General features: G+C 39.9%; 1 protein-coding gene across 1 annotated transcript; it reads left to right on the top strand.

The window, feature by feature from the left end:
• The first annotated feature begins 34,213 nt into the window (after window positions 1-34,213).
• BPNT2 (3'(2'), 5'-bisphosphate nucleotidase 2) lies at window positions 34,214-56,669 on the top strand. The gene is made up of 5 exons (XM_033066559.2): window positions 34,214-34,705; window positions 46,545-46,704; window positions 47,638-47,733; window positions 49,485-49,646; window positions 50,808-56,669. The coding sequence occupies exons 1-5, from the start codon at window positions 34,319-34,321 to the stop codon at window positions 51,077-51,079; spliced, it is 1,077 nt and encodes a 358-aa protein (XP_032922450.1). The 5' UTR covers window positions 34,214-34,318; the 3' UTR covers window positions 51,080-56,669.
• Window positions 56,670-72,089: the final 15,420 nt, after the last annotated feature.

Here is a 72,089-nt window from a genome sequence, read left to right as displayed (position 1 = left end):
AAGTTATTCAGAACCTTGTGATTAACCTTCAAGCAATTTATCTAGGATTGATTAGCTAGCTCAAGTCAAATATTAATTACTCCCATCTGTTCCTGAGATAGGTGGGGCTGCCAGAGCCCTCCAACACTTGGATCCAGAAGGCAACTTTCCCACGTTCATGGATGCTTGGCTCCAGTGTTTTGGCTGGGGTTTTGCCATCTCTCCTTTCTTTGACAGAATGCTGTGCTATTATAAATAAAAAACTCCATCTGCTGTATGGGAAACCGAATTGCAGCTAATGTCCATGTATTTCTCTTGCCCATGCTCAGGGGGACGGCTGCCATTCAGGCAGTTCTGTCACAAGGCTGTACAGATCCAGACAGGCTATTTGTGTGTTCTAGACTCCTTTCCACTAATATCTAGTAACAACAGAAGAAAAATAGTTGGTCCTGATATGGGATCACAAAGGTGGAGTTGCTTCTGCACAAGTGACCCGTTGGGATTACCCCAGAGCTGCATGGCCAAGCACAGGAGGGGAGGGACTCCCATTGATTTCAGGAAGCTCTGGATCAGGTCTGAGCGCTCTGCACTACTTTTCTGTGACCTCAGTTTTCCACAATGCTTGGCATAGCCCCATCCAGCACTCCCACAGATCCACCTGTGGGCTCACAGCCTGCAGCAGGCTCCTGCAAAGCCTCAAGCAGAGGAAGGGCAATCCCTGCAGGAAGGCATGGGGCTCCTAAACAGTGACTGGAGGAGACAGACCACTGCAGAAAGTAATTAGGGTGTTTGGGAGATGAGACTACAAAAGCTTAGAGATTTGCACTTCAAATACCAGTTCCCTGGTGCAACACAGTTCTTACCCCGTGACAGCGTCTCATAGCAACTCCTCATTAATTTGTCTAAATACCTTTTTTCCTTTAATGGACTCCCAACCTCTCTGACTCCTCTCACTTGTATCCACCCACCCAGACCTCTTCCTGCAGAGGCAGGTGTGGTGGTGCTGTGAGCTGACAAGGCAGGTGGCAAGGAGCAAGGTGGCTGTGACCACCCAAGAGAGCAGGACAGCCTGTTCCTCGCCCCAGGCAGCCTGGCACAGGGGCCAAGGAACCAGAAGGAGGTGATACATTAGGAGTACTTGGGATGTCAACAGCATGCTGGGGCAGCAGGAATAAAACTCTGATGTTGCAGGCATCATGTTCCCTCAATAAATCTGTTAACAAAAGAGAACACTACAAAGCTTGGTATTAAAATACAGAACTACAGAAAGACACCACAGCAGAAATTCCAGACAAAACTAAAGAAATCTGTAACTCTAGCCAAGATCAACTGAGAAAAAGACCTTAACACATGATGAAGAGGGAACCAGAAGCTCACATCTTATTTTTTTGCTCTGGGGTTTCAGAAACCTTCCCAACATTTGAAACATGCAAAACATAAGAGATTTCAGAAACAGAAAAATATAATCAACGAACTTTATCTGGTTGTCAACATGTCAAAGTTGATTTTTAATAAATTCCTGACACTTCAGCATTTGCCTCAACCTTCCAGTGGTTTAATATCTACTCCTGTTTTCATACTTTACATATATCTGAATGCTCTTATTTGGTGTCAGTGTTCACAGCCTGTATTCTGATCAAACTCATGGTAAAGGGTCACACTGGGACACCCTCAGAGCCATCATGGCAACCCACCGGGCTACTGTGAACTCATTGCTTTCAAAAGTCTACCTACATCTCCAGCTACAAGACTATGAGACACACTCTCCAAGCACTTCTTATTTTTCTGGGGCAGTTTGCTCAAATGCCATTCAAGCTGTATGGCTTTTTGTTGGTCACTGTTCCAGAATTCATTGTCAGGAGACAGCACTTGAGAATTCAGAGTTTCCAAAGATTTATAAAGCAACCTGGAAAAAAAGCCCACAGAACTAACTAATAAGAGCATTTAAAATAGATTCCAGAAAAAAAAAATACTGCCTTGCTACAATAATAGCATCTCCAAACTATTTTTATACACAGGATCCATTCTTACCAATTAGTCTGTGTTAGATAATCTGGAGAAGAAAATTGTTTTGTGATCATTTAAGATTAATATCTTACACAGAGTTATGCTCTTATGTCTGCTCTTACGCCAAGTTGTCAGATAAAGTGCTAAAGTAGAAATAAAACAAGTACCAGATTTCCTTTTTTGTCTGGCTTTAAGAAAAGTATACTGAGTGCCCCAAATAAATGCTCATTATGTTACTTTTCTTGAAATAAGATTAAGTGAGAAAATAGTGTAACATTAAAAATTCCTCTGCTATCTTAGTTAGTTGTCAGCCCCTGAGAGAGAGAGACTAGACATTCCTTTTATCTGATGGAATAAAATCATTCTTCCTGGGCTGAACTATGGCAGCTTTATTCATTAGTATTTTGGTTTTTTTGCTATAGAAAAATGATGGTGGGTGAAGGAAGCAGGCTACCTTTGGTAGGACATAATTAACTTAGACTTTGGGAAGCTGCAGTTTGCTGCTCCCTGCAGGCTGGGAAAATCACTGAAATCCACACTTTCACTGAAATAAATTCCCTAAAGGAGCTGGAACACTATCTCCCCATGCCACTGTTCACAATCTGGAAAAGGGTCAAGTATTTTGTCACTTTAAAGGAGACATGAAAGAATGATGCTGTTTGATTTAGAGGTAGTCTGGATACAGATATCCACTAGTGAATTACAAAAAAAAGCATTTATCTGTGAGTTTCATCTCTTCAACCAAACAAAGGTGTCACCTGTAATAAGCAGAGCATTTACCGCCTTGTACTGAAAAATATATAGTGAGACATAAAGAGACAGAAACCTGTGCTTGGAGGGTTAACTTCCCTGGGATGAACAGAGGTTGGTGCCTTTGTGATCTATGGGATTTGGGTCACAGACCCCCATCCTGTTTGGGGTTTGTACAGTCATCAGTGCACTAAGTGTCCTGATCAGTGACAGGTGCTCACAGGCCTTGCAGTGCCACAAACAACACTGACAAAGAACAGGCTCAGAAACAATTTGAACAACCACTAATCTTGTGCAGGTTCAGAGAGATCAGAGACTTAGGGACCCTGCATAATATATTGCAGGGTTTTGATTTCTTTTCAAATTGCAAGGCTGGGGAATGTCAGTCTCTGAGCCTTTAAAGGTGTGATCAAAATAAGCACACAGAGCACAGGAACGCAGAACATTTGTCAAGTGGGGTATCAGGATGTCTCCAGGAAGACACTTCTGTCAGTTGTGGCAGCTTCCTGAACACTGCTAGTATTGTTTATTTAGAAATATTACCATCTATACAAGAAAAACAAAATACTTAAAATTAGGACCAAAACTATTAACTGAACTTTTGGGAATTAATTCCGTCTACAAGCCAAGCAGCACAGATTTGTTCATTGCCCAGAAAGGCTGATTCGGAAATAAAGGCATCAAAAATTATATAAAATTGTAGCAAATGTCACTTCTGACTTCTATGCTGAGAAACTGTGGAGAAAGTTTTCTTTGGCAATGCAAATCAATGCCTACTTTCAGCTACAGCCTACCTTAATCCTCGATGATAGACATCAGCACCTTCTTACTTTGGTTTCTGTGCTAGGGATGAGCAATATCCCACAATGCGTGGTTCTCACCACCAACACCTTCCCACCAGGAGCAAGACCGTGGCAGATTCTCCCAACAGTTATTCCTTGCACCATCTCCAAATCTGTTTCAATAGCTTTTGATCAAACAGCCTGGAAATTCTGGACACAGTGCAAGTTGTCAACACACACATAGCTTGAACAGTAACCATGGCATTGCTCTGGCACCACTGTGCTTTTACATCCAGCCTGGGCAAAACACATGTGAAATCTCCAGATGCGCAATGCAGTGCTCTGATGAGCTTCCTGACAAAAACTGCCAAATTAACACTCTGTTAATGATTTAATCTGGCATTTGCACACTGAACTGAAATAGCATAGTTATGAGGACTATGCCTCAAATTTCCTATTTGGGAAAACCTTCCAAAATTTTTAGATGATAGGTAGAAAGTTTCCTTCTTTTTTTCTATGTGAGGAGAGGCTGAAAGAGATGGGACTCCACAGCTGAGAGAAGACTTAGAGGCACCAGATCAATGTACATTGATTTGAAACACCTGATGGGAGCAAATGACAGTGGGGAAGCCAGACTATTCTTAGTAGTGGCCACTGATGGGACAAGAGGTAACAGACACAAATTAGAACACATGATATCCCAACAGCACACAAGAAAACAATTTTTTACCATAAGGCTTGTCAAAATCTGGTTACCCAAGGAAGTTGTTGAGTCTCCATCCTTGGTGGTGCTCAAAACTTGATTGGACATGGTCCTGGGCAACCTGCTGTTAGGTGACCCTGTTTGAACTGGGGAGTTGAACTAGAGGACTGGTATCGACACAGGCTGAGGATGGACAGTCAAGGGAAGCCCTGCTGAGAGGACCTTGGGTGCTGGTGGGTAAGAGGCTGGACATGACCCCATCAATGTGCACTTGTACCCCAGCAAGCCAAGGGTGTCCTGGGTTGCATCCAAAGCAGCCTGGACAGCAGGGACAGAGAGGGCACTCTGCCCCTCTGCTTCACTTTAATGAGACCCCACCTGGAGCACTGCGTTCAGCTCTGGGGTCCCCAGTACAGGAAGTAGGAAGGACAAGGACCTGTTGGAACAAGTCAGGAGGAAGCCACCAAGATAATTAGAGGGATGGAGCACCTCTCCTATGAAGAAAGGCTGAGACAGCTGGGATTTTTCAGCCTGGAGAAGAGAAGGCTTCAGGGTGACCTAATTGTGACCTGAAAGGGAGCCTTGAAAAAAGATGGAAAGGGACTTTTTACAAGGGCACGTAAAAGGAGGATAAGGAATTTGGTTTTAAACTGAAAGCAAGTAGATTTAGATCACACATTAGGTGTGATTAGGATTCTTTATTCTTTATTCTGAGGGTGGTGAGGCACTGCAACAGTTTTCCCAAAGAAATGGTGGATGCCGCATCCCTGGAAGCATTCAAGACCACATAGGATGGGGCTCTGAGCAACCTGGTCTAGTTGACAGTGTCCCTGCCCATGGCAGGTGGTTTGGAAGTGGATCTTGAAGGTTCCTTCCAAACCAAGCCATTCTATGGTTCTAGGATGACCTTCAAAAGTCCCTTCTGACCCTTATCCTTCTGTCTTTCTTTGATTCTGTTTTACTCATAAAGCATTGCATCTCAGACATATGTGCACTGTAAAGGTTTCTGAGACAATGAATGATCCCAAACTGCTCTAGTAGGATTCATCAGAACCAAAACCTATATATTCCAGAATATCTTATGGCAAATACAGTCAGTCATCAACAAACTTCTGAAATACAAGAGAAAAAATACAGTGCCATTCTGGACACAAAATACCAATGGTGGGTCACGGAAATTGGTATCTCTCGCAGGTGTTGATGGAAGTATTTTAAATTTATTCTTGGGTTAAAGCAGTTGGTCTTGGAAATTTAATTCTCTCTGGACTCTCACATTTAGCATATCAGGAAATTACTTTGCTTCTCAGACTGAGTAAAGTTGTAGTTACCCATTAGAAATCAGATTATTTTCTGCAAGAGGATGTAATTTCGGCAATTCCTGAATGGTCAGGAACATGACTAGACTAAAAGTATTCTGATGCATCACACTTCATATGTGATTCATGCTAAAAACTAAAAATTGAGACCAAGAGAAAGAAAATATGAATTTTCTTGACATCCTATTTCATTCTTCATTGCTAAAAATAACTCCATGTTTTCAGTCAAAAATAGTGAAGAAGGTTAAATAACAGTGAGGAAACTAAGTAATATATCTAAGGATTTGGGGCTCTGTTACTTCAACTGGTAATTGATTTTCTTCTAATAGTTTCATTACCACTGGTAGTACTAATTATTTGCATGACTGGAAACATAAGTCAAGTTCCAGTCTATTAGTAAGGTGACCCTGAAGGCGCAGACTCATCAAATAGGGATGGGAACCAAGACAGAATTTGGTTAATGTGATTTGAATCTTCATAATATAATTAAATAAAATGAATCATTAATATATCTTCATTATATGTTCACGTTAAAATGTGAGAATACACCAATAAACGTAGTTCATTTGAAAATTTATGTCTGACCAAGCCTGATTATAGTGTAAAGCTAAGTTCACATCTTCTTAATATTCTCTCCATCACATCTCAAATCCATAGGTATCCCTTTTTACTTTTTTAAAAAACCAACACGTCATAGTCTTGGCTAACTTCATAATAACATGCAGAGTTACAACCACCAATTCTTTGACCTAAAACTGCAGCTTGGGAACAGAATATACACATTTTAAGAGGAAAATGAAATTGAAACAGGCTAAATAGAAAAACAATTTTAAAAGTACACAAACAGTACTTCTTCATGTTTGCTGTTTCAGTTGTGTCATCAACATAAAAGATTTGCAAATGGTAAGAGAAATCTGGCATCTGGCTGGGAACTAGAGTTCTTTTAATAGATCTCAGAAACATATCTGTTGCAAAGCAAGACCCTCAGCTCTCTTATCTAACACTGAATAATTAGCCTCAGTAGTGGTAAACTGCTTCCAAATGAATAAGGTTTTGATAGGAAACTATCAAATTTCAGTGAAAATCTGATCATGGGAAAATTGTTCATGGAAAGAAATGGTTCAACAACTGCTGCATCCCTTAAAAACAAGGACTGCTTGGTATCATCTCATTTAATATAGATGTTGCAAACAACAAAACCCCCAAATGTTAGTCATACAAAGCAGTTGTGATTACTTGCAGTTTTCATCTGATTAAATTTTATTAAAATTTAAATTTAAATTTATCTAGAGTTAGAACTCTATTCCATAGTAGTTTTGTTTTTTTTTTTTTTTTGTTTGGTTAGTTTTTTTTCAATATTGCAATTTGGTTTTGTACTTCAAATTTATATTTACATTTATGCTAGACAATAAATGACAGGCCTAGGAAAAAGTGAATGCTAATAATTTTTTTGTTTTGTTTTGCATGAAACACATGTCTTTTTAATATTTTCTCCACTATGAAACATATTTCTTCTTCTGTCTTAATCATAGGTAGTTAATGATGGGACCTTTTCTATGCAAGCAACCAGTGGAGGTCTCATCATTTTGCAATATATAGCAGCTACCACTGCTTTTAATGGGTAAGAGTTAGGGTTAATCACTTTTGCAGCTCTGGCCATTTCCTTTAGTTACCTAATTGCCAAAATAAATCTTTGTATAGGCCTGCACTTCTCAGACTGATGGCAAAGGAAATATTGATGAAAAGTTAGGAGTATTGATGGGATGCATGAAGGTAATTGAAATGGAAATGCCTTCTAATTAAATATCTGATTTAGGATTTGAAAAGGTACATTGTCCTAGATAGGCCATTGATCTGAGACTATTGCTCCTGCAGAGCACTGTGCTCTTCAGGACAAGATCTTGGGACAGGAAAGAAATCATTTATTCATTAAGGATTTCAAATTGCTAGGCTATAAGGAATCCATTCCTCATTCTCCTCCCACCTTCCTCAGTGCCCAGCTTCCACTGCTCTCACACACTAACCCTCACCTAAAAGCTTCATGCATTAACAAATGAGATTGATAGGTCAAAATCCCCTGAACATTTCCAAAAACCATAGGAAAAAATCCCAGAGATATTTCATACTCTGTCTGAAAGAGATGAGGTTACCCTTGCCGACCTCTTTCCCTTCTCACCTATAGAAGACATCCTGCTGCATTATGAAAAACCACGAGGCTCTTGGCCATGGCTTCCAGATTCTGGGCTTGGTATCTGCATTTTAGACAGGGTGGAGGAGGGCACGTCTGACAGGAGGGAAAACAGAAAATTTCCTTGGGAAAATTGCCTTGCTTCTCTTGAACTGATCCACAAACTGACACAATTCTACAGGATGTTTTGACTCCTTTCATACTGACATTTCTTGACAGAAATAAAAGTTTAAAAAATGAGAAAGAATAAAGAAGAAAATTTCTCTGAAAACATCCATGTGACTGTATTTCAGATCTCGTACACTAGCATGTTTTCTTGTTAAATCCAAAGAGTTAAAGGGAAGAGATGTAAACAGCACAGTGATCAATAGTTTATGTTTGGCTGGTGCTAAAACAGGTTCCGGAGATCTCTTGGCAGTTTTGCTCAAAGCATACAGTGAATTGCTATAAATATCTTCACTGGCATAAGGCAGTGTTGCTCCACTGTGGGAACTCAAAGTGAGCCCTCTGTGCTTAGCAAGCTCACCCTTCAACCACAAGCACCACGGCAATTGCCACATCACCCACTTCTCTGTATGGCCTCTTTCTGCGGGAGGACAAGCCCTCCCCTCCTTCCTATACATACCATACACATACCTGGAACTAAGCAGATGAAAAAAGGTTTTATCCAGGATCTGCCATGTTCACTAAATAATTCAACAAACTAGTTTTTTTTAAGATCACTGCCTGAATGTATTCTGAGTTTGAGCACAGCACTGTTTATTTTGGTTCACTAAGTTCCTACTGTTCAGCTGAACTTGTCATAGGGTTTGGGGTTTTTTATTATTTGTTGCTTTTTGTGTTTATTTTGTTGGTTTGGGTTTGTTGGGTTTTGGTTTGTATTTTGTTTTATTTTGGGGGCTTTTTTGAGCATAAGCAGCATGATGAAACATTTTTTCCCCAATTAATACAAAAAAAGTCTCAAATGTTTAAATACAGGCCTGGACCATCAAGACTGCTTTGAGGAAATAAGCTGTTATTTGATTTCCTGGTGGGATTAGTTCTTGTTGAATACATTTTTAATGTACTTCTGGTATCTAATGAATTATGTAGCATGCCCCTTTTTCTTCTGCCAAATGAGGTTTGGAAGAAATCAGGTCAAGTCTAATGGCTAAAAAATTATATAGTATTCTGAAATAACCCTTAGTCAGGGTGAAAGAATCATTGTGGTAGAAACTAATTCCGGATGAAAAAAAGGAAAATATTACAAACAAAAGCCAGGCCTCCCTACTTTTGTGACCACCCTACCCCCCAAAATTTCTTGCAATAGGGAAGAGGTCAGGTACAATTTTTACAGGTCTGAAAGGAAACTAGTGAAAACCAGGTTTGAAATTATCAAAAGAAAATTATTTGTCCATCAGTGTGTAGCAGGTATGTGACACCCCTAAAGGGGAGAGGTTTATGTGGATATAAGTAGAGCCTGGACACAACTTCGAAGAGAACCGTTGCCAGTTATTAAATAGAATAATCCTGGAATTCCCAGGAAATTCCCTGAGCTCAAAAAGCTCTGATGCAGGAAGAGCATTAGGTAAAAAGTCATATGAGCTTGTCCTGTTCTACCTCCTCCTGGTCACCCATTGTCATCACTGTTACGATTACTGTCTTCCCATCATTATTAAAGGATAAAATCCTAGAAAAAAAGAAAAATTGCCAAAGTTACTTTAGTTGTTTAGTCATATGTTTTTGTGGTTTAATCCCAGCCAGTAGCAAGGTACCATGCAGCTGCTCCCCCACTGCCTCCCAGCCCTGATGCCAGGGGGGTGGAGAATCAGAAAGAAAAGATAAACCTTGTGGGCTAAGAACAATTTAATAATTGAAAAAAATATAATAATAGTAATAAATATGCTCATAATAATAACGATTATAGTACAAAGCAGTAATAGAAAGGATAAAGAGAGAACCCAAGAGAAACGAGGGGTGCCCAACACAGCTGCTCACCATCTGCTGATCAAGGGCCAGACCATCCCTTCACAGTGATCAACCACCCTCCAGGTAACTCCCCCAGTTTATGCACTGAGCATGACCTTCTGTGGTATGGGATACTCATTTGGCCAGATGAGGTCAGCTGTCCTGGCCATGCTCCCTCCTGGATTCTTGTGCAACACTTCATCAACGAATCACAAGGCACTGAAAATTCCTTGTCTAGGAAAACCACCACTTAGGAACAGCCAAAACAACAGCGTGCTATCAACATTATTCTCATACTGAAGCAAAAAAACACAACACTCTATCAGCTACTGAGAAGAAAATGAACTCTGTTCCAGGCAAAACCTGGACATATGTCCAAACTAAAAGCCAGTTCTTCTCTTTTAAATAAAAGGTTGACTGTTATTTCGATGGAATAGCACTGCCAATGCTGCAAGGGCATATGTTTTTCAACATGAGGTATGGGGATGACTCCTAACATCTCCCTCCCCTTAGGTTTGTTTCTTTTATTCTGACACTGATTCACTCCAGGATGAGTGATGGAATCTCTGAAATTAAACATGTGTATTCAGTAAAGCCATTCTACTCATGTCAAATTTTCTGAAGTTTCTCAGGTTTTTTTTTTCTTTTTTTTTAGTCTAAAACATTTTGGTTATTGTCACCAAAAACTGAGCAGGTACATAATTTCTAATTAAACTTTGACCACTGCCTCATTTGTTCAACTGTTTTTAAAGATTGCACATTTGTAATTTTCCGGACAAAAATCAAATTAACAGTTTTGAATTGCTTTGAGCTAATACCATTCTCAAAGCCCTGGACACCTACTTGCTCTATTTTGATTGGGATAACTGGCCTTTCCAGATCAGACTTGGAAGATTATTTGTCATGTGGGTTTTACACTTAATTAAATATCAGTTACCTTGCTTTTTTACTGAAGCAATTTGAACTCAAATATTCCCTAGGGGATTCTGAAGCAGAAAAATGTTCTTCTACCTCCCACTTCCAATATGTTGATTTATTTTCCAAAATTTCAGTTCCTAAGGTAGTCAATGTCACATAAACCTTGAAAGAAGGAAGTTCTTTCAAACAAGGCTTTTACTTTTTATCCCCCCAACAAATACCATCATTTTTCAATTTTATTTTTCTTTTTTCTGAAAAGATGTCATTAATCTTTACTGAGAAAGGCTTTAGTTAATCAAAATCTACTTCGACACAACGTCTGAAGTTTACCTGTTAATATACAACCTCCTACAGTTACTCTGCTCTTATTCCATCCATTCAAATTCCCTCTGTGTGACTCAGAACTGGAACACGAACTTGGCTTATCCACCTCTCACAAAAGTAGTTTTGTCAGCAGTTTAGACCATCTGAAACAGGTTTCTCTTAATTTCTTCTTTTGGAGCATTTCCCTTGGATACACTTAATTAAATATTAATTGTCCCCAGAGGAAAAAAAATTGAGGAGAGGGTGACTTCTGCTGGGTGGAAATGGGAAAGCCATGTTACAGTCCCTGCTCTGAAAATACGTAATTGCACATACAAAGCAGAGCAGAGGGGGTTTTTTAGAGGGGAAAAAACCCCTCTGGGACACCCATAGGTGCAACAATTTATCTTTTCACCAGTTTGTCTCTCACTGGAAGTGTTTTCATCGGTGAAAGAACTGGAAGGCAGAGATCCAGCATTAATAGTGCATTTCCCTGGGCTTTTTCTGCAGGACTAAGCATATCCTGAGACTGTTTGAGACAGCCTTGTACACAAGATGAGTACAGAGATGTGTGCTAAGCCACAGGCTAGCAAAACTGGAGAAGTTTTTTGCATGTAGACCATCTGTGAGCAGCCCAGTCAACGTCCTGGGCACATATGACTTTATCACCCTGTGTGAGTAGCAGCCTTTCACCACCACCAAGGAAAGGACACTCACTGCCAGAACACTGTGAACATGGAAATTGCACAGGGATTTTCATGTGTGACAAATGAGATGGAGTTTCCTCACCAGCACTACAGGACATGGATGTCTTTATCACATCTGACCTTAGTCTCTCCAAAGGGGCAATGAGAATTGCAAGACATCTGGACAACAGATGTGAAACGCAACCCACCCTTGTTTGTACTGTGTTTGTACCATCATATTCTGAGCAGAGCTCAGGGACATGTACCATCCTTGTAAGTGACTACACAAAGAGAAGGGTAACTGGGGCTCTGGCAATTCACCTCCAGATGGGCAAGGAGATGTACAGGACCAGAATAATCAGGAAACAGGAGGAGGTAGGAGTGAGTCTGATAATTAATATATGAGAAGGAAAAAGTTGTTACTGTAATAAGAAGTAAATTGAGTGCCTTTGCTGAAGTGATCTCTGCCCATGCTGTTTGTATTCTTGTGTGTTTCTTGGCTTCTTGCTTCCCCTGGTGGCCTAGGTGAAAAACTCTGGTGACCAGAGATTGTTTTTGGATGCTTGGAAATTTATGCAGTGATACGACTGGAAGGAAGGACTGTTGCCTCTCACTTGGGGCTGGCTGGGAGCGATGACAAATTCAGAAATGCAGCATGGGAAATTGTACTGCCTTAGCAAGCTAAAATGAACACAGTAAAAATTAGGACCATAAATAGGGCATTTCTAACACTGGGTTGGAAATCCCAGCCCTTTGTTTCTTTTTAGGTCCGCACATAAGCCCCAGTAAGAGAACAATACCCCATCTTTCGTCTGCTATCTAACCATGTATAGAGAGCTCTGCTTCAAAGAGATAACAATAGAAACACGAGATAGATGATGGATAACAGAAAATGCACCAATGAAATCCAGCTGACTCAAATTTTCCATAGCGCACTTTTCACACTGGAAAGTATATAGAAAGACTGGTTTTGAACAGTTTTATTTTGAATTTATCAGATTGGCTTGACCTCCCTAGAACTGAAATACAACTCCAAAACAAGTTAAAATGTGCCAGTCTGACATTTTGCATTTTCCCCACTTTCTTTCACTCTGAAATACTTTGTTTAATTTTTTTTCTTAGACATCAAGATAATTTCAGGGAACAAAAGCCCCTTTTTTCATTGTCCTCCTGGAGTAACCTGAAAGTCCTTTTTCAGACAGAAACTGAGTTTTGTTTTGTCTTTGTTTACAACACTTAGAAAGCTGTGCTTTCTCTTTTCCTTCTCCTTTTTTAAAATAAATTAACCTATGAAACTGAAAGCTCAGTTCCTTACAGAGCTACAAACCACCAGCAGCAGACCAGCAGTGTTTAGTGCTTAGCAGATATCACAGAAGAAATTAGCTTTCAAGAAATCTTAGAAGGAAAGTCATATAATGACTACTGGAATTTTGGCAAGGAAAACCGTAAGAGAACTGGATGGGGATTTAAGGGCCAGCAGGATCATCAGGAACACAGAGAAAAGGGGGGAGATACAGTGTATAAATTGATTATTGGAGGCTGTCTCTATGTAGTATCTCTGCTCTCTGTTCCTTAATAGCCTGTGTGTTGTCACTCACACTTGTCCTTCTGAGGAAGACAAGACCTTGAAAGGACTTGAAGTTAACAAGTTCATAGACGCTTTCTAAGAACATGAAATATACTTTTTTATCTCATAACAATTTGATGTAGGTATTGAGCATTGCAATTGTTCAAGGTAACTTGCCCCATTTTCCATCCTGTCTTCTAGTGAGGTTCTTCTGGGGAGGGTCTTTCACACAATTCTGGAAAGCAAATTAGCAATGTAATGAGTTGTAATATCGTGTTTTATTGACTTCCATATGCCAGCAGATTCAGCTGAATTCTCACATAGGCAATATTTGGGGATAAAGGCCAGAAGTTTATTTGACATTGCCTGTCAGGAAAGCTTTAGAAATGCAGGGGAAAAATCCCTGCTTTTTTATTACATGCACTGCACTTTTCTGCAAGCTATTGAAAAACATTCAGTCTCATTTTTCATTTAAATGTCACATCTCTTCATACAGCTGATGTTACATTACATGCAATAGTAGATCAGGCTTTACTCTCACACAGATGAAGAGTGGATAGCATAGGCTATCAGACAGTAGATAGCAGATTACCTGCATGCATTGTGCTTATATCAGTAAAAGGAGTTTGCATTTAGCACCTCAGCCAAAGGATAAAGATCAAAGGCAGCTATTGAAACCAGTGAGTTATTGATCAGCAGATCTAATTCAGCATGTTAAGAAAAAAAGTTGTATGAGAAAGGCAGATGCTATCCTGTCTACTATAATATGTTTTAGGAGATGAAAAGATAAAGAATTCACCTCCCTCCAACCAAAAAGCACAAAAAGCCTTCCAACAAGCCATTAGAGAAAAAACTTTCAACTTCTAGGCAATTAGGCTTTTATTCACCAACTAAATTTCCTGACATTATCACCATTCAATAAGCCACTTTTTCTGACTTTCTGCCTCTAGCAGGTACCAATATGGAACTCTTACAGGAAAAAAAGACACAAAAATCTTGCACAGCTATTTTCTCATGCTGTGCTATGAAAAATGTAGAAATCCCTCCTGACACAGGTTGTTTCCATTTGCATCCAAAAACATACAGCATATTTTCACTTGATAACCTACAGGAGTTTATAATGGACCAAAAAATGTGTGAAAATGAATAGAGCGGATGGCAACTCTGCCTCAAAGTCAAGAAAGGCTGATTAAGATTCCCTGTGCAGCTTTCCTGAAGCCTCTTTCTGTGCACTCTTGATGACATTGTGTCTCATTACATGGTCACATACAGCTCTTTTCACAGGTCACGAGTGCACTCTGTGCCTCAGATGAGCAATGATCACTGACAGAGGGATTATTTCATGTTTTCTGCATTGCTCAGCATGCACAGAACATTTACTGCATCACACCAAGGCAGAGAGCATCTCTTCCCTGCTCAGTTTGGTCTGTTCTCCTCTGCATGAGATTTCTTATCCTGTCCATTTCTGGCCCCACCTTTTAATCTTCCCACAATAGTCTCAATTTCCTCAGTCAGGGTCAGCCTTATCTGGCCTCTGACTCCTATACACTCATTCCAGGCTGAGTGACATTGCAGTTGCTTCAAGTCTTTGTTAAGGTAGCAGAGCCAGCTTTAAGATAATTGTCACAGGAAGCATTAAGAGTGAAACCTGGACTGACACCTGCTAAAGCCTTGAGCAAACACTTGGTAGCCCCATAGGGCTGAGCCCCACATCACCAGTGTTCAATGCTGGTAGAGCAGGGAAGTGCCCTGGGGCTGCCTCTCTGTTTCCAGTGCCACCTGCTTTCAGCCTCCCTCTTCACATCTATTTTCTCTTTCAATAATCAAACCATTTTTGGTCTGCTCTGCACAGAAACTGGGATAGAGTTTATCATGGAGGGGTCCTGAAACATTGTTTTCTAGACAGCAGCAGAAATGGCAGTAATATTGCTATTAATCTCTGTGTCTCCAAAACAGCTCTGATATTCCTTTATAGCAAGGCTTCCACTTTGTCTCAAGAGCAGAAATGTTGACCTGTTCAGTCTAGGAAGTATTCACACATGCTGGGTCCCAGACACTAGCTCAAAGGCAAAAGCAAAGCTGTTGTGTCACTTTGCCTTGACATTCTGTGGGACATCACTGCAGAAAGCAGATGCTTACAACAGTCCATTCATCACAGAATCTATCTCAGGCTGATTCTCAGCCTGCAGCTCTCAGCATTGCCCAGCTAGCAAACATGTACAGGGGCTTTCTGCAAAAATGCAGTGCAAACAGGAAAGCTTGAGGCAAAAGAACACATGATAATCAACATCAATGCACTAAATGCTTCTATTCAGAATGACATAAGCTCATTTTACGTTTGCTTACCCAGGACTTACTGTGTCAAAAGAAATACTAAAAGACAATTTTTTTCAGCTTTTTCATAAATTTCAGTTTCCAGCTTTTATTACTTTGTAATTAGTCATGCATGTTTCTTTAATAAAAGCTATGCCCAGGGAGAGAACTCCCTAAATAGTCTCTAATTTAGCCCCTCAAAGGGAATTTGGCAACCACCTCAGATGATTAAATGGTGATCAAGTAACTGCCTAAAACTGAGAAGCAAGATGCTGCTTTGCAGCCTCCCAAGTTTTCTGGTAAAGAGCTGAAACTTTTGTTGCCCCTGTTATCCAGGGAGGAAGTCAATCTGCTGGATGGTGCTGAAAATAGACTCTTCCCTTATCTTCCTATCTTGCAAATGCAATGAATGTTTGGTTCTATGTTTTATTGCTTCCATTCCCATCCTGCAAGGAGCCCTGAGGCCTCCTGCCTCCTGCCTGGCATATGTTATTGCACAGCTGGGGCCAATGCAGTTCAAGGAGAAAATACTACCCTGGTGAGTTGCCTAAGCTTAGTCTCAGCAGAAGACTTATTTGAAAAGTTCCCATCCATCTATTTATCAGATTTAGGAGTTAATTAGCCTTTTCATTGGTAGAATCTGCTTCACTCAAAACTTGGGTTGGTTTGTTTATGTTTTTCTTGTGGCCAGAAAAAAAAAATTGGCAGGTTTCAGCCAAGCCTTGAGGGAAATTTTTCAGAATCTTCTAGCCAGATATACACATGTATGTCTAAACCTGCCAGTTTGGGTTTTATTTTCAGGACAAAACTAATAATCACTTTTGCATTCAGCAAGACACTGCATGAATTGAAGTAATGGGGCTTTCCCATGAATTTTTACTCCCACTTTGTGTTTTTTCCACCTCAAACTTTCAAGTTGATATGCTGTTAACTGCACTGAGATTGCTGATGTTTGCTCCAATTTATGCTCGACCTGATGGAAGCAGCTGGGCCTCCTCTTTTTCCTCTGTCAAAACTACCAGGACTCCATCATGGACCGTCAGCATGCGCTCCAGCCGCATGGATAAGGCACTGAGTGAAATCAGAAACTTCATCAGCAACCAGCTGTATGCAGTGGGTGGCAGTGCAGCCTCTTCAAGCTGGTGGTGACCATATCCTCCAAGAATGAACCCATTCAGAAATATGTTAAAGACACCATCATGCAAGACAAAGCAGCTCAAAGTCTGTGATCTTCTTTAGGAAGCACTCTGGGAACCACTCAGAAAACTGTCAGGTTTCACAAGATAAAAATATCTGCTGTGGTGGCAAATGGAAGTCCTGGAAGAAGACTGTTCTTGTGTTTTCCACTGTATTTGTTCCTAAGTGTCAAGTTACTTTCTGTACAGGTATTTGAGCACATGAAATGCCTTGATCCACCCATTACTCTCTCTAGTAGTTCCATTTTTGGAATAGAACTATGTGCACCTAAATTGCAGATTTATTTTTTTTTACTAAATTATAACAACATCTCTAAATTGAAAGAGTGGAGGTTTAGATTAGATATTAGGAAAAAAATCCTTTACTGTGAGAGTGGTAAACACTGGAGAGGTTGCCCAGAGAAATTGTGGATGCCCCAAACCTGGTCTAATGCAAGGTGTCCCTGCTGTGGAAAGGGAGATGGAACTGGATGATCCTGAAAGTCCATTTCAAGCCAAGCCATTCTATTATTCTATGATTCTATGATTGATTCTATGATATATTCTATGATTTATTCCATAATTTAAGAATTTAAGAGTTATTTAATAACAGCATGCTATGAGAGGTTATTTGTGATCTCAAGCACAAGGTCATACAGACGGAAGTATATGTTTAAACACATACTTCTGCACAGAAAGGAATTCTACTAACAGTTACATGCTCAATTATCTGTTTATGACTCTCCAAATTCTATTTACTGACAATTCTTTTTTCAGTTGCTAAACATGAGCTCGCTGTTTTCACACTATGAACTCCCTCTGCAGGGAGACAGAGGTTTCACATACAATAGGACAGAAAAAGTAAACAGTGAGTAATTAGGACAACATGAGTTTACAGCAAACTCAAACTCAGTTTTTTTAATTCCCTTTGCATGAACTTTATCTATGCAGGTTCTCCCTGTCTTCAAGCAAGGAAAATATTGATCTGAGAATTAATAAAAGAATTATTCACAATGCCCATAGATAAAAAGGATTCACATATGCTCTTTAATCAGATACCAAGCATCTAAAAAACAAATAAGTAAGTTTGCTGCACCATTTTGACTGAGTATTCTGGTTTTAATCTTGACAGACTTTGTGAGGAAAATCCTTGTGGCCTTGGTTTCTCTGCTGAACTCAGGAAATAAGATATTATACTGAAGCCAGTTGCAGTGCTGTCATTTTCCAGAGCTATCAAACATGCTGGACCACTAGACACGAGTCAGAAACATCTTCTAGATAGCAAGTAAGTGAACATATTAATAGGGAAATATTCTCAGGTATGTGTGCTAGCTGTCTCAAGAAATCTTGCTCTTTTATTCTTACCTGGGATGCAAATGATGCTTGTTTGCTGCTGTGCTGCCTCTGCCTTGGGCTGTGGGTCAGGGGCATGGCCAGGGGCTGGCACTTCAGCAGTGACTTCTGTGAGCTTCATGGGATAAAGGGCCTCCAGGGTTCCTAGTCATGTTAGCCCAAATTAGCCTGAGTTTAGTTTAGTTTTGCTCTTTGTTTGGGGGTTAGGGGTATACAAAAGAGGAAGCAAAACAGAAGGAAATGGACTCCATTTGCAAAAATCTACTGAGGAAGGGAAAATTTATTTTGATACTTTTACAGTTAGAATGCTTCATCAAGCAAATGGGAGTGCATTTGCCCTGGTTTAGACTTTGTGTTCTAAAATCCAGCCTGTGGAGACCAAGAAGCCTTTGGCCAGCTCCTTCTTAAAAGAGGTGGTGCAGCTTTACCTCAAAGCTCTGGCTGATGCAGGATTCCTCACAGTTTAAATACTTTGTGCTTAATATTGTGAAGGAAAGATGCTGAGGCAGTGGGTGGGTACATTTTTCCTTAGGGATATGGTATAATGAGATCAGAGTACTTTTCAACTGACATTAGCTATATAAGAGATAGCTTGTCCTCTGTTGCCTGTCTGCTCAATAGAGAAAAACAATTTGCTTGAGAGAACAATTCACTTTAGTTTATGAGCATAAAAATGCAATCCAGAGGTTTTATTCTGCTTCCGCTGACTATGATAGAGCCTAATTACTGGAATTTACAAAGGTAGGTGAGATGAATCCCACACAAGCTGTGTCTCCTTGAAAAATGTATATGGATTTTGCACAGCTCCTCAAAACCTAAGATGCATCAGGAGGTGCTTGAAATCAGTCACCAGGGTGAATATAGCCATGTTCATGCATTTTTTTAAAAAATCCACAGCCACTCTTCCTAGAAAGCTGAGTTCAAGATAGTTGCATGTTATAAAATGTATACTTAACTTTCCCGGTAATCTGTGAAGCTCTCAGTCATGTCTCTTGCTATGCTCAAAATGCTTGGCATTAGGATAAAGAAAATAAGTGCCATTTGTCCCTGAATGTCTTCCATTCCCACAAAGCAATGATGGCCCAAGGATTAATGCTAGGCAACTGGGGAGATGTGTGAAAAGTACCAAAGAAAAGCACTCCTTACAGCTGCAATCAGCCATGCTGCTTTCAAGCAACAGAACCAAATAACAGCTTTCATTCCAGTTCTTCCCATTCCCTTTCTAACACCTACCCAGATGCCACTATGTCCTTGTGTGTGCTTTTCTCATCCTTCAGCTCTCTCACCACAATTTTCATCAGCTCTGAGGGGCAGTGCTGGCAGAGCCCTGTCCCAAACCACTTCCCTTGGCATATGGGAACTCCCTCCTAATGATCTGCTTCCCAGTTGCTTTGGAAACACAAAAATTAGAGACTTGTCTGAACCACACACACAGATAACTACAGCAGTTTAAGAGTGTCTAAGTAGAAAACAGTTCAACAAGACTACACTAAGTCTCAAAAACATATTAAACAGAAATTACTTTCTGTAACAGCATAGTCCTGCCAGAGTTGGGTTTTGTCTGCATGAGACACATCAGCATCTCCCGATATGAATGAGAAAGTTTTACATGACATCAAAATCACACTTTCTAAACTCAGAGTGTGCTCTGACTGAAGGTGGCATAAATCTCAAGTAATTTCATTGCTATAAGTATTCTATGTTTAAAGCAGTGTAATAGGGAATAAAACATATTCTAGCAAGCATCCTAGTTCTCACTTTAACATCACATTTTAATTTCATGGATAATTTTAGCTAACACAATTGAAAGAGGAAGATGGAAACAAGTCACTTTCAAATGAATTTATTTATAATAAATTCCTCTGAAGCAGCTTGCAAGCAACACAACCACTCATCCAGAATGGGATTATTTTTCTAACTTTAGCTAATGTTGATTTATATACCATTTTAGTAACAATGAAAGAAAACTAACACTTGATTAATTTTTATCTTGATTAATTATTCCAATATTTCTTTATTTTTTCTAAATACTTCCTGAGTTAGATTCTAATATCACTTAAATTTTGTTTTCCATTACTTTAATTTCATTAGCCCCAAAGAAATTATTCCAGATATTTGCCAGGATAATTTGGAACATAAGTATTATTTAATTTTAAATAATCATTTTAAAGTGCATAATAAAAATGTTATTCCCACCTCCTTTTATTTATTCTGAAAGCAGGAAAAACTTAGGAGCTGACCAGCATGCAAAGCATGATTTAAACACTACTAAAATGCAAGTCTAAATAGATTATTTTAATGTGGTGGAATGACCAATTAACCGTGGGATCATATAATTTCATTACTATTTAAAGAAAAAAAAAAGTTTAAATAATAAAAATTTGTAGACAGGGACTCAAGGACAGAGCATAGTGAGTGCTTTGAGATATGCCTGATTCTGCAGTCTGCATTTAGAGCTTTGAGACATCAGCTACTGAGCTAGGAGCCTCCTTTGTCTCAGCAGAGCTGCTGAGCTGAGCCTCCACAAATAACAATTGTTTTCTGAGGAGGAAATAATTCTTCTCTCAGAAGTAAGCCTCTCCAAAATGTCCAGATGGCAACATTACCTAAGTAAAATTCTAAAGTAATGCTAAATTTACAAGGTGCCCATGGCAAGAGATATGTAGAGAGACATCTGTGTTTCAATGATACTTCACCAATAGTTAGAATTATCAGCAATAACAAAATAGAAAAAATATGCCCTCATGGACATAACTTATGATATCTCCCACTGATAATATACTGTCATTCAGACTTCATTAAATGTATACTCCATATGAAAGGATGGAGACTCAATGGAGTCCTTTGGGTAACCTCTGCCAGGATTTGACCACTCTTACAGTAAAATAAAATTGCTTTCTTGTGTGCAGCTGGAATACTGTGTGTTCTAGTTTATGTTCATTACCTCTTGTCCTATCAGCAGTCTTTTAGGTGTGTCAGATGTATCACACAATGTTCATTAATGGAATATTAGAATGTTCAAACCTTCCTTCACAGAATGTGAGAATGCTCAGGCTATATTTCAAAGAATGTTAGAATGTTTTATCCTCCTTTCCTTAAGTTAATCTTCTGGTATGACCTCCAGTTATTCAACACAGACTTATTTTTCATTACAACTGGATTTCTCTGGCAATTCAATTGCCCATTAAGTAGAGCTCTTACACACACCATTAGCAACAACATGGAACAGGTATGTTGCATGAGGAAAGAAGCAAATTTATTGAACCATGGAAACAAAAAAAATCAAAACCAAACCAGTTTACCTCTTCATTTTAGTGACTGTCTTTAGCTGAAGTCCTACTAACTCAAAAACTGTGATTCTTTTATTTTTGCTAAACCTTCTGCTGCCTGTGGAGGGTTTTTAGAATTCACCCCAGTACCAGATTGTTAATGTACCTATCTTTTTACTGTTTCCAATCCACCTCACCTACAAGATGCTTCACAGGATATTTCCACTAACAGCTCCCGTTAGTATTGACTGTTGCCCACATCAAATATTTAATGTACACTGTCAGGTTTAATCATGTGTTTGCTTGCACAAGATCCACTATTGTCTTTGCTTGTATTGCAAAGACAGCTTAGTAGGGTTTCTCACTTCACAGATTATTGAATCTTTCTTTGATGAACTATGCTGTTTGTAGCTTTATAACTACAAACATTTAATTATTAAGAATCTTGGAGAATTCTGAATAGTACAGGATAAAGATTTTTCAGTCAGCACTTTGGACCCTGACTTGCCCCAGCATCTCTTGCCTGCCCTGTGGAACAAATCTAAAGTACACAGCACGTGAAAGCATCAATGATTGTCTGTGTAATACATGCATAGAGAGAGAGATCCCTGGAGCACCAGCCAAGCAGTTTTAGCTCAGGCAATGTAGTGTGACAAATTTACACACGGACATTTGCTTCAAACACTTTCTGGACAAATTCAGCTCTGTTGAGATCCATGACCAGTATGTTAAAGTGCTTGTTAAGACAGCATGTAGCCCTCTGGTGATTGTGTTGATGGATGATAGCTTTCTACAGCAGGAAGAGATTGAGCGCCTGGGGCTGATTCTTTCACGTGTTTGCCTTGTTTTTTTGACCATGAAGTTTTGTTCATATGCCAGTATCTTGGCAACAGCAGACAGTCTGATTCTACTAAGTTCAATGTTTCCTCCCTGGGAACTTAATATGATGATGACATTCCAGTTTAACCTCCTATTTGCCTTTTGGGGTACGGAATGCCAGTTTGTTTAGTGCTGTGCACTACAGAGCAACAGCTCTGGGAGCAGTCAGCCCACAAAGGGTCTGAATACTGCTGCTGTGACCAGGACAGCAATCATACCAGAAATATAGCACCACACACACAAGTACTTTGGCAGACTGTTACATTTGCGACCTAAGAGTTTTAATGTCCTGAAATTAGGAACCAACAATAAGAAGGTAACCTGTAACTTCGTGAAATGTCTTAAAATACACCAGCAAGAAATTAAAAGTTTCTCGAAATAACATATTACTTAGACTACAGAGGAAGAGACACAAACTCTGTGGGAGACTCTATCTGTGCAGCAGTAGGACTGCAGTCATGTTCAGCAAGATATTATTTGAATGGTCTGGAAGACAGCATTCATAGCCATATATCTCCAAATATTTTGTGCTTAAGCAAATATTAGAAACCAAGCATATCCTCCATTCCCTTCTGATACTGCTGGCTCATCCTTTAAGGTTATCTCTTATGAGTGTGGAAAGCCATTGATAAAGATATACGAAAGAATAACATGACCTATTTTAACTAATTGTTCCTTTAGGGTCCTGCTTTGAAAACAGCTTTTTCCCTACCTCTTTGTCATTAGTATTCAAATGTTCAAGGTTATGTTGCAAGGCATGCATTAAGAGCCCAGCTCTGCAGCCCCTACCTGCAGGCCATAGGGAAGACAGCTGAACAGGGTCTATGAGTGGCACTGGTCCAATGTACACGATAAGCAAAAAAAAAACCACCCCAAAACACGTGTTCATTCCAGGCAGACAGGTTCTTTTTCAAACATTAGTATAATGCATAATGCACTTTTAATATCTGAACAGCAGTGTCCATCTGTCTCACTCTCTTCTTGTTCAGATTTTCCAGCCTCATGCACAGCCTGGACTCACATATTTGCTTGTACTCAGTTCTAGCACACCCTAACACTTTTCTGTGACTTTCAACAACACCCCTTGTCTCTGATGTTAATGAAAGAATCTGGCTGGTTGGAGACCTGCCCAGTATGTGCTAACTGACCACAGCAAATTTGTATGGGAATGTGAGCCACATCAGCTCCATGAAAACTAGCCTCTCTCCTTCTGAAACTACAACACACATTTCATGCTTCCCCGGCTGTAAATTTGCTTCAAAACTCAACATTTGCACACTGTGATTGAAGAGCAATAACAAAAAGCCTTCATAGTGAACTGGCAACATTTTAAAATTGGAATTCTGAATTAAACATGTTCATGGTCACCCTGAGACTACACACTGAAGAAAGGTTTAACATAAGATGCAAAGAGTTTTAGCGGCGGTGTTCACATAAAGATTTTTACTCTCAAAGAAGTGTCTTGCTCATTCACTTGCAGAAAAACAGGAAAAAATAGGTGGGATTTGGAAGGAAAATTTTTACTGCATTGGATTCAATGTGCTTGAGTCTAAGTGCCTTGGAATACATTCATTTTATTCCAGAGAAACACTGTCATTAAGAGAAAACTGGCAAAATTTTATTCGCAATTATTTTTAAGAGTAAAAGTCGTAATGTGGACCAGTTGCAGAAAACTAGGACAATAGCAAAATAAGGAATACATTTTTATGAGGACAAAAATAATTTTAAATAGACTTTTCAAACTCTTTTATTTTAAAATACATGTATCAATCAACAGTGTTTTCTTTGACTAACCAGGAAAAATTGTTTAAGGCATCAAATTTTAGTCTCTTAAAAATGACTGTTGCTCTTACTGTTCAGGAGAATATTAATAAGAGAAATACGTATTACTGGTCTAGAATATTTTGTGAGGGCCCTAATTACATGCAAAGAAAAAATGCCAGTCTGCAATGTTCAAACAAAATATAGTTACTTTGGAATAATAATATGATTAACATCAAAGGTACTTGGGAAAAACATCCACTTGACTGATGCAATTGGTGCACGCAGTTCTACTCTGCTTAACAGAGTATTTTATTTGAGTACAAAAATATGCTTTTTTATGAGCATGAGAACATTGCCTCCTGTCTGAGAACACATTTTTTTGAGATCCTCATTTTGTGCTGCTCCTATCCTTTGCCTACTATTTTCAAAATTATCATGGAACAATGTGTTCACACTCAAAAAATTACAAAGAAAGGCAGCCCACAGTTTCTGAAGCAAAGACAAACAAGAACCCCACTGTTTACACATATTTAATTGACATGAAGATACATGCAGGTAGTGCACAGTTTTCTTTTAGAAATGGGGATCAAGGTATTGCCTCCACAATACTAGTAAAAACCAAAAGAACAGCATTCTAGTACATATACATAACAATTTTATACAAGCAGAAGGATGGCATTTTAAGAGTGGATGTTCCTTCAAAATGTCTGAATAAAACGTTTGTTGGCAATTCTAATCATAACTACAGACAAAAAGTTTCCCAGAAATACTTAAGAACAGAACATGCTGCTACTTTACACTCATAATTCTTCAGCTAATATTCTCCTTTCTTCCCACTGCTCCTTTTCATCTGCTTAGTCAAACAGTAAGAAAAAAGTACTGAAAGGACAAAATACCAATTATTGTTTCAGTTATGTCTTCCTGGGTAGTCCTTAAATCTGACTTGCAATTTCTCTACATAAAGTAATACAAAATTATTATTAAAAGTCTATATTTGAAAATTAAGTATTCTAATAATATACTAGAAAACAGTGAGACATAAACATTTTTATCACTATTGGAAGAAAGGGCAGACCACTCAGGAAGACTGCAAGGATATCGTGAAGTTATGCAGGAAGAAAATGAGGCCAAAGCCTAACTAGAATGAAATCTAGTAAGTCAGTAAAAGGTGTCAGAAAACAAAAAAAAAGCTTTTAAAAACACTTCATCAACAAAAGGAAGGCTAAGGAGTATCTCCATCTTTATTCTATGCAAGAGGAAACAGTGGCAAAGGATAGGGAACAGAGTGAGATACTTAAGGCCTTCTTTGCATCAGTCTTTAGTAGTAAAGACTAGTTATCCTCAGAGTATCCAGCCCTCTAAACTGGAAACAGAGATGGTGAGCAGAATGATGTCCCTGTAACCCAAGGGGAGATAGTGTGACCTGCTACACCACTTGAACACACAAAAGTCTACAGGGCTGGATGGGATCCATGCAAGTGTATGGAGGGAGTGGGTGGAAGTGCTCACCAAACCTCTTTCAATTATTTTTCAGCAGTCTTGGCTAATGGGGGATGTCCCATGTGACTGGAGGTTAGCAAACATGACACCCATCTACAAAGTGCAGAAGGAGTATCCAGGACACTACAGGCCTGCCAGCCTGAGCTGGGTACCAAGCAAGGTCACAAAACAGACCTGTGGGCAGCAGGTACAGGACATCTAGGGGATTGGGCTCAGCCACCATGGGTTTGTGAAAGGCAGGTCCTCCTTGACCAACCTGATCTTCTATGACAAGGAGTACTGCTTACTGGAATAGGGAAAGGCTATGGATGATGTATACCTGGACTTCTTTGAGCCTTTGGCACTGTCTCCCATAGCATTCCCCTGGAGAAAATGGCTGTTAATGGCTTGGATGGGTTCACTGAATAAAATCTGGCTGGATAAAACTGATGAAAAATTCTCTGGCCAGGCCCAGAGAGTGGTGGTGAATGGAGCTGAATCCAGCTGGTGGCTGGTCACTACTTGTGTTTCCCAGGGCTCAGCAGCAGGGTCAGTCCTATTTAATATCTTTATTGATGATTTGGGTGAGGGGCACTGTGCAGCATTACAGGCTGGGGCAGAGTGGCTGGAAAGCAACTCAGCAGAAAAGGAACTGGGGGTGTTGGTGAACAGCTGGCTGAAGATGAGCCAGTGTGTGCCCAGGTGGCCAAAGGCACCCTGGCCTGTACCAGAGATAGTGTGACCAGCAGGACCAGGTCAGTGACTATAACCCTGTACTCAGCACTGATGAGGCCACATCTTGAATCTCATGTTCAGGTTTGGGCCCCCCTAAAAGAAACTGAGGTGCTGCAGTGTGTCCAGAGAAGGGCAACAGAACTGGGGAAGAATCATGAGCAGAAATTCTGTGAGAAGCAGCTGATAGAACTGGGATTGTTTAGCCTGGAGAAAAGGAGGCTCAGGGGAGACTTTCTTGCTCTCTACAACTCCCTGAAAGGAGGTTGTAGCCACTTGAGGGTCAGCCTCTTCTACCAGGTAACAAGCAATCAGACAAGAGAGAATGGTCTCCAGTTGCACCAGGGGAGGTTTAGATTGGATAGTAGGAAAACATTCTTTCCCAAAAAGTTGTCAAGCACTGAAATAAGCTACTCAGGGAACAGATGGAATTAGCACCCCTGAAGCCTTTAAAGAAAATGTGGATATGGCACTTGTGGACATGGTTTACTGAATATAGCAGTGCTGGGTTAATGGTCAGACTCAATGATCGTAGAGATCTTTTCTAATCTAAACCATTCAGTGATTGTATGATTCTATAATTCTATAAATATTTCACACAAGACAAAAACTAACATTATTAACAACAAGGTGAACCAGTGACAATTTAATTAAGGGAGTACAGAAGATAAAAAATCAAGATATGGATGTGGCAGAAAGGGAAAAGCCAAAAGCAACTATTTACTATGGATTTCAAGAAAGGCTACGGTTTGGAAAATCATAAAGCCTTCAGTTCCATGGACATTGGGGCTGCAAAAGGCATACCAAGGAGGTGGCAGTGCACCAGTGCAAATTTTGAGGGCTTCTGCCAGGAGCATTGAACCACCCTAGATTTTTAGACTGCCTTCTTCAAATGCATTGTCTATGGTAAGACCTGGGTTTTATCACTTCCTTTCAAGGTAACCCATCCTCAGACATTCAAAGTGCACAAGCACTTTTCTTGAGGGTATTCACACTCTTTTGTGAAGCTACACTGGAGCTGCAATAGGAAGTACAGGAGGCAGCTTCACTATACAGGACTTTATGGACAGTACTTAGGAGCCTTCAAGTGTTCTTGACCCACATTCCCAGCCCATGACATGACATGACATACAGTTCCTTAGCACACAGCAACTTCAAACATGAAAAAAGATCAAATTTGCAAACCAAAAGCGTGGTTTAACACTGAACCCGCATGCTATGCCCAATATTTTCTGTTTGCTTTGCTGGGTGAGTTTTCAGAGGGATGAGCTCCCCAGTCTGCATGGAGGAAGTGGAAACACAGCTGAGGACTCATTATAGAGAGATCAGGCAGGTTTGGGCTTGTACCAAGCTAAAAGTGGACAGCATCACACAGGGACATAAACCTGCTTTAGCTGGCTCAGTTTGCAGAAGAGCTCCATGATTAGCTGTCCTGGAACAACTAGGGGTTGAGGTGTGCAGGGGCAGAAATAAACAGCCTGTGGCAACAGAGGAGAAAAAACTGTCTGCAGCTGTAATTCCCACCCAACTGCTGAGGAACTGGAATCATTCAGTGTCAATTCTGTAGCTTTCTGCAGTGCTGGCAGCAAGACAATATACTGGCTTGTTTAGGACAGAAAATCTGTGACCACTCTGGGAGGTGCCTCTGTTAACCAGTATGGGGTTAAAATGAACTTCTGCCTAGCTGACATGGTATTACCGTCACAACTCTTTCTGAAAGGCACTGTTGGACTTCATCAGCAATTAAATCCCTCAGGCAATATATAAGAGACTTTTAAAGAAGTGCACTCTCCACTAAGCTTTGAAATACAGTTTTTCACTGACTTGAACTTACATGCCATTAATTCCTTTATAAACGGAATGGGTATTTCATGCTAATAAATATTTCTAACTCATATGTAAATGCTGTTCTAACTTGATACCGTTTTTACTTACTTTACATACTTCAACTTTTGCATAGAAGACCAGAAATTACTATCACATAATTTACTATAATCTCTTTATTTTGGACCCCTAAACTTTACTCCATACTAAGCTAAGTAATATACTTGATCAAAGTGTAGGCTGTACTTGACAGCTGTCACAAAATCCCTTAATATTCCTGCAGTTTGATGTCTTCTCCACTGCTTTATTGTCAGCACAGCAGTTTCCTTGCTGTCACCAGCAGATTTTTCTGCCTTCCTTGACACTGTCTCAGACTGCTCTGTATAGATTCAGTGCAATTCACGAGTCCTGGGCACTTCCTAAGATGAAATGCACTGTGGTTTAGAGTCTCCACAGCCTTGGTGTTCAGTTACCAGTGAAATTACATTTAACTCCCAAGCTATTTACAATTCAAAAAAAGGATTTCTCTGTACAGCATCCAAACCCGACAAAGTTACAAGCACTTAAGCTTTTTGCACAAAGATCAAATATAAAAAAACTCCCTCCTCTTATTTCCTTTGGTTGCAGTCTTCTGCATACCATATAGCTTAGCTTGTGTCTACAAACCCTCTTTTCGTGTATCACATAAGCTGTTACTGATATTCTAATCCTCACTCTTCTAATCTTCTAAGGGTTCCACACAAATTCAGTCTTTTCCCTTCTAAACTTCTTTATTTCTCACTTATTCAGAAGATATTTCTACTTGACTCCCTAAAGACTAGGAGATATAATTTTTTTTTCAAAATAGTTTTTAAGTTTTATACCCAACTGGCCTATTAACAAATCTATGACTCTAAAAAAAGCTAAATTCCATTCTTTTCCATTTTCCTAAACCAGGTTTGCCTGTACCCATAAGACGGCATAAGGCCTTGAAGGAGCACACTAAATTATCTGGAGTTAGCTAAGTGCTGATCTGATTGATAAATCCTGTGTCCATTAAAATTTGTTCCAAACATTTTGGCTAACACTCTTCTGTCAGATCAAGCAGAAGGTGCCTGTATCAGAATTCCCCAGACCACTCCACAGGCTCTTTTAGGTTCTCTTCCCACTCCTTGACTCCTGAGCTCACAGCACCTGGCTGCAGCTGCTCTTCTGCAAATCCAGGCTTGGACCATGCTCCTTTCCAGAGTCTCACCATAGTCAGTTCTCTTCCCATCATACTTTGCATCTGCTTTCACCTTGGATGCCCTCTCCTGGATCAGGCTCTTCTGTTTTCCCTTAGGCCTTCTCCTGAAACACAGGTATTGCCTTCTATAATCTTGGCATTGCCATGAAGCCAGAACCAAGCCTGGCACAGAGCCAGACTTGCTGTAAGCAGCATTCCCTGGAAACAGCTTAGTGCACTGAGACTTGTGAGAGCGAGTAGGCAGGAGGGGCAAAGCAATCTCTGCTGACAATCAGAGGAGCTTTGCTGCATCACTGCTGGCAGAGCATCTCAGTATCCACGTTAAGCTGACCTGGAGCAATCCAGGAAACAGGCTCTGCACAGCTCGTACCAGGGGCCATGTATGCCCATGACAGCTCTAGTTCTGGCAGTGTGACCTGCTGCAAGCTCCAGGATCTGGATCCTGTCCTAGTGAGGAATATAGATGTCATTCCTACCTGGATTGCAGATTATAGCACCTTCCTGTATTTATCTTTTACAGAATTACACACTTGTTAGGGTTGGAAAGGACCTCTGGAGAACATCTATTCCAATCCTCTCTGCCAAGGCAAAGTCACCTAGAGCAGGTAAAAAGCACAAGCCCAAGTAAGTAAATGGCAGCCTGTTCCAGTGCTCTACCACTCCCAATATAAAAAAGTCGAGGTGCAACTTTGTGTGCTTAAATTTATGGCCATCACTCCTTGTCCTGTCACTGGGCACACTGGAAAGAGTCTGGCACCATCCTCTTGTCACCTGCCTTTGGGATATTTATGAGTTAATGATATCCTTTCTCAGACTTCTCCTTTCTAGACTTAACACGCCTAACTCCTCTCCTCATCTGAGAGATGCTCCAAACCCATCATCATCTTTGTGGACCTCCAATGTACCCTCTCCAATAGCTCCCTTCTTTCCTGAACTTTGGAGACCAGAACTGAACATAATACTCCAGGTGTGGCTTCACTGGGACCCAGTAGAGGGGGAGTACCACCTCTGTTGACCTGCTGGCCACACTTATCCCAATTCACCCCAGGATATTATTTGTCCTCCTGGCCACAAGGGCACTGCTGGCTCATGGTCAGCTTGCCATCTTCCAAGACTTCCAGTTCTCTGCAGATCTGCTCTCCAGTAGGTCAGCCCCAGCCTGTCCTGGGGTTATTCCTCCTCAGGAATACACTTGTCCTTGTTGAATTTCACTAGCTTTTCTCTGTCCAAATTTTTGGCCAATCAAGAATCCACTGAATGGTAGCCCAGCCTTCAGGTATATTTGAAGCCATCCTTTCTCCACAAAGGAAAAGAAGCATCCATGATAAAGTAGCACACAATGGAGAATAAGCCTTTGAGAAAAGCTGAACCCTAGGTACCTAGGAACTCTTCACTGGGTTGCACTCTAAAACAGAGCCTTGTTTGGTCCACCTTCATGCTGCACACATTTTGCAACATTCTACTTTTATTTTACATACTAATTTAAATAAAGCCTTTTATAATACCCTTAGGTTTGGTATGTCTTTGCACAACCCTCCCAAGGCTGTCAGCCCTGCATGGTCAGACAGGATAATAAGTAATAGCTATCCATGCAACAGGATTGGATGAGGTGGCATCACAAACAAAATAACCAGAAAAGAACAGAAAATATGAGAAAAGAGAGAGAAATAAGGAAGATGATTGCATAAACCAAAAGACAACTATTCATAGCTATCCCTCACTATGAAAGACCTTGTGTGGGACTCTGCCATGCACTGACAGGGAAATGTAGTGGCTGCAGCTGGTGCTGGCACTCACACAGCAGGTTCCCCTCAGGTACTTTTGGTACCATCCAACAGCCATCTGCTCTCTCTCAGCCTTTCAGAAGCACAGACACAGCAGATTTTTTTCATGCGCTGCAGCCCAAACTCAGCTCTGAGCCTGAGGGACTCCCCATCTTTTCCACAGACACATTGCAACTGCAGACACAAAAACTGAGCACCCAGGAAGGCTGAGTTTCCTATGTGAAACCACGAATGGTTTCCTAAACTGCCAGAATCACAGAGAAATAACAACCTGCTGCTGCACAGCACTTCTGTGGCTGCTGACAGACCCTGTTAACCTGCCTGCATGGCTGCTGCTGTGGAAGATGTGGGCGCTGCTTGCTTTTCCATAAGTCAGCAATGATGCTGGCAAAGCAGCCATTACAATATGCTGCACTGTTAAAACACTGCTGACAAAACACTGCTAGCCTGGACAAGGATGGGAGCTCGCTAGTTTACACATTCTTGCCACGGGCTCTAAAAGTCAGATACACCAAGCTCCCTGTACTCTGGTATGCTCCCCATTTTCAAAAGGAACATTTCCATTAGAGTTTGTCCTCAGCCCAGATGTAAAGGGATAAATCTGCTTTTGGTAATAAAGAACACAGATTTTTTTCCTCACAAGCTGATTTTAATTTATACCTACAGCACGGTCCCTGAAAACTCATCTTACAGGTTGATGCAATAAAGAAACCTTGCCTAAACAATCTTCGTACCATCTGCCAAGAGCACTTTGCAAAGATCTCTGTGGTGTTCTGCCCAGGTGAAGTCAATAGCACCCTGGATAAACATCAGGAACCTGATTTAGAGATCTTGGGAAAACAACATGGAAGATGCCAGACTGCAACCTTTAAAAATTATATTGATAATTACAGAATAAGATTGCTACAGAGAAACAGGATGACAGCATATTGTTTATTGGTTGTGTGATTGCACTCAGTCTCTTCTAAACAGTCTCTTCTAAAACCTGGCACAGATGGTACACACAGTAGCACAGAAATAAAGAGCCCTCTGTGTACCATCCTCTTCACAGCTTACATTACTGTTAATATTTTCTATGTTTACTGCAGGTATAAAAATGTAAGTACCAAGTAATAAATCCAATAATTTTCTACACCTCTGTAAGGTCTTTGCAAACTTCAGTGGGACAAAAAGCCTAGTATTTCACTTTCTTTCCATTAAGAAACTAGTTCATAAAGTTGCAGCTTTTCTTCCTTCTTCTGGATTTCTTCACCATAGTGGTTCAAAGTTCCTGTTTAGAGAACATACACAAGCTGTTACTGATAGCATCAGACAGCACTGCTGTTGGCTATTTTGCTCGTTACTGACACAAGTCTACTCTAAGATGCTGACACAAGTCTACTCTAAGATGAACCCTGTTGTTGCTGCATAGCTTCTTGCCATTAATTATTATATGAAATGTTGAACTGTGAAATCAATATTAAGGAAATCAGTAGTGCATCCTTTCAAGCTTCCATTCTGCCAGAGAAGCAACTGCAGAGAAAGAAAAACAAATAATAAAACCAAAAATTTCCATCTTAAAAGGAATGGGAAGCTGGAACACATGGACGTTCTAGCTTTTGCCTAATAGCACACAACTCCTGAATCCCAACTCCTGAATTCAAATGAAAAGCTTTCTCATTCTATCAACCCTTAACTTTCACTCTGTGCACATACACATACATTCAATCTTGCAGGACACTGGATATGTAAGTACGTAAATATAGATGCCATTAAAATGGAAATGCAGAAGAGACTATATGGCAACTTCAGTTTGCAAGGCTGGTCTTAATTTTGGCCTTTATAGTTTTCACATTCTTGATTATGTAAGTTTAACAGTTAAAAAAAATAAAGTGCCCAAGAAAAGTTATAAGGCATGATCCATAGTATTTAAGTACTTCTTGCCACAGTCACTACCAAGATCTGTTTCTACAACTTATATATCAACAGACAAGAACATTGCTTGAGTAAAAATACCTAATTGATTCAAACAATGCTGAATTAACAAAATTCTTTTGTTTGTCATTTACTGAAGACTACTAAAAGGAATCAGAAATGAGAACAGAAAGAAATCAGAGACTCTTCCTAGTTTCCACCCCAGATTGTCCATTCTGGCTATAAAGTTTTACACTCCCCCAAAACAACTGAGGTGCAAAGAAAAAGTGTAAATTAAGAGAAGTAGGCCTTTACCACATCACTTGGCTGAAGAAACAGTTGGATCCGCTTAATTTTACTGAACGAGAGGAATTCTTCGATGTTATAAGTGCATGACATATTGTTGGCTTTTCGCAACTATTAAGATAAATGCTATACGTATAATGTTAAAATAGCTTTTCTGTATGAATATAGGTTTTTTCTAATAGCAAAAGTTAGATATATGTTTTCTTGAGACAGTATGCTTAAACTACCCGCTTAGTTGAGGTAACAGCCCATGAACGTGTAATGGAGACCCTGCAGCTGACACGACAATTATCAATACTCACCGGCTGCAAAAGGCTGTGACCACCACCCAAATTAAAAGATGATAAGAAAAAAAATTTAAATCACAAGCCAAAAAACATGCATGCGCTAAAAAGGTGGACCCAAAAGAGTAGCCATGCTAAATAGTTCTAAGAAAAAGTTAGACTAGTTAAACTATGCTAAAGAACTATGAATATGTAACAAGTTAATGTATTGTAAAATGTATTTAAAAGGGCGTTCCCGAAGCAACCGTGTGCTCCTGGCAGCTTGCCAAGCACTCGGCCGTTTTAACCCTTTGCTTTATGTGTGCCTCCTATTGTCTTCTTATTAAACCTTTTAAATTTTACCAAGACAGCAAAACCTATTTTTCACATTCGAGGAACAGGGGGGCAGAGTCCCAAACTTCCCAAACCAGTACGACAAAAAACAAGAGTCGTTCAGCAGTGATGCTCAGCACCGCTAACAGTGCACATTCAGAAATTTAGTGGCAATTTCTGCCAACAGCGATTTCCACCAGAAAACTCGTTCCAGCGTGCCGGGCGGGCTGCAGCTGCGGCTCGGGCTCGGGCTCCGGCCCGCCGCTGCGGGCTCCTGGCGCATCTGCTGACCAGACGGAGATGAGGAAAAAGTCACCCCAAAGCAGAGCTCGGGAGGGGCAGCAGGTACCGTACAGCCGCGAACCAGCCCGGCAGCCGTGCCGGCGCAGAGCCGCGGGCAGCCCAGCACAGCGCACAGCGGCCCCGCCTCCGCCTGACCCGGATACAGACGGCGCTGCCTGCCGGCCGCGAGCGTGGAGCCGGCCCGGCGCCGCCGCAGCAGCAGCGGGAGCGGAGCGCCCCGGCCGTGCCATGGCGTTGTGCTGACCGCCCGGCCCCGCCACCCGCCCGCCCCGCGGCCATGGCCCCCATGGGCATCCGCCTCTCGCCGCTCGGCATGGCCGTGTTCTGCCTGCTGGGGCTGGGCGTCCTCTACCACCTCTACTCCGGCTTCCTGGCCGGCCGCTTCGCCTTCTTCATGCTGAGCGAGCCGGCGGCCGGCGGGCCCGAGACGCCGCACGGCTCTGCGCCCGGCGGCGCCGTGGACCTGCGGGAGCTGCTGGCCGTGTCCGTGCTGGCCGCCGTCAGGGGCGGCGAGGAGGTGAAGCGGGTCCGCGAGGGGAACGTCCTCAACGCCAAGGCCAAGGGCAAGACCCGGGAGGGGGCCGAGGAGCAGCTGACCACCGGCGACCTCCTCTCCAACCGCAGGATGTTCTACCTGCTCAAGGGCGCCTTCCCCGCCGTGCAGGTGCGTGCCGGGTGCCCTCCGTGGGGCGGGGGCTGCCGCGGGCCCGGTGCCGGGACCCCGCTGTGGATTCCCGGCGCGGGGCTGCTCCACACCGGCGCCTCTCCGGTCCGTGACCGCCCGCGGGAAGCGCTGCCCTCCCTCCTTGGCGCCTTTCCTTCCTCTCCCGCTGCGTTTGTGGCAGTGCCACCTCCCGCTCCTTGCGCTTTTCCTTCCCCTCCCGCTGCATTTGTGGCAGTGCCACCTCCCGCTCCTTGCTTGCCGTGGGTGTTGGGTTGCAGGGGAAGGAGTCGGAGCGTGTTGCAAGCGAAGCCACTCGAGGTGAAGCTGTCAAACACTGCGGGCGTGAAGGGGTGGGGGAAACGCTGGTTCTCGCTGCTGTGGATCATGAGCGCTGTGGGTACAGGTAATTGCACAGCGCAAATTCTGCCTACGGTTCAGATGCAGATATTAGCAATGCCATTGTTTTGGTGGTTATCCTCCCTGCCAGTTGTCTTTCCTGCCGTCAGTTCTGGTGAGAGGCAGGAGCAGCGATTGTGGTTTAGGAACATAGCTCTGCAATAACCGAGTGTTTAGCGCTTTGTGGCTGTGGGACAGCAGATAAGCACAGCTGTGTCAATACTGTGGATCACTGCCTACCTGAGAAAACTGAGTTTACTTTGCTTTCGGAGGTGTACACCCCTTCCTGCTCTCCTTCACTTCTGAAATCTAGGTCTATGCCTTAAGGTCGCACCCTAATCTTTGAACTATACTTTGAGGATTTTTGGGGTTTGTTGGCATTGTTTCTGCTTACACTTCAGTCAGTGGGAACTTCTGTCTTTTGATGTTAAATTCCTTAGCTTTTCACGGGCATTTGAAATGGATAGAAAGCCCTAAGTTTGAAGAAGTGGTGATTGCATGCTTCTGCTGGATGGGTTGAGAGAAAAAGTAGCTAAGTCTGGTTATTGGTTATTGAGTTACTGTTCAGTTTTCAGTAGCTGTTTTGATAGTTCTACAGAAAAATGCGTATTTTTTTGTTTGTTGGCTTTTTGGGGTTTCTTTTGTTTGTTTTGGTGGGGTTTTAAAGTGTTGTAAAGAACTTACTGAATATGAAATATAGAGAAAACAACAAATTCTTCAGTGTTTGAAATAAACTTGAGGTGACTAGTCTTTCTCGACAGAAAGATTTTGCAAGTTCTGTTTTGAAGATTGCCTGAGTTGTCTGTCGGTGACAAGGATCTTCACAGGCTCAGTGTTAAAGGAAGAAAAGTATTGACCCCTGTTCTCTTGCATTATTCATTGCCCTCCGAGATCTTGGCTCTACAGTTTAGCTGGCTTTCTCCCCTTTCACAGATGGAGGGACTTCATTAATCTAGATATAAGAGTTGCCTGTACTTCTAGAGAAGGCTGGGGATTCTGTCTGGGCTTGAAGAACACAGTGAACTGTGTATTGCCTGCTCTGTGGTCACATGTAAACTCTGCTCTGGGCCTGGGATTCTTAGTAGTGACAGTCTGACTTGTGTCTTTCTGGCAGAGGGAGTTAACTTTGAACATCTACTTCTAAAAAACTTTGGTACTCCCTTTTATTTTTCTCATAGATGATGTGTGCTGCTAGTTGTTGAGAATAGATGGTACTTTTGAAAGACCAGATGTGTTCTCAAAGGCAGTATAAAACTGAAAATGTGTGCATTTGTCTGTGGAACTGGAAAACACCAGGCATATGTCTTTTCTTTTTCCCCACTCCTCCTTAGATTGAGCTTGACAAGTTTTTCAGGTGATCTGGAGTTAGTCAGTCTGTCAGATCAGCTGTGGGATGTTAAGTATACTGAGAACATGATGGGGATAATAGCAGCTTACCTCATGTGGTATTTAAAAATTTCTCACTAAGCTGTATATACACTGATAAGGGATTTTGTCTCTTAAAGTCTGTGATGAGGATGTATTCATAAACATTTGCCCAAACTAAAATAAAAGCTTTCTTTTATTACTGTATACATGCGGTGTGTGCTTCTCAGGTGTGAAGGCAAGGTATCATCTCAATCTAGTAATCCTTCAAGTGTAACTTCAGAGCAACCTGTCTAAAGCTTCAGCTCTTTCATAGAACAGACCTGCTGAGTTTTGGTGTGAATATAAGCATTATAGAGGATTTTCTGGGGCAGTATAAAATTGCATCATGTAAGAAATATCTTACTTTATATCTGTAGTCTTGTTCCCTTGTACAGAGTGACACTCCAGAATAAAAGATGCTGCTGAAGTCAAATAAACCTCTTCTCTCCTTTCCCGAGAAGATGATGCTAATAAAAGCTGCCAAACAAAAACTGCAATAATTCCAAGAGTAAGCTTATGCAAAATGCTGATTTTCTCACATCCTGAAGTTCTTGAGCTTAACAGAAGTACCTCAGTACTGAAATTGTTGCCAAATGCTGCAGCCAGGAAGAAGATGAACCAGCACAAAAACTAGGTGCTAAAATATGCCTGTAAAGTAAAGGAAATGGAGTTGCTCAGTCTGGACAAGAGAAGGCTCCTGTGAAACATTACAGCACCCTTTCAGAACCTGAAGGGGACTTAGGGGAGCTGGAGAGGAGCTTTGCACAAGGGTATGTGTTGACAGGGCAAGGGGGAATGGCTTTCAACTGAAAGAGTGCAGGTTTAGATTGGACATTAGGGCAAAATTCTTTAGTGTGGGAGTGGTGAGGCACTGGACCAGGTTGCCCAGAGGAGTTGTGGATGAGTGCTTCCTGGAAGTGTTCAAGGTCAGGCAGGAAAGGCCTTGGAGCAACCTGGTTTAGTGCAAGGTGTCCCAGCCCACGGCAGGGGGGTTGGGTCTGGAAGGTACAGTAATTTCACAATTATAAGCCACACTTCCGGGTGTCAGCAACTTTTCGTTCTTTGTCCATATATAAGCCGCACCTGGTTATAAGCCGCAGGTTACAATACAGAGTGTGATAAAAGGTATCTGTTCTATCACCATCTGTTGAGGGTGGGGGCAGTGATCCTTATCTCCACGGCAGATATTCTGCTAATGGGCCATCCATTGAAACCAGGCAGGGCATTGTTCTTTTCACACCCCATCCTTCCTCCAGCGAGTCATTTTCTGCTAATGGCCATTGAATCCCACTGTGTGACTGATAAAATTACTGCATCCCATTGGAAGTTGCTCCAGCCAGGGGGAAGAGCCCAACATTTCTTACCAAAATAAAAACAGAGGTTTTGGGACACTAAGGGAGCCCCTTTCTCCACTGGACTCCAGAGGAAAACCGGATTTCTCCACATCACCACTGGACCTCCGGAGGGAAACTGCACCTTCTAAAGGAGCACTGCTCCAACTGAATCACATCTGTCACTGCAGGAGGATGCAGCCACCATTTAATGGGACTGCTGCCAACACCCTGCCTGACAGGGTGTCAGGTTGTACTCTGACTGTGTCAGGGTTTGGAGTTTGTTTCTTTGTAGTACTGTATTTCTATTTTAATTTCCCTAGAATAGAACTGTTATTCCTAATTCCCATATCTTTGCCTGAAAGCCCCTTGATTTCAAAATTATAATAATTTGGAGGGAGGGGCTTTACATTCTCCATTTCAAAGAGAAACTCCTGCCTTTCTCAGCAGACACCTGTCCACCAAACTAAAACAGCAACTTTTCGTTCTTTGTCCATATATAAGCCACATCTGATTATAAGCTGCACTTTGGGTTCGGACCAAAATTTTAGTCAAAATGGTGCGGCTTATAATTGTGAAATTACTGTACTTTACAGCCCAAACAATTCTATTACTCTGTGATTCTCTAAGAATAACTGTGACTTTCCAATGTTTCAAAATAACCAAGGGGAGAAGTAATTTGAAATAAACTTAAGTCAGTGAGCAGTACTGGATTCCCTGTTTTATGCTGGACATAAAAAAGGAAAGCATGCCAACAGTCTTAAGCAGATCTGAGTCTCTTAAAAGTGTGGTTATTAAGAGAACATAGAAGAGTTAGACTTCTCACTTGCAGAAGCTGAAATAAATCTGGAGAAAGTCTTATAATACTAAGAGTTGGGGTTTATAAAAAAAACCCTTTCAAAATCGAGGGGGAAAATATCCCACGGAAGGTGCTTGCCTTTGTTCTCTTGAGTAAAGGTATTGTCTCTACAGAGGAGGAGGAACTCCACTGCTGACATCACCTGCTCTGTTTGATATAAATAGATGCATTTGCATCAGTTCAGACTTCTCAAGGCTATGTTAGGTAAAACCAAAGAAGTGTGGCTCAATTATGTTTTATCACTGTGTAGATTTAGTTCAGATCTAGTGGTGTTGTTTTTATATCCCTCAGAAATAGGCCTGAGAAAGATAAGGAACAAAGGGATACGTCACTTAACTGCTACTGGTATTAACCAGTGTTGTCTGATTGTACTCAACATCCAGCAGTAAATATTTGCATGTGTATTCCATGAAGCGTCTTTGTACAGTTGATTTGAAAATATACTTAATACCAAAACCTATGCATTGCTTTCTCTTGGTGAAGTTCTCAACTGCAGTTACAGGCTTGAGGTGTTTCTGCTCCTGCATTACCAATATGTTGTCCTCATTTATTTGTCATGCTAAGAATGAGTTAAACCTCTGATCCAATCATCCCCTCTGCTGCTTTCATTTTTTATTTATTTTATTTATCATTTCTGGATTACTTCTTTCTTGGTTGGTTCTCCATGCAACCTTAATTGGTCTTGTGCTGGAACAGTGGTGGTGTGATAAAGCCTGGGGTGGGAATTAGGTGAGAAGATTGAGATACTTGACCCAGCCCTGCTGCTGGAGTGGGAATGGACTGGGGAAGCATTCTTTCCAAATTCAGTGATAGACTATGAAAATGCTGGTATGTTCTGCTCAGAAGAGCTTCTGTGAAGAAGTGGTCTCATGATACCAGGGTTTCAGCAGCATTACCTGCCAAAAGATCCCTCTCAGCATCATATCTTAGGGTCTTACTTTTTTAATGTGGCCTGTCCAGGGATCTACGTCAGGATCTTGATAACTGATTGTACCCTGAGTAAAAATTTAAAATAAAAGTTATTCAAAGTAAAGGCTATTTAGGAATACCCTGGTTCACTTCCCACTGTAGCCCATCTCCAGCGCCCATCTGAAGGAGCAGCCCTACTTGATCACAAAGGCAGGGATGATTTACAGATTGTTCCTTCAACTTTCGCTTTGACCAGATTACCTCTTATCTTCTGACTGAAAAAGCCAGTTTTAAAGTGACCCACACAATTCTGCTATTTTGCTTCTGTACTGTACTAGAGATATTTTTGCAGTATGTAGACTTCGGTCTTAATGGTCAGATTGTATTCTACCCTACATTCTCATTTTTAGCTGTTTTGTCTCTTTTTTGTTTAGAGTTACAGCAGCTATATCTCTTATTTTCTAGTGTAAATACTGAATACAGTTTCATCTTGTTTGCTCCCTTTTTTTTATATTGTGACTGTGGTGGAAATCAAGTCTTCTTCTGTCCCAGTCTTTGAGCATCTTTTTATGAGTCTTGCCACCGTTCTGAATCAAAATGTTTTTATATCTCTTTCCCACTTAAGACTGATGATAAATACTGCATTTCAAGCTTATGCATGATAATTCTGGAATCAGTGCTTGAAATGAAACTTCAAGAAATGTCACTTTGATTTTCTTCTAAATTAATCTGACTTGTGAAGATTAATGACTCCAAGCATTCCTTTTTTATCAGGCTCTCTGAAGTACTGTCTAGGTTTAAACTCAGTTTACAGGCTTCTGACCACAGTGCCAACTACCGTACCTAAAAAAACCTGGAATTTCATTTGAGATGGGAAGTTCTGATACTGATTCTGTGTGAAAGATAGATCTGTTAAAGAAATAGGTTTAAAAAAGAAAGTGCTGCTTAAACTTCAGAAGTATTGCACTTAAGTGAGTAGGTTCAGTAATTTGGGTTTCCATGTTGTGAGAATAACCTCCTCAGGTCTTAGGGCTTTTAATAAAAGTAATGTTCTTTTGACCCAGATGGTCTTTGCAACTGACAGTGAGTTTCTCAGTTAAACAAGAAGTGACTGTTACTCTGAAATCTCAGTAATAGGTGTTGTCTGGAGATGCATCTCATAGCATGGGTTCCAGCTGATGCTAGATGACTTATGCCCACTCTCTGCATAAAAATGAAGTTAAAGACTGTAACTTTATGTTAATGAGTTCTGTGATTATCTTTTCAGATGCAATTACAAGTAGTTCATTTGGCTTACTTGTGCACTTCGGGTGTTTAATCTATCAACTGAGCATCTGGAGAGTTGAGTTTCTTAGTGTAGCCACTCACAAATGGTGGACTTTTTTGGGTATCATCTATTTTGTTGGTAGATTTCTAATTTGTCCTTATCTGGATGTTTTCTTAAAATTAGGCGTTGCAACTCTTGTGATAAACAAGTTGTCTCTTTCTCTTTGCTAGACTTGGGTCTGTACAGAACTGTAGTGGAGAATCTTGCTATCTACTGAAGCCAGTTGTGTGAGCTAATGAGCAAGTGGCTTTATTTTCCTGGTCCAAAATTCCAGTTGTTTCTGCAGATTACCAGTGGAAACAGTGAATCCTGTGATCCGTGCTGATTCCCTCAATTCCACTTTTGTTGTTTTCACCAACCTCTATTCATTGTAAGTCTGTAGAAGCAGAGTTGTCATTGGGTATATCATTTATTAAATCCTGTTTGTTTCAGTCTGCTTCCTGCTGGCTTAATGGCCAAAGTCAATGAGTTTTGATAAGCACTAATTGAGCTTCTTGACATTTAGGCTTGTCCAGATTCTTCTTTGCATATTCTGTCATCTCATTCCTGCATTAAGTGACTTCTTGTTGCTGAAATAAACAAAGGTGTAGTTGGTGGTAGAGGAAAATCTCTGTCTGCCTTGACCTAAGTGCCTTCAAAAAGGCATGTGTCCTTTTTCAGTGTTGTGGTGTAATTATAGAAATACTTGTTGTTTTCTGATCAAATGAATGGCAACATGAGACCAGTGGGTTTTATGCCTCTTATTGTTTTATACATTTGTATGATTTTATACCTTTATATACAAATATGCTTTATAGTTTAAAACAATTAAAAGTTAGGACTTTAAACTTATGGTTTCTAAACCTAATTACCTTTTAATAAGCTTTTTTTTTTGGTGGAAAACCATGTGATTCAGCAAGGTCTTCTTTCCTTTCATAACAAAATCTGCCTTACTAAAACTTTATGTAAATTGAACCTTGGTAAGAGGAGCATTTTTGGAAGGCATGAAGATCACCTATAAAAGCTTATTTCTCCTTTCTAATATGTTGTGGTAACCTAAGGAGAAAAAGAACCTTTTCAAAAGCAAGCAACTGGCTTTAAAAAGTCAGTGTATTGAATAAAATCAGGGTTGAGAGGTTTTTTACTATGCTGGTAAAGCTACTATTCAAATTTTTTAAAGCTTAAAGGCATTTTAAATTTACAAAAATAAGTGGTACTTTGATTTCCCAGTTTGCATTCTTTTCAGAGTTAAGTAACCAACCTAAGCTTTCAAGAAGCAGCTTTCATTCATAGTGAAAAACTGCTATTCGCCACCCCCAAATTTGAAAGTTGGAAGGGAGGGATCATGAATGGTCCTGGATGCAGGTGAGCTAAGTCTTGGTGTGACCTTGGTGTGAATGCACAGCCACTCCTTTTATAAGAGATTCTGGAGCCTTGTTTTGTTACCAGGGTAGGTTAGATCTTTTCCTCAGATACTGGAAATAATGGTGCTTTGAGTGCTTTTTGCTCTCCTGGAGAGTGCTCTCCTGTTGAGCATGTTTATATGTCCTGACTTGTCGAGTGGGTGTTTACATTCAGAGGTTTAGCATCTGATTCCTTCACACGATTTGTGTATGTACAGATGCTGTGAGAAGCTGAGACAGCTTTCACCTCTGATACATTTGAGGAGAAAAACAGAGAAGCAGAGCCAATGGAGGTAAAACTATCTGTCTTGTAGTGCAGTGAATATAGGGTTGCACTTTGGTGCAGTGCAGCAGCAGTGGTTGAAGGGGTCTCTAGATGGGGGAAATCCCAAAGGCTGCTGGTTGAACTGCTCTCTTCTGAGTTGGGACATCTCTGAAACACAGTTAAATAAGAGTGAATCAATTACAGTCCCTTGCAGCTATCTCATAGGTCTGTATACCTTCCAAGGTGTGTAGTTGTGGGTATCATGGAGTCGTAAAATAACTTGTGTTGGAAGGGACCTTAGAGATCATCTTGTTCCAGCTACCCTGTTGTGGGCAGGAATGCCCACTAAACCAGATTGCTTAAAGCCCCATCCAGTCTGGCCTTGAGCACTCTGTGGCATCCACAACTTCTCTAGGCAACACGCTCCAGTGCCTCACCACCCTCACAGTAAAGAATTTCTTTCTAAAATCTAAGCCAAATCTCTTCTCTTAGTTTAAAACTAATTCCCCTTGTCCTATCCCTATCTGCCCATGTAAAAAGTTATTGACTCTCCCATTTAGGGACTGGAAGGCTGCCTTAAGGTCTCCCAGGAGCCTTCTCTCTCTTCCAGGCTGAATAAACCCAGCTCTCAGCCTGCCTTCATAGGAGATGTGTTCATCCCTCTCATCAGCTTTGTGGCCCTCCTCTGGACCCACTCTAACAGATCCACATCATTGTTTTGTTGGGGAGGTTTTTCTGGTGAGATTTTTTTTTTCAGTTTGAGTAGCTTAACTGGTATTTTTATAATACGTGTGTCGTAGTATTTGTGTTGTTCTTGTTTTATTTTCTAATGAAAGAGCACTAAGATTTGGATTTCAGAGGACATTAGTTTCCAATGGGGTTATTGATGCTGTCAAGAATGAAGGGCTGTGCTACCCCATATTTTTCAAGATACTGTATTATTTGCATATAAAAATATAAAATTAGTATTGAGCTGGAGAAGTATTAAGGGAGGGAAGTAAAGGGAGTACTAAATTAAAAAAAAAAAATCGCATACCACCAAACAAACACTTTGTAAGAAAAGCATTGCATTTTCATGTACTGATGTCTGGTTTGAAGTATATGAACAGAAACTTCTTTGGAGGTGGGGGCAGGGAAGTTTGCATATATTTTTTGACTTTAACTTACTTTCAGTGGGTGAATTCAAAGGCTAAACTACAGTTGTGTTCCACTCTTTCAGACCAGGAAATATCCTGAAGTTGTGCACCATACCAGGGACAGCTAGCTAGTATTCAAGTAGGTTTTTTGGGTGACATGCTGCCCCAAAGCCTGAAGTACTGGTAGGGACTAAACCAGCACAGGACAAAGAGCCACTGTGAGGTTCCCTGAAGTCTTTGGGTGGTCAGGACTGTTGGCTGTTGAGAGCACTGCATTTATCCAGACAGGTTTGTGGTACACTGGAGTTCTTCCTGTGTTCTTGAGCAGATCTGTGTTCCCATCAGCAGTAAGCCATACAGGAGTGTTCTCTGTGCAGAGGTTTCCAAAGGCTGGAAACACATGGGTGTTTTGGAAGGCACACCTTCCAAAAGGTATACTTGAACTGATCCTGGTATTGGTGTTGGATCTGTGCTGCTGGCTCCCATGAGCAACATCCCTCATTTGTTAGGGAATTCCTACACCTTACAGGCTGGTTTTGGGGAAACTATGTACTGGTGAGATGCAACCAGACTGCCTTGTTTATGAAATAATGGTTTTGGTTTTTTACTTTTCAGCAGTATTCCATGCACTGATTTACATATATTTTATTAAACCTCTGTGTTTGATGCAGTTCTTTGTGAGGAGGGCTTTTGCTTCATCCATAACTGGGGAAGATTGCTAAAGTGTAGTTAACTTTCATGTCAGTACTCAGTTTCCAGAGCTTCCCAGATGGTCTTGTACACCTTACAGCTGTTAACCAATTAAGCCCAGAGCATCTTGCTGAAATAAGGTCTAGTGCCTGAAATATTTGGCCTTGTGATTGTCTTTCTACCATAACTACTCCTAATTTGTGAGTGAGGATTTGGGATTGCACTGAACTACATATCCATATTGCTTGAGAAAAGTTTGAAGTGTAAGGTTGTAGCCTCTGGAGGCTGCCAGCAAATGAGAATGACAAATAGGAGCGTGGAATTAACACAGAGGCATGTTTACCAGGAATATTCTCCTTCATTAACAAAAAAAAAAAGAAAACAGGAGGAGTAATAGAAGTTTTAAGGGTTGGTGAGTCCCTCTCAGGCAAGTATTCAGCCAAAGCTACAGAGTAAATGGTCATATGAATGGAAGAATGAGTGATCCACTTGGGATTTTGTTTTTGTTTATTTTCTCCAAATGTCAATGCAACTTTATCACTCTTTCCTCATTTTATTTTTTTTTCCCTAGTGGAATAATCATGTCTATTGGGAGAGACTCCTCACAACTATTATAAATGGTGCAGTGTCCCAACCACTGCTACAAAATATGAGCTAGTAGGTGATGTTTCTCTGAAAACAGTGCCTTTCAGATAGTTTCAGACTTTACATTCTAGTGTACTGTAACAACAGGTTTAACAAGATAGTCTTCCTTTTGAGCACTGGTTCCAACCCTTGAACTTTTCAGAGGCCCCTTTCTTCTGTTGAGGAAATGTTTTTTTTATGATGATATGTCATGTGCTATAGTGGAACTTAGACTGCCCAGGGGCTATGTTGAGACTGCCAAGTCTGTGAAACTACTCATCTTGACTCTGCAGGACTGTTTTCCCTAGGGGAAAATGCAATCATCAGGTTTATTGTATAGTGACAGATGTTTAATTTGTAAATGTCACGGCAACTTCAAGAGTTCCGTGTTTGGCATATAATGCTTCAAATACTTGTTTTACGTGAGAAGACAACTGTGATGTATGTCTGGAGGTGCTGCACTTCCTTTTTCTTTTCCATTTTCTCTTGGTGAAAATGACACTTAACTCTGTTACAATTGAGGTATGTGTGATACTTTTTCTTGCCATGATGTGAATTATGTAAAAATGCTGCTCATAAAAGATGTAATCTGATAACTCCTTCATTTTCATTGTCTTTCCATGTCACTCGCCTACAACTTCTGGGACAACTGGGTCTCTGGTCATTCAAAAACATTGTGCCACTGCAGTCACAAGGGCATTGTGTTGGGTTTTGCAGAATGTTACTCCATTCAACAGATTGGTGCTGTGTACTCCACTACCAGCCCAAACTCTGCTTGATGTACAGAAATGCCCTCTGGTGTGGAGTAAATTCATTAAGCTGAGCAGCAGGAGACAATAGGCTTAAATGTGACTTTTGAGTGCTGTTAATAAATGTTCTTTGTGGGCCATCTTAGGACCTTACCCCAACCTACCCTAAAAATGGTTATGGAATGTTACTTGTTTGTGAAATAAATTTGTCTGACAGTTGTGTAGTGGTTAAATTCAATTGAACTGCTAAAATTTCTAGTTGTAATTCAATGCCTGCAGCAGGAATACATATACTAAGATTTCTTCTTGTCCAAGTCATGCACAGTCTACACAATATCTGGTGATAATAAATCTCTACATTTCCATGTGCTTCTACTGGCCTTATAAATTGAATTTTAGACCCCCTGCTGTCTGTGTACTGTACGATTCTCCAGAGTCAAATGTTCTGCCTGTAGTACTTGAAGCAACTGCATTTAAATATTGATTTTAAAAAATGTGATTCATACTCTGGGAATGTTCAGTAAGGAGAGCTGCAGCCAAAGCAACAGTGTCCAGCTGTGGTGTGGCTCACAGTAAAGTTCTGAATTGTGGTTTTACGTGGCTTGTCACATGACTCTAATAGCCTGTGAATTGCTGAAAAAATGACTAATTCCTGCATTTGAGGTGAAGGAAGAAAGAGAAAATGTGAGCAAACCTGTAATTTTCCCAAGTGCTGCAGTTACTGTATCCCATATGTTAATGCAACTACTTTTGTTGTCTCACAGATAAATTCTGAGGAGCGTGTTGATACAGCTGATCAGGAGACGGTCTCCTGGGATCACAGTATTCCTGAAGACATAAAGCAAAAAATACAACCTAAAGAGGTGCCAGCAGAAAGTGTCACTGTCTGGATCGATCCTTTAGATGCTACACAAGAATATACAGGTAGCTGATTCTTGTTGACAGATCGTGTGTGTAATTTTGATGCTTGCCTTTTATGCTGGAGACAAGATAGTATTGAAAAGGGCATCTCTTGTTGAAGTGTCTTAGTCAAAGCTAACGTGATTTAATTGAACAAATTGCTTAATGAAATCTCCGTAGTTCTCAAATTACAACATTTACTTTTATATATTCCAACTCTGAAATTACTTTGGTATGCTTTCAGCTAAGTAATTGCTATAATAAATGGTAACTGTCAATTATGGATTGTATTGGAATTACACATCTCTTTATTTCAGTCATTACTGTGGCAACTCTAAGTATCTCAGATTTTTGGTTTTGTTCATTTAAAGGGAATGCAACGTAAATATCCTATTTACCTTGATATAAGAACTTTTTGTTGTAATTTTTCAAAAAAGCATGCATTATTCAGTCTTCCCCCTTTTCAAAGATTTTAGGATGTTCATTAGCAGTTCAAGGCAATCCAACTAAAATTCTTGCTAGTAAATTCTAACTAGAAAAATGGGATTCTTTCTTCTGTGACTATGTAATTGATACAATTATGCTTTCCAGTGGATGTTCTTTGGTTGTTGAATTGCCATTTTGAACCAATAGAGGATAGGAGGTGAGACAGAGAAGGGAGAATAGAGTGGCACAGATTTCCAGAAAATACCTGTTGCATAAGACACAGCTGTTAGCATTAGATCTGGTAGGAGTATAGGTTACATCTACTGAACAGGAAAAATTGCTGGAAAGCTGAAAAGTCTTCAAAGTCTTTTGAAAACTGAAAGGTTATTTGAAGATACATCAAAGTTACATAACTGCAAGAGGCAGAATGTATACTAGTCTTCAGAGAATAATCTGAATAATCTGTCTGTTTTCCTTTTGTGTTCTTGGCACCTGATTGTAAATTTGCTTGCTCTCTTGTTTTGCCCACAGAGGATCTTCGTCAGTATGTCACCACAATGGTTTGTGTGGCTGTAAATGGTAAACCAGTAATAGGAGTGATACACAAGCCCTTCTCATCATACACAGGTACCTTCATGCCTTCACCTATGTCCATCATAGGCAGTCATAGTATTGAGAGAACATCTGTAGGTGTAAGTGAGAAAACATACCTTTTGCAGCAATAAAAGGCCACTGCAGCAGGCCACACAATTAGAGCTGTAGATGTGATCTGTGGTGTAAAACCACAAAGGAAGATGCCATACTTGTTTAAAATAAAAAGGATGCATTTAGAACAAACTAACTGAAAATATTTTTAAGTTAAATGTACAAATACTGACCAGTTTCATGTGCGCTTTTAGCCCTTAGCAAAAGAGAGTACTTTGCTCATTTGGCAGAATAACTTGGGTCTGTGACAATATACCCAGGAGCTGCTGTTTGTTCCATGTGAATAAAAAAATTGAATAAAGATCTTGTATGTAACAGGCAAGACTGTCTAGCATAGCCTTATTGATTTTCTGACATGCTTTTAATGCCACAGCTGTCAAGTCATTAATTCTTTAGTATTAGTGGTGTATCAGTGAGCATTGCTACAAGTTTGGCAATTTGTATGCGCTTCTGAAAGCTTCAGAGTAGTTTAAGTATTCATGTCTTACTGTGTATTTAGAACAGGAATTTCTGTTTACATTTTCCCTTAGGCAATACTGACCTCTAGAGTTCTGAAGTTTTGCAGTAGCTCTGGCACAAAAAAACTAAGTGAATAAATGCGTTTTGTATTTGTTGTCCTTTTTGGCCCACTGAACACTCAACATTTTGTGCTAAATATTTTGCTGTGTATAAATATGAATTTAGTTACCAGTCACACGTGCTGTGTTCCAATATTCTTCAAGAATCTTGGAGATTTTTGGAATCTATTTTTCTAGGTGTCAATCTGAAGAAATGGGTTTTTAGCATTATAATGTTGAGAATTTATCTCCTTTGGTAATAGTGAACTTTGCAATGTTCAGACATGGAATCAGATAAGATGCAATGAATTCTATCATTCTGTGTGACAAGTATTCATTTTCCAAGCTGGAAATACCACTATGTTTTGAGTCAGATTGTTCCTAATACTACCACACAAATACAAAGCAGTAAAGGGCAGCCAGCATTGTTATTGCACACAGCTCAGTCTGTTGCCAAACAATCTGGCGCTCTACTGAGATGAAAATGCTGGGTAGTTTACTAAGTAAATGTCAGATTAATGGTTAGGGGATGCCACCTACCAAGCTTGGCTTTGAACTTCATGATGAAACAAGTGGGAAGTTGTGGATTCTAAATTCAGTTCTCTGAAACATAACATCGAATGTTTTCTTTGTAAGCACTATCCTCCTGAGCTGTTTCCTTCTTTAGCATTACTATCCTTCTGAACAAAATGACTCCATAGCATTTTTAGTATCTGCTTTAAAGGGTAGTGGGGCTTTTTGTTCTTACATAAAAACATTGTCTGAGGAAATATTGGATGTATTTCTGACTAGGAGCCATCCTTTTAACTTTGGTGACTTTCTAATTACAAATACTAAATATTAACTACTTGGGATTTTTCCTCTTATTCTGTTTTTTGGAAGAATCACACAAGAACAGTCAGGCTTGGTATAAGGCCGTATGCACCAGTGTGTGTGTGGCCTCTTTTCCCTTGTGTGCACATGTGGGTTATGCCCCCCATGCTCTGTCAGCCCTACCTTTCTCTTTTACAGTAGTGGGAGATAATAAGTCAGAGGTATCAATTATATATGGTTAAATAAGTACTCTTTTATCCTCACACTTCTGTAAATCTTAGCAGAATTTTGTTTCTTTTGTAGCTTGGGCAATGGTGGATGGTGGGTCAAATGTAAAAGCTCGTTCCTCCTACAACGAGAAGACTCCAAGGATTATTGTGTCCCGCTCCCATGCAGGAAAAGTTGAACAGGTTGCACGGCAGACATTTGGAAATAAAACTGTGATAATCCCCGCTGGTGGAGCAGGTTTGGTTCTTTAAGCACCCTATCCATTTTGTTGCTTGTGAATGTTTTAATGGTGTAGCTGTTACTAGACAGAAGGATGTACTGTGGTGTCTTCTCCTTTTCCTCTTGCCTTTTGATCTTCACATCATTAAAAGCAAATGCTTGACAATAGGGACAAAGTTTTTCCTGTATTTAGGAACCTACATGCAGATTTGATTCAGACTTCAGGCTGTTCACAAGTGAGTATGTTACTGAATCTGAGCCCGGGCCAGCAATGGTGTGGTGGTCCTTTCATTGAAACACACTGATGTGTGTTCATGGAAGGCACTGGTGCCTCAGTGGGAGAAAAAGGGTTGTGTGACTACAGGCACAATCATGGCAGAGAATCTGTTGGTTGTTAGTATGGTTAATTTAAAAAAAATTAAGAAAAACGCCATTAAAGTTTGGTGCTGTTTATTGCATTTATGTCAAAAGAGAAAATTAGTATTTTTATCTGCCTCATACTCCATTTAAAGAAGTTTTAAAATACTTTTTACTTATGTGATGTCTTTGTGCATCTGTTAATTACATAAATGGGAGGCCCTAGTATCAAGAGTAACAAGTAACAAGGCCCTAGTAACAAGAGCAGTTTTAAAGTTTCAGAAAAACCATGCAAAATTTTATTTTTACAGAAATCTTTTTGTGTCTTTAATGCAAAAAGCCAGAGCTCCCTTACAGATTGTTTAGTCAAGAAGGTCTTGCATTGCTTCTTTATAATGACTCTAAATGACAGAGATAGTGGAAGTGTAACTGATTATAACAGGTCTTGTCCAGGGCTTGACTCTGTTAAAGAAGATGAACAGATTAATGAAACAAGAATAGTGGTGGAAGAGCTGAAAAAAATCCATAAAAGAATGAATACTGTTTTGAGCAATTACTTTGTACTGCATAATAAATAATAAAGAGGAATGCCGTGGGATGATCTGCTTTATTAAGGAGTGGTGTATACATCTTCCTTTTTTTTTGTAATAAAAAGACAGGAAGAGAAAGATAGACTTGAACATGATACAGGGATTGAGAAATGAATAAGTAAACATAAGAGCAGAACTGTATTTGAGTTTCTGGTCTTGTTCTTTTAATGTGTTTTGACAGGAAAACTTGGTTTAATTTTATTTTTTTTTTATCTCTACCCATTTCTGCTAGGTTATAAAGTGCTGGCCCTCCTTGACGTGCCTGAAAAGAATCAAGAGCAAGCTGACGTATATATCCATGTCACCTACATTAAGAAGTGGGACATATGTGCTGGAAATGCAGTGTTGAGAGCATTGGGTGGCCATATGACTACCCTGACTGGTGAAGAAATTAGTTACACTGGCTCAGATGGCAATGAAGGAGGACTTATAGCCAGTATCAACATGAACCATAAAGCACTAATAGAAAAACTTCCAGATCTGGAAAAAACGTCACACAAATAAGCATGACTGATGGAGAAGTACAAGTTGTGCTTTTGTAGCCTCCAGATGCTCTGTCTGAAGAAGCAGGTGTGAAAACCTGCTGGAAAAGATGCACAGCAAAGCAAAGCAGTTTGGTGTGGGTTTGGGGACTATATCTTGCATTGGGTTTTGTCAGTGGTGGTATTTAAAAAGAATAAAATAATAATAATAATCAGAAGTAGGAAGGGGACCGATGGTCTCACACATCAGTTTCCACGTTTTTTGTTTTTTTTTTTTTCAGACTGTTTTCATGCAGTTCTTATACTCGAGGTTCATTTACCATATATATATTGGTGAACATAGGTGAACTAAAGAAAAAATCCTTTTTTTTTTTTGTAAAATAACCTAAGTATTTCTCACGGGAATTTCTTGAAACCTTTTACATCTTACTGTAGTTTTAGCAATTCCATAATAAATTAGGTAGGGAAAAAAGCTTGATTTGTATAGGCATCTGATAAATGTAAACAGTTTATCAGGAATCATGACCTCATATTTTGTATCCCCTGAATGGAAAGCACAAGAAGGTTGATTCAAATCTACATGCAGCAACAGTTTATCTTTGAAAGTGTGGCACTCTGCTTTTTAAGAGAAAAAAAGAAATGTTCTGTACTATTTTGACTTCTTTCCTAAAGATGTAAACCAGTTTTAGTTCAGGTGGGTTGTGAATATCAGTGTTTTATTAATCAGTGTAATTATTTTCTTTACCTTTTTAAAAGAAAGCAGCATTTCCTTGTATAGTTTTTAGTAGTTAGTTCTTGTCCTTGATTTCTGCAAACAGTGTTGAGGATGCATGCTAGATTTTCCTCTGATGTAGGGCTTGTTCATCATGTGATGTTTGTGCCTGTAGAAGCAGCCTCTTCATTCACTACCTGTTATTTAGTTTGCTTGGATTTTCTTTCCATTGGACAGAGACATAGGGAATGAGTTTAACAAAAATATTAGGTTGACTAGTTATTTCCATTTTCAACACAAGGTATAAACCAGCACTTTTTCTACAACTCCAGGAATAGCTTTATCTTTTTAGCTTGCAGCACACTCTTCTGCATAAAGCTCTTCAGCCATTCCAAATAGCTTGTGCTTATTTGGTTTGTGGTAATTTATAGAGAGAGGAGAGACCATTTGAAGTTGAATCTGCTTAAGCAAGTTTGAAGAACATGTGGCACTTGAAGTACTGCAGGGTCTGCAAAACCTTTCTGAAAAATGTTCTTTGCAATCCAATGCATACAGAACGCAGGTCCATTGATATCAAATGACAATTTGTTGTACCTCTAAAATATGTAGACTTCTATCTCCAAACATGTCTGCATTGTTGTTTTCTTCCTCCCCCTGAAAGATTTCAGAAATGTTAAAATGTATGTGTTATTTGAATTATCAGAAAATAAGCTGCCCATCTCTCCTCAAGAATGCTAAAATTCTTAGTTAATATAGATGATTTCTGTTCAAAATTTGTTCAGTCTAGGCTTAGCCTGCTTGATCCAAACCGTTAATTCTTTAATTTTAACTACTTTATATTACTAATGAGAACTGCTGTTCTGATTAAAAAGAGGTTTTTCTCCTTAGGCCAGTAGTGGAGAATGTTTAGATACTGCTTTCAACTTCTAACTTAGTTGGAGGTTCACATTTCCAAAAGATCTCCCAGATGTTGTATAATTACAGATACAGACTTATTTCTTAAACTTACTGACAAAGGAGACTGAAACTTAGTCCTACAAGCCTTTTGGTACAGGTAGGTTTTTGGAGAATTTCTTTTCCAACACACACTAATGCTGCTCTTTGAAAATAACTTTTACACATGTAGATAATACACAAAGCAATTTTACTTTTAGTTCTTAAATTTAAGAAACTGCTATATGCTGTGACAATTAAGTGATCATGCCCTTTTTAAAAAGGATCTGATCTATTTCAAGAAGTTGTTGAGCTTCCAAACTTCAGTGAAGAATTGAAAAACCATATTTATCAAGATTTTAACATTTTATAAGAAGACTGCAGCTTTTTAAGGCTGATATAAATGTCTTATAGCCTAATTTAATAAAAAAAGCTGTTTGTATGTTTATTTGTTAAAGAACATAGATTAAAATTTAAATATGAGAAATAGCCATAGTTAGCCTAGTATAAAAACCTGGTTGTGTCACAGGGATCAAATGCACAATATTTAAGTAGGCAATTAAGATAAAATCTGTGGCAAATTGTGGTTTCAGAATCAGTTTGAAATCCTATGTAAACATGAAAATAGGACTGTTTTTATTTTGAGGAATGCTTCTATCACTTCTTTGTATAAGCTGTGATCAGGCTTCCTGTATGGGAAATGAAAAATGTTACGTAATGTACAAGGGCTTACTTGTATCTTAGTTGACGACATAAACCAGTGAACAAATTATTTTTTCTTAGGAAAACAAAGTACCTTAGGAGAGGCCCTCCTTTCCTTCCTCCCACATGCTGGCTAAAATGCCTAGCCTTCCGTTAGGAAGACTTGTGCTTGTTTAGACACATTAATATCCTGAATTGCTTTGTTGCAATGAATCCCAGTGTTCAGTACCTTTCACAGGGGACCATTACTGGCCTAATCTCACTCCTGGTGAAACTGAGGAAAAGGTGAGTGTGGTGCCCAGTTAATTACCTGCAGTAGATCCTGAGCTCATAGACCTTTCCCACAGTTAAGGGCTAAGTAGTGCTTGTGGTCTCCCAGTGTAATTTAAAGAGTAGCTGCTTTGGTGTGAGAATCTGTGAGTAGCTGGTGAATACCAGTTTCAGAGGTCATTTTGCAATAAATGTAACTCTTATGCAGACCAGCAAGTATTCACAAGTGCTTGCTTAGTGCACACATCCCCGTGCACTTTCTTTGTATAGTGTTAAAACTTAGTGTGTCATTTCTTTGACTGTGTTTACACTTCATTCTGAAAGTTTTGCTTAAATTCTGGCTTGGTCTCAGTGTGGATGTGACTTAACCTTATGCCCAGAGGGTAGGAAATCATACCATACCTACATCTCACTGCTGGGCTACAGCAGTGTTCCCTACATCTTAGCCTTTTCCACATGAGGCTGTCACACACCATTTTTAGGGATGTTACGTAAAACAATTGCATGTTGGAGGTGGGTTATACAAAAGTATATATTTTTTAAAAATTTTAATTAAAAAAAATCATAGTAGTATTCTAGCTCCAAATAAGGGAAGTAAGAGAATGTATTATTTTAGCATTGGTTTTTCCAATGGTGGATATTTTGAGTGGCTATTATGATTAAGGTGGTTGCAAGTGAAATTATTCTAAAGCTGTATGTATTTTCTCTTTTTCATTCTTCTAAAGAGAGTGTATGATAGCATAGATAATACCTGGTACTGTATGAAGAGTTCTAGCTTTCATTCTTTGAATGAATGTTTTCTAAATAAATGGACACAGAAATAAATGGGTTGAATATTGTATTGAACTGCTTTTGAGGTTAACCTGTTTGCCAGACTTTTACAGAAGGATTTAAGAGCTGTTTGCTCTGATCTACGGAGCACATAATAATGAAAATACTTAGCAGATATGGCATACTTGGATAGTGAGTTAACCATATAGGCAAAGCTGCGAAATCAACTAGTGATACTGTTCCAAACATTTACTTCATGGTTGTTACAGGGGGCAGATTTTCTAATTGGTTTCAGGTGTGAGCAAAGTTTTGATTTTTTTTTTTTTTAATGGTCAATGGCTAGATATCAGAAATGGGGAGGAGAGTCAGTATTGGGGTTCATCTCTATCTTTTTTGTTTTTAAATAAGTGCATTCCAATGTCTTTGTAGCATCCTGTTACCTGTTTGGGTTGTACAACAGTATCATAAACTCTTTATTTAATGTCTAAAACAGGGAGTCTGCATCTCCCAAGAATTGTGCCGTGGGAAGTGACCAGGTGTCATTCTGGGCCTCTGCTGTTTTGTGCCTGCAGGACATGGCTGCTTCACTGTCTCCTGGATGTCACTCCAGTAGCAGTTTCTCTCACAGAAAACTGCTTTTCTAGGCTGCTGTCTCCCCAGTTATGCCCAACCTCTTTGTAGGTCTGTTTTCTGAAGTAGAGTAGAGCAGTGGAAAGAAGCGGATGGCTGTGCTGAAGAAGTTGCAACAGAGGACAATTATTTCTGTTTCTTTATTTTAAATTGCATTGATTGTTTCATGTCTTTTGTCTTTAAGGGGTTAGATAATGATACATATAAGATTAAGTGGGCCACAAATAAATGTCTGTGGGATTTTAAGCCCAGGTAGGAGGAGGGCAGGAAGGACTGCCTCTAACCAAGGCAAGCCTGAATGAATGGCTTTCAGTCAGGGCACTCATGCTGAGCCCTTCTTCAGTGATTTAGTGGTTTAGGCCCCTTCACACAAACAATTAGATTTGACTTTGCTAAAATATCCTTGATAGTCTTGTCTTAATCTGCTGTCCTTAAGGATAAAACTGCACTATATCTGCTTCACTCTAATGTAACTCACTGAGACAAAAATGTGGTAATTGAGGATTGAGGGTAACTGAGGTAACAAGTTAATTGGTTGACTTGTGAACCACAACTTTTTTATGGCAGCTCTTGCAATGATGTCCTAGTACTTGCTGCAAGTGTCTTCCCACTCTATGAGCAGGTCATGCACCTACAATCAATGAAGCCTTATATAGTATGGTTTCCAGGTGCCACAGCAGCTCTTTCAGCTCTTCTGTGAGAAGTGCTCATCCAGTTTCCTTCTGAGGCTCTCTGGAGCCAGTAATTAGTGGTCACTTGTCCCTCTTTGCTCTTCCTCTCTGTTCCTTTCTGATCCTTGATCCTTTCTTAGTCAATGTGGACAAGAAAAATGAGAGATCAGAAGTGAAGAGAGTCCCAGAGTGAGAGAACCCCAGCAGTCAACTATAATTTATGCTGAAGCTGGTAATGTTTGGAACTAAGGTCTAAGGTAGTGACTGATTCTACCAGAAGTGGAATAGTTGCCAACAAAATAATGGGAACATGGAGAGGAGATGCAATTAGGGGTTCTAAACATACAGAAAAGATGCAGGTGGACTAAGGAGAAGATAAACACCCAGAAAGAAGGAGAAAATGGTTGTTCAGTATAATATTCCAAGCATTTGGCATTATAGACCTTCATTTCTTATGAAAGAGTCTGCATTGGCCCTCTGTGAAAGGCTTGATTTTGTTGAACCCATTAGCAGTTATTCCCACTGAACTCACTGTGAGCAGCAGCAAGCCAGATAAAATAGGCACAGTAAATTAAGCTAAATTCTGAAAAGCTCAATCTCTGTCAGTAGAGCAAACAACCTGGGTTGTGTTAAAGTTGCATCTTAACAGCTTCAGTCTACATTTGGAAACATCATCCCAGTGTCTGAGGTTCTAAGTCTTTCAGGTTTTTTTATGGTCTACAGCTGATAGAGTCCACTTTCAGGTAATATTGTTTTCTACTCCAATTGTTCCTTATTTGCAACTCACATTTCATTTTTTCTCTCCAAGGGATTAGCAACACTCCAACATTTTTACTGTTTTCCCACCAAATTGTATTAGCATTTTCCAATTGTGTGCCAAATTGAAATAACAATTCTATAAATAAATTCTCTGAAAATACTGATCCATGAGGGTGTTTTTCTATATTTTGTATTTTGTCTTTATAGGGAGTATTTATTGTTTCTTTGTGCTCCAGATTTTTTTTTTCCAATAATGCATGTCATGTTGCTTCAGTTGTGCTGTATCTATCATGTGTGTGAGACTTCCTGCCTGAGGAGTTACTGGTAAATCCAGCCAAGTTTATGATAAATATAATTCAAGATCTCCACTGGTTTTGTTTTCATGCTGTGTTGCTGTGAAAGCTGGTCGGTTTGTGGAAGTGAGTGCTTAGAAATCCCCCAGATACTATTCCACATCTCTTCCTAATTACATTGCACCTTTCTGCTCAAGTCTCTTGTTTCCATGAGAAAGTAGTAGTAGCGTAGTAACTGCACCATTATTATCCCTTGTTCTATTAATGTCCTACTCTCCATAAGTGAAACCATGGAGCAAGTTGAAAGATCCTTTAATGTTCCACATCAATATGGCATTTTGGGCAGTTCTTGAATGCAACTTCAAATATGTTCCTCCTCACCCTTACCAATATATGCAAGAGTGGATGGACAATGAAATTGTTGTCCTGGACTTAGGCAACATATGCCACAGAGTTGTACATAATGTACATGATTTGAAAACCCTGCATCATGTGTCATCTAACAAGATAAGGAATTTGGAGTCTGTTGCGATGCTCCAAAACACATCATCATGAGAAGATGCAACCCAGAGGAGGAGGGATTCTTCCCATCTTGCAAAGTGGGTAAGTGCATGACTGTGTGCATGTGGTACATGGCTTGTTGTAAAGAGATTAATCCTTTGGGAAGCCTGAAGGGTCCCGTCGAAGGTGGATGTATGTGTGCTCTATGCTGTCAGCCATTTACAGGAGGCTCTCAAATGTGCCTTTCTCACACCCTGCCCCAGGTGCAGCATTTTGCAGGATTCATTATTTAGAGCAGTGTGAAAGGTAACGTATAACAATGTACAAAAACTACAGTCCATGGTGACATCCTGTTTCTCAACTACATAAACCAAATTTATGTCTCCTGTTTGTTGTGTCAGCTTCTTGCATATAGTGTGTTCCAAAAGTTCTTGTTTTTGTTTATTCTCTTCAGACAGTCATGCTCTCCATATTTGATTCATAAAGGTAAACTAAGCTTGTTAAAAATGCTGTAAGTTTAGTTTATGCTGTGCATGCCTGAGAGCCACTTGTATGTATAGTAGTGAGAGTGTCCTGAGTAGACTTCTCATCTGTTGGCACACAAATATCCTGCACACAGAATTATTCTGAACTGGAAGCAACCCACAGAGAGTCCAACTCTGAAGTGAACGACTCATACAGGGATCAAACTCACAAGCTTGCATCATTTGCAAAACTGTGCTCTAACCAACTGAGCTGAAGGCTTTTCAGTCACTAAAAACCCTCCTACAAATGCCAGTTCATTCACACTGCTACAATAATTAAACTGTTTTCCTGGATAATGCTGCACAGCACTGTTTTAACTTGGTTAGCTTGGCCCTAAGTTGGTTACAGGTATTCTAGGAGTCTGTGAGTCAAAGACCTTTTCTGTTCATTATAGAATTAAGGATGTGTCACGTTTGCTTGATTAGTGCTCTAATCTGAGCTCCACCTGGGCTGGCTGGGTATGTTCTGTTTGTATTTGCAGAAGGACAGTAACATGGGGCACATGCTATTTCTGCAAGGGGAGAGTGTTCAACTAGAATAAATAAAGGGGACAAAATAGATGTGAGATCTGTACTGGGGGAAAGACAAGTGCTTTAACCTGCTTCCCATAATATTGTGGAACTTTACCACCTGAACCTGTTGGAAATATTTGTATCAGGAGTAAAGATTTTAGTTTATTTTAGCAAAAGTAAAATATTTCTTGTATGCAACATTTTCTATTGGAACTGAACTAACCCACATCTCTCTTTGCTATTCTGATAAGATATGAATCTTCTTACAAAAATAGTTTTATGCAGGTGTTGTAATGGCTTTTGGAACCTAAATTGCTTGGTTAGGGTTTTGACCAAGAACACTACATACAGCAGAAAACCTTTTAGTGTTGACACTGGGATCTCTAAAGGGCTTAGAACAGAGGGGAACAGAGGCCAGTAGAGGGCTCTGTCTTTTCATGAATCCCCTGAAGAGCCAAAAATATCTTGGTGACTATGAACTTACATGCCTGTTTCATTTCTTACAAAGAAAAGTCGCCTTTTTTTTTTCCCTGACTTTTTACATGTCTTCACTTAAGTGAGCACAATTGATACAATTAAGTCTTCCTTCAAGATAGCAAAGAGATTTTGACCTTTCTTAAACATAAGAGAAATTGTATCCATCCTTATCTGGAAATGTTACATCATGAAGCAATTCCATCACAATTTCCAGGCTCTTTCAGGCCACTGCATTTGCAAGATTAGTGATCACACTAATATTTTATCAGCTTCTTGCCACTGAAGTTGTTTGGAGTTTATTTTTCTCATCTCTTGTCACGAACATTTGTTGTCCTTTGTGTTCACTTCTCACATGCAGGGAAATGGCTGCTCCCCATGTGACAACCAATGTAAATGTGTCCTTGTCTGCCAGAGGGCTGGTACAGATACCAGAAAGTCTAACAACAACAGCCAAAAGAAGAGCTGGGGAAAGCTAGGCATCCTGATTTTAAACAGAGAACTAATTTGGGAGTTGTCGTTTATGTGTGCAAATAATTCCTTCTGTTAGTTATATATAGCTGCATATTTAAGTGTAATATTTAAAATGTGAAAATGAGGCTCCTTAGCTTCTTTGGGAGATGAAAAAGAATTAAGAAAAGAAAGCTAGTGTTAGCAAACAAAAACAGGGGAAAAAAAGAAAAGAAAAAAGACAGCACTGTCCATTTGTGTGAGCAGCTGTCCACACTATAAATTGAGATTTTTTTGAATCACTGAGTCTTTCTTGGTCTGTGTTCATCATAGGCAGTTTCTGCAGTGCAATTTCTCTGCATCAGGGCTGGGCTGAACCTTGCTGTGTGTCTGTGGGGGTGGGCTGAAGGTGGTGGTTCATTGTCCCATGCAGTGACTGGGGTCATCAGAGGCAACCTGCAAACTTGCAGAGGATGCACTCAGTCCCACTGTGCCCCCACTGATGAAGGAATTAAACAGCACTGATCTCAGTGTGGCTCCCAAGGGGCATCGCTCATCACTGAGCTCTGCATGGGACCTCCAGCCAATTCCTCATCCACTGAACCAACTCCAACCATCAGCTCCATACTTGTCCAACTTAGAGAGAAGGATGATGTGGAGATCATGGCAAAGACCACACAAACCAAATATTTAGTATGAAAATTTCATATCAAAATGAGATAAAAATGATTATGATGATGAATTGACAGCCAAGAAGAAAATATCCATCACTGGTATTTAATAAACTTACTTTTAAGTCAAAGTAGAAAAATTGTATAGATTGATTACTTATGTTTCAGTTTGATTTGTGGTTTTTTGTTCTTTTGTTTGTAGGTATTTTTTACTTGAACTAACATCCATTAGGAAGCAAATTTATTAAGAATACAAAGTTCAGTCTTTTATGTTTCAATATTTCTGTATTTTGTTATAAATGCCTAACAGACAAAGCACAGGGAATTTACTTGAAATGGTAATGAACAATTAATACTTCAAATATGTTTTCAGTGTTGGAGAATCCACTCATCTGTATTTGTCTGCCATGCCCTAGTTTGTGGATGACACTATTAAAAATGGGGGAAATAATGTAAAAAAACAGATTTCAAGATCAACACTGCAGTCTTTTCAACATCTCTAGAAATACTTTTCTCCTAATTGCAGAACCTTTTATTTCCTCTATTGAATATTAAAATTCTTGATAGTAACAGACTGTTCCTGTGTCCTCCCTTTTAAACCATCAAGAGATTTGGGGGTTTCTTTACGTTTTCAAAGGAACAGATCTGGGATAATATATCATGTTCTGAGCCTTTATTTAACACTTCTTTCTTCACGAGTGTGGGATAAAAAGGGACTTCCTCAGATCAATATGATCACACACTTCTTGTTCTAAGTGGTTCACTGTAGTAATCCTTCTCCTGTGTCACCATTATGGTGCACTTGGTAACAGCAGGCAGAACATTTGAGACTCTTCAGATGATGAGTTTCATCTATTTCCTGCTGCTTCAGTACAGCCATTTCTCCCTAAAAATTTTGAGCATTAGTAAATGGGCATAACTGTATTACTTTAGGTAGAAATTCAGATCAACCTCTCTGTAAGGACATGAGGTGGACTCAGACTGTTTCCTCCTTGTAACCCTAAGTGGAAACCCTTGATATTTATGCAGGTGACAATAGTTTTGTCCCAGGAATGTTTCATGTCTTGAAGACTCTCTGAATCATTTTATGATGGGGTTTGACTTAAATCTAAACTGCATTATTCAGCTGATTGCTACAGTGGAAGGGTTTGTGAGTCCTTAATCAGAGCTGCAAGTACTTGAGTGCTTTGAAAATCCTTCCAGGGTGAATTCCCACAGAACTCCCTCATAAGAAAACTCAGAACAGGAATTTAAAGTAGAACTAAATCACAAAGTTCTAGTTTTTGTCTCAGATGTATGACTATTTTTGGCAAGAGTAACTTTTGAATTTCCCTTCTTTGTGTGGATATTAGAATAGGTATATTTCTGAGCAGTTTTTAACTATAAAGCTGTTGGCCATCTGAAACTTCAGACACAATTCTGTTTTTCTATTTCCTTTTAGAGCCTTTGATTGGCTCCAAATACTTTGTGCACAGAAAGGAAGAAGTCTGCAGAACAATTTCTATGATGGTGGAAGCAGATTTGAAGACAAAATCTGTTTTCAATTTATCTTTTGTTATAAGACATTAAATTATTTATATCTGATCTAAAAATCAAAACCTTTCCAAATTACCACTTCCTTTCTTTCTTTCTCAGTTCCTGGTACATGACTCTATCATAGTAAGCAGAAACTTGCGCTGTGAGATTAACTAGGAAAGGATTGGATTAATGTTAGGTGAATTTGAGCAATTCAAGGACCTTTCAGTTCCTCTGTGCTATAGACAGTAGAAGCAGAAGCAGGAGTGCATTTATCTAGTGGTACAGAGTGTCCTCCACTTTACACTGAAAGGACCAAATTGTAGGGAATTAGCAACTTTTCCTCTTTGGACTATATGGAGTCTGGGACAGACTTGGCTTGTGAGCTCATGGTGCAATTTGTCCTCCTCTACCTCCATTTTGAATTAGAAAATTTTGAATTACATTTAGAAAATCTCTTTTAGAATGTAGAATAACGGCAACTTTAAAAATGAGCATGAATTTATACCTATGTCAATATTACTAAGCTCATTGTCTTGGCCTAGCAAGGAGGTTAAGGTTTACCTGCATTTTTCCTGTTGCAATTTGCTCTTTTCAAGAGTGCTAAGGTATCACAAGTCACTCAATAAGTGCTAAGGAGAAGTGTCAAAAATTGATGTTCCAATGCTGTAATTTTTTTCTTGTGAGGTGAAAGAATGAACCTTTTTATAGAAAAGTAAGTTTCTGGTGGACACTATAACATGAGGCAGGATCACTGTCTTATTGCAAAAAAAGGCAATATGCATGCAAAGTGTATCATGGCCAGTAGATAAGAAAAATTATTACTATTAAAAATTATGACTGTCCTTGTTGTTAATATTACTGGTGGTTGGGCTTACAACAGGAAGAAGGGAAAGCTAAGAGGCAATTTAATAGCAGCTAGGAGCGCAGCAACAGCGATATCAGGGTTGCACCCTTCTGGGTATGACACAAGGCTCTTGCAAAAACTTCTTCTCTGTGGAAGTAGGATGTGGTTGTGGAGTTTCCAGGCTTCGAGGTTTTCAACATCAGGCTGAAAACAACTGTATGTGGTGACACTTGTGTTTGAGCAACCCCTGGGATGGTGGGACTACTGACCTTTAGAAATTCCTTCCTCTCAACATTTCTTGAGCATGTGAGATTAGGATTAAAATGTTCTGAATAGCTGTGGGGAAAGCCCTCTGGCAGGACTTTTGGGTCCCGTAGTTTAAAGAAGGCTTCACATGGTTAACACATGGGTTTCACTGACCCCTTTAAGATCCTCAGGCTGCAAGCACTCAGCATTTCTGCAAATTTCTGGTCAGATCATCAGAGGATGGCTGTGGAAGTAGGTAGCTCTCATTTAATGCATGGCAAAAAGAGTTCTGAAACAAAACTGTATTCCAGTATTTTTTAGCAATTTTTTACTGGATTATTATTATTTACCTTTTTTGCTGACATTTTTTATCACAAATTTCTAATCAGTTACTTAAACTGTTCATAAAAACTAGGATCAGTGTGCATGAGCTTCAGCCTCTTTCAGAGATGAACCCTCTAGTGAGAGTCTCTGCAGCACTGAGTTATTTCCATAAACGGTAGCTAAGCCAAGTCAAGCAGGGCAAACAAATCAGGGAGAAAGGAGAACAGGAAAAACTGGGACTACTTCCAAAATCAGCTGTTTCTTTGTGTAAAAGAATGACATTTAATAGGTCTTTTTGTGTTGTCTAGAAAACATGTCCTGGGCAGAAGAGCTCCAGTTGTTCAGGCACACGCTTAAGAAGGAAAATGTCCCAGCAGCTAAGAGGCTGCAAGGCTGACATTTGCAGGAATATTTGCTCCATTTATTGTTTCTTCATTTCTATCAGGCAGTTGTAACAGAGAAAACCTTCAGGAAAGTGTCCTCAGAGATATCGCAAAATGCTTCAGATCAGCTCCTAGCCACTTTAGAGGAAAAGTTGGTTTCAGATCTCCCCTTTTCCCATGTTAGCTCACCTTCCCTCCACCCCTCACTTTAACCTGGGTATCAGGCACTGCTCTGCCGTGGATTCCTCTGTTATTGTCACAGCAGAACTAGCCCATCTGACAACATCTGCTGCTACTGCCCTTCTCTGGCTTCTTGCTGCCTCGAGCACTCTCCTGACCCTGTGCAGAGCTGTTTAATCTCTCTCAGGCAACACAGCAACTCATCTGGCCAAAAAATAGGGAAACATTTCAGATCTGAGCTAGGCAGTCACTCAGAAGGAGGATGCGGGAGGCAGGAGATGAATTGCACTTGCTTGGCACAAAAATGCCTGCATGATTCTGACCCACTGTCACCTTGTGCTCATAGCTCCTGAAATGCAATTGTACAATTGTATTATTTTTCTATTTCCAGTGAAGAAGTGAAGAAGCAATGTATATTGCGACACCTATGTTGTGTCAGTCTTGGAAAATTATTCACCTTCATATTGCTTGACAGCAGAGTTCAATATACTAAATTTAGGAAAGGACCACAGATCATTTTTATAGCTTCATAACCAGTCTCATAAAAAGACTTATGGAAGATGCTTGTGTGAGGAGGCTTCTGCAACATGCACACAGTGGTGCTTTGGAAAAATCCCAGGCTGGCTGTCTGCTCCTTGTACATGTTGTTCTGTTGCTCCAAATTTTGTGATCCGGCAGCATCAGCTTCAGAAGGATCAGAGAAAGAAATTTGGGCTGCCCCTCCTCTCTCAGCTTCAACTGTAACACTGTGTAACCTTGGATGCTGACCAAAATCCTGATTATCATAGAGAAATCATAACATGAATGTGGTGAATTGCAATTATAGAGAGTCAAATTCTTGGCCCTACTTTGTGATTTTGTGCAAGTTTGCTACCAAAACCAACCAGTAATAGTTTCCTGTTCATCTCTCTCAGCTCTGCAACATTCAGCGTGCCCAGTTTTGCCAGAATATTTTCTACATTTTGCTGTAGAGTTCAGATCTTTATTCCTCTGCCCTGTGACAGCCAATTTTGAGTGCTAGCTTTAAATCCATCCATATACTGAGTGTGCAGAGTATCATCCTGACCAACTCCTTTTACACAGGTCAGTGCAAACAGCAACTTCATAGGAGAGTAGCCAGGAATCTCCAAAATGCCACCTTTTAGTTAAGAGATCATTAAACCAGAGTATTTCTGATAACCTAGATTTGATAATTCCTGTCTAGACTGTACAAATATGCCCAATGTACTTTTTCAGTCTCGTTTTGCACCACACAGTGATAAAAATCAGGTCTCTTTTCCTCTCCTTTCACATCAGGTAGTGATTTCTTCAGCCAGAGATGACAGCTGCCTCTCCTGTTGCAATGGCAAGGCAAACATGGTCCATTCTGGTCTGACTGGTCCATGGCCTGACTGGTCTATTCTGGGTTCTCAGGTTATCATTCCACCTGTTCAGATATGTGTCCACATTGGGATTTAAGTCTAGTGCTGATGTAAAATAAAATAAAATAAAAAATAAAAATAAAATAAAATAAAATAAAATAAAATAAAATAAAATAAAATAAAATAGACAATAAATGGACAATACAGAAGACTAAGAAATAAGAAATGGTCTACAGAGCACAAAAACCATTCTATAAATCACTGTAACGAAGACAATAAAATTTCAGAGAGTCACTGGTCAGCAGTTTGACAGCTTAATTTTTGATTCTGTACTTACATTATTAAAAGCACCAATATTTTATCTTTTTTGAGATAGTGTAACAATTAGCTTTTAGACACAGTCATATGCATTTTCTGGAGATACATAATGCTTTCAGATTAATAAAGAGATTAATAAAGATTAATAAGACAAATTTAATAAATTATAGAGAACCTGCCTCCCCCCAAAAAAAGTTGAAGAGTCAGAGCTAGCAGGCAGCAGAGAAATTAAAAAAACATTTCTCGCATTTAAAATAAATAAGTAGAAATTACACAAATGCATCATTTATTTATCTAAAGTAATTACAATGTCTTCTAGAAACAACATAAAATATGCAGACAGTTGTTGCCAATGTGTTTGTTTGGACTCCTACTCAATTACAGTATTTTTAGTCATCAGGTTTTACTCTGCCTTCTGTCTGTGGGTTGTTGGAGATTGCCTTATAAAGAAGAGTTGGTTGTTTGCAAGATTTAACTGTGCCCCTGGAAAACATTGACTCATATTCCTGAGACCCGGTTTGCTTGTGCAAAAAGGCCACTGCACCCCTGGAAGGACCTTCTGTTAAACACTTCAGCAGAGACATGGAAAAGGATCCTTGGGGTGCCTCCTTTATTGCTGCCCATGGCTTTGGAGAGGGCTGAGCTGAGGGGCAGAGCTGAGGGGTGGCTGCCTGTCTTGGGGTGACTTTATGGTGCTTGTATCCCAGTTGTCTGTTCTGTTGGTGTCCAATGAGGAGTTCTGCAGCTTTAAGACTGGCTCCAGGAGTGAAGGGGGAGAGAAGAGGTGCAGAGTTTGTTATCAGAGGCTGCGCTTGCTCCCCTGCATCCTTCACACAGACTGTGCTATCTGCAGTGGACAGCAGCAGAGAGCTCTCCTTTGCTTTGGGTTAGTTTTCCTGGCTAGCTGAGGCAGAGAAGCTCCCTGGACTGTGTTTTTTCTCCTTTTTCCTGGAATTGTTTGAACCTGCTCTGGACTGAAATCCCAGAGGAGCACTGGGAGCTCACACCTGTGGCCCAGCAGGGCTGACCTGGGCTGTGGCATTTCCCAGGCTGGAGGGACTGAGAACAGCCTGAGTGAGCCCAGCTGTGACCCACGGAGGGGACTCTTCTGAGTTTGTCATCTCTTCGGAGCAGTGAGAGGTTTTGCTGCTTAGTGTTGCTCATTTTTGTGCTGGGGAGTGCTTTGCCTGTTAAATAAACAGGTTTTTTCCACTTCTCTCCAAGGAAATATTTCCCCAAGCCAGTTGGGGAACTGATTGAATCTGTTTCCTGGAGGAACCCCATTTAGAGGTTTTCTCCCAAATTTGCCCTAAACCAGGACACTGTCCCATCACGGTTCCGGCTGTCCCCTCCTGTCCCAGCGGGATGTCGCACACAGGGACAGCAGCCAAGGGCACAAATCAGCTGCCACGATGGCAGTGGTGCCCCTTTCAGCCCCACTCGTGCCGTATGGGGCGTGCTGCAGACCCGCAGTGCAAACCTTCCAGCTCAGCGTTCCTCTTCCACACAGCTGCGAGCCTCAGCCCGGAACATCTTAGCTCCCCCAGTAACAGGGACACCTTAAAAAGAACACCCTGCATTGCAATATATGGTGGCAAAAATAGTCTTGAAACAGCTGGAAGATGGAAATAAAAATGAATATAATGAAAGGATGAACACCATTAAGCTGTTTCTAATAATCATTCCTGATTTCCTTTTTTTATTATTTCTGATTCGAGTTCTGTAATGAGAAGTATTGGTGCATGACTGGTGAGCTACCAAACTCTGCCACAGAGGGGAAGCAGAGTATCGTTGTAAATCCATGCTGATGAAAGCAGCAGCTCCAGCTTTCTGATAGGCTTGAAACTGTGTTAGTGAAAGACAAAACTTCAAAACTCCCTGCCCCAACTTTTTTGTAGTGTTTCCCTCTCTATAGTATTTGTTATGAATGATGAAAAACTACATGGGAAAAGGATAGTGTCAGGTTTTGGACTGTAATGTATTGTTTGGCTGCAGAAAAACTTACTTAGCCTAGTGCTAGGATGTCAGGATTGTAGCTTAAAATAAAAACAGTTGTTTTAGAAGGTACTGATTAACTGTTGAATGGATTTCTTTTCTGAAATGGCTGACGGGGAACACAGAAATTTAATGTTAATGGAATAGAAGCATGATTAATGTCACATGAACAGGCTGAAAATTGTCATGCATTATTCCACGATATTTTTTATAGTCAGACCTTTGGGTGACTTCTTGCTAGAATAGTCATCTACAGATGTGAACATGACCTAGACCAAGCTATCTCCATGCAGATATTCTTCTAAATAAAGCTTTGAAGTGGTAGATGAACCTGAAAGTTCCTTTAGTCTGGGTGATGAGCAAAAGGATTGTAACAGTATTGGGTCCTAGGTATGTGAGAGCTTGTTGCTTTTCCTAATATTTTCATATGCATGCTTCAGAGAGATTGAAAACCATCAGGGTTGTCAACAGCCTGGAAGGTTAGAAAGTGAGTGGAGCTAATTTGCCTTTTCCAAAGAAAAGGAGACTAAAAAAAAAATACATGGCAAGAGGGGTGAATAGAAAAGATAAAAACTGTGTAAGTTATTTCAAGTGATATCTGCTGGAGGAAGCTGAATTTGGACATTAAGTCCTACTAATGCCACCAGATTTACTGACGTCATCAGATTAATGTTATTATTCCTTTAGAATTGCATGTATATTGACAAGGAAAACTAATAATAGCCCTCTGCCTCTGCAGGAACTGTTGTGTGCTCTCAGATAAATCCAACAATATCAGTGCTGCAGCCCAAAAAAATCTCATGTGTAAAACTGTCCTCACTGAAGCGAGTTGAAAGGATTTGTTTTGCACAGATGTTAACATGGCAGGACACTGTCCTGATTCAGGCATGCTGCTGAGGGGGGTGCTAATAGGCATCAAAAGTCTGCTCTGAAACTTCTGTCTTATAATATGCTGTCTGGTGAAGGCTAATGAGAAAAGCCCAAATGTTGTTTTGGGTAAGGTACTAATTATTTTGTTTCTTCTTCGTGTCTGATACCAAATTGTGGAGTGCTTTGAGAAACCAAGGAGAAAGAAATTCATCCTAACAGAACGACAGGAGTTAGAAGAGAGCATCTGCAATAGTGAGAGAGCAGAAGGACTGTACTGCAACCCTTGAGTCTCCCAGGTGCTTGATTTGAGCTTCATTCTTTTCCCAGGCAGGATACAGGACAGAGTCTGGTGGCAGATCTGAGCACTCAGTCAGGATTGAGGTTTTTCATTTCAGATGCAAGAATTAGTGTCTGTTTCTGCAATGCCCAGAAGAGTGAATTGCCACTGTAGCATTCAGCAAAAATCATCTTAGTTGCTGATTTGTTTGCCTCAGGATTATTAAGTTAACCTTTTTAGCCCCCTTTAGCTCTCTCTGTTTCCACTACTTTCATTGGTTGCTTCCTTCCCAAACTCTAATGCAGAACTTAGCAAGAATTCAAAAAGGGTTTACAAAATCCCCAAAATCTTCAGAAACAGAAACTTGGGTCTAATTTTTTCTCATGAAGCACCGAGGATTATTTTAATGGAATAAATTATTTAATGAAATAATTTAGTCGTACCATGGTAGGTAAAGTTTTTATTTTGGGACGGGGGGTTGAGTGGTGGTGGTCTTTGTTTGAAAAGGAGAGCTTTTATTCAATGCCACTAAATTCTTCAACTTCACTACTTTAGTCAATTTTCTTTAATGTTTCATAATGCAGACAAGCTGTTAGAAGAACATTGGCGTAAAAATAGAATGTAAAATTAATACTTTTTGCAGTATTGAAAATCCTGTGCACTTTCTAAAGTAAAATCACTACAAAGGCAGGAGTTTTAAATAACTGTGATTCCAAAAGGTGGCACACATCCATTATTATATAAATATATTGAGTATTTTATGGAAGTGTTAAAATATGGATGACAATATTTGTTTTGAATATTCTTAACTTCATTATGGTTCTAATTCCAAGTAGAGAAAACTTTCATTCCTGTGTGTCAGTTATTGAGTTTTTATTTCTCTGGCTCAACACTCATTTTTAGCAGAGTAGGTGACAGAACATCCAGATGTCAAATGGATTTGTTCATAGTCAGGGGTGACAAGGGTGCCTTGAAACAGAAATGCCATACTGTGGGGCATGCCAGACCGTGGGATCTCCGTTGGAAAACAAAATCCTTGACATCTAATCTACCTGTCCTAAATTACCTCTCTTTGAGTTAGACACACCAGAAAGGTGACTTCACCATTGTTAGAAGGCAAGAGAATGGCTCTGGGGCTGGGAAAAAAAATAATGATGTTTTATCTGTATTTGTTTAATGTGTAGAAATATTACTAATTAGTATGTTTGCTTCACCATTGCCTGTCACCTTTGCCCAGGGACTGCATTAATGCAGAGTTTTCAAACAGACACATTTGTATGTATGCTTGGTAAAGATTCTGTTTCACAGATTTTCAACTGGTAATGTTCATTTCTCTGCCACTTAGAGTAACCAATGCAAAAGAGCACTGGGAAAACAAAATGGACATATTCAATTGCATATTTTCATTTCTTGGAAAAAGAGTAAAAATTTGTCTCTCTAATTTTCATTGCTGCTACATATTTTCAGGGAGAACTAGCACTGTTTACTTTTGAGACCTTCTCTGTCACGTTTTAGTTGGTCATGAGGATTTTGATATCAGCTGAAATTTCACAAGTGACAAAGCTTTTACTGAAGGAGCCCTAGAATTGTGTAACTCCCTGTCCCCTAAAATTTAGCATCATCATTTTTTCCCAATTTGTCCTTGTTTTAATGAACATTTAATATTTTTAAGTATTACTACCTTTTATTTGCTTATCTTTGTGTATTTTGGGGTATTTTCAAACGAGGAAAAACTATACAAGTTTTGGGCTCTTTTTGTGCAACATTCAGCATTACTGGAAAAAAGTGGTCTTTTGCTGGAAAGTAACTTATGAACTGCAAAATAATTTGTGGTATTTGAGGAAGACATCAGGCATTCAAGATAACACATCAGTGATGTCTCTCTAGTAAAGGCTAAGCAGTAAACAATGCAAAAGATCCAATTGATTAATTCAGTAAAGAACAGGCTAAGAAAAACTGCTGCTGCTTTTTGTGCCTGCTGTCAGCATGAGGGGCTGCAGGAAGAGCTCTGCACTGGGTGCTCATCCCAGGTTCTGCAGCAGGACTGCATGAGGAAGGAGCAAGTTTTCTCTGCTGACTTGTAAGGTTGTGGAACCCTTGTCCAATTGTATAGGATTTCTAAAACTGTGGAAATGCTTCTCTTATACCTCCTGCATGGATCTGAGTCTGCCCTTCAGGGATTTTCACCGGGTGACCTGAAGGTGAATAGTTGCTGCTTCAGGGCCAGAGAAAGCTCTGCTCCCTCCATCTGCAGCCTCAGTGCCTAGAAGTATATTCCAGCTTTTCCAGGGAGACCACTGCTGTATAAATTAGAACAGGCGGGACTGAACACTGGTGAGTTCAGACACAAGGTGGGGACATCTAATGCCGCATGTTGGAATATGCAACTTAGGAGGAAATAACACCTCTTTTCCTTTGTCTTGGGCTGATAAAGGCTAACAGAATAACCTATGGCAAGCTTCAGTCCCCAGATACAAAATATCAGCTTTCTAATTAATGCCAAAAGCGAAATAAAACCAACCAAAACTACTCCCTAAAGAACACCCATCTAGCCTTTTCCAGATCAGGTGCTATTATAGTGCCAGGTCCAAAATTAATCCACACATTCAGCTAAACCAATGTCAAGTCACTCATAAATTGAACTAAAGACAATGTACATTACTCAGAACTTTATTATTATTAATAATGTTGGCATTTTATTATTGCTATTTTTCTCCCTGAGGCAACAACAGGATTTGGGAAGTATTTCAAACAGAAACTTGAAATCTTACTCTTCAAACAATCACCGGTATTGTCATTTGCCTGGAAGCATCTATGCAACAAAAAAAAAAAGTTTCCATGGGAACAGTAGGTAATTCTGTCGTGCCTTTAACCTCTCTAATCCCAGGGGTGGGAGATTGAACCAGAGCCTTCAGCTCTGGCAATTATACTGGTGGTTTCTAGTCCAGAGGGGAACATATTCAATGGGGGAAAATTCACATATATTAGTAATGTAAGGTTTACCTTGAAGTATGATTTACTGAAAAGCACCACCCTACTCTACCAAAAATGATCAAAGACCCACGTTAGGACCTAGATTGGCAAGTAATTTGAAAAAAACTATATATATGTATTAGAAAAAAAGAAAGGAAAAAATTAATCATCTAGAATAAAACTGGCTTGTGTTTCCAACGTGAGCCACCGCAATTAGTCTTCATCTTGATTAACTGCTGATTAATTATTTTCAGTTAACATTGTGAAAGAACATTTGTATCCCCCCACTACTTCTGTTTTATTTGGATCTTGTCCTTTAAAGAAAGTTTCTGTGTAAGTCCACAGTACTTTGAACACTTATTATAGGAATGATATCCAATGGAATAAAGGCTCATGCTCCAATTTTGCTGTTTAGCAATCAAGTGAGAAACCAGAAAGCAGAAAAAACTCACTTTGAAGATAATTGCTTCAGTATCAGCACCATGTCTGATAAAAGAAACATAGTATTTTTGGTTTTAATAACAATGAGCAGATCAAATGTATTATTAAACCTCAGTCACTGACACTTTCTGTAGAAAGCTTGAAAGAAAACAAGGTAAAAATGAGTAAACATACAATTTCACCATTAATTTGGAAATACCTTGACTATAATACACATGTAGTTTATTTTAAATTACTCTGAAAAAGAGAAAGCTTCAGTAGGATGAAGAAAGTCTTGTGTCTTTTTAAACCAATATGTTAAAATAAAAGAGGTTCTTGGGAAAAAACTCTGTAAAAAAAAAAACCCCATGTAACTAAATAACATAGCAAAAAAATCTTCTTTCAATTGGAAAACCAAAATGAGCATTTAGAAATTACATCCTTTTTCA

Source organism: Catharus ustulatus, chromosome 1, assembly GCF_009819885.2.
Source record: "Catharus ustulatus isolate bCatUst1 chromosome 1, bCatUst1.pri.v2, whole genome shotgun sequence".
Lineage (NCBI taxonomy): Eukaryota > Metazoa > Chordata > Aves > Passeriformes > Turdidae > Catharus > Catharus ustulatus.
Note: the sequence above shows the minus strand (reverse complement) of the source record. Positions and strands in the feature narration are given on the sequence as shown.

Bases quoted from the DNA above. Each gene is read 5' to 3' on its own strand.
- BPNT2 (XM_033066559.2), top strand. From the start codon at position 34,319: ATGGCCCCCATGGGCATCCGCCTCTCGCCGCTCGGCATGGCCGTGTTC. The intron at 34,706-46,544 runs GTGCGTGCCGGG...GTTGTCTCACAG, and splicing joins GCGCCTTCCCCGCCGTGCAG to ATAAATTCTGAGGAGCGTGT. The intron at 47,734-49,484 runs GTACCTTCATGC...TTTCTTTTGTAG, and splicing joins GCCCTTCTCATCATACACAG to CTTGGGCAATGGTGGATGGT.